Source organism: Mobula hypostoma, chromosome 6, assembly GCF_963921235.1.
Source record: "Mobula hypostoma chromosome 6, sMobHyp1.1, whole genome shotgun sequence".
NCBI lineage: Eukaryota > Metazoa > Chordata > Chondrichthyes > Myliobatiformes > Myliobatidae > Mobula > Mobula hypostoma.
Genome location: NC_086102.1, coordinates 35,132,549 through 35,204,637, shown reverse-complemented (window position 1 = coordinate 35,204,637; position 72,089 = coordinate 35,132,549). Strand labels below are relative to the sequence as shown.

At 42.0% G+C, this 72,089-nt stretch overlaps 1 protein-coding gene across 4 annotated transcripts; it reads right to left on the bottom strand.

The window, feature by feature from the left end:
- Window positions 1-15,960: 15,960 nt before the first annotated feature.
- Window positions 15,961-42,211, bottom strand: LOC134347931 (NXPE family member 3-like). 4 transcript variants are annotated; one of them, XM_063050572.1, is made up of 6 exons: window positions 42,109-42,201; window positions 41,612-41,779; window positions 34,579-35,366; window positions 28,494-28,567; window positions 26,066-26,281; window positions 15,961-23,104 (listed from the first exon to the last, which is right to left on the bottom strand). In XM_063050572.1, exons 2-6 carry the CDS (start codon window positions 41,717-41,719, stop codon window positions 22,551-22,553), a joined length of 1,740 nt encoding a protein of 579 aa, XP_062906642.1. In that variant the 5' UTR covers window positions 41,720-41,779; window positions 42,109-42,201; the 3' UTR covers window positions 15,961-22,550. The 4 variants fall into 4 exon arrangements, with proteins under 4 accessions (XP_062906642.1, XP_062906645.1, XP_062906643.1 ...); XM_063050575.1 differs by lacking the exon at window positions 41,612-41,779 and adding an exon at window positions 41,305-41,452 and having other exon boundaries at window positions 42,057-42,129; XM_063050573.1 differs by lacking the exon at window positions 42,109-42,201 and adding an exon at window positions 42,057-42,092.
- Window positions 42,212-72,089: the final 29,878 nt, after the last annotated feature.

Here is a 72,089-nt window from a genome sequence, read left to right as displayed (position 1 = left end):
CAGAAAGTGTCACAGACAAGGTCTGAAAGAGAGAATGCAAGTCAGACAAAAAGCATAAACAAAGAGAAAAACTACACAGGGAAAAGTTTCAAACACAAAACCAAACAAATGTGTCTGGTGTAAAACTGAAAATAAACCTGGATACAGGGTCAGATTTGTCTAGAATTTCAGAGGCTGACTTCAACAGACTGTTTTCTAAGCTACCATGAGAGAGAACTCAGTGATGCTAAGGACTTACACAGATGAATAATTATCTCCTAAAGGCAAACTGAAAGCAAAGAGACAAAACACAGCAATTAGAGTTTTATGTGTTGAAAGGTGGAGGGCCAGCACTTTTTGGACATGAATGGTTGAGAAAAATCCAAATAGACTGGCATACAATCAATGCTCTCAATGTGTCATCAACAGGCAACTGCAGCCCAAACAGTAGCACAAACCAGAGACTGTCACAGCTGCGGAATGCTAATGAGAAGGTGTTTGAGGAAGATATTGGTAAACTCAAAGGCATGGAAGCCAGAATTGAACGGGATGAAGCAGCAACATCAAATTTCCATAAAGTGCATCCAGTGCCTTACTCACTACATCCTAAAGTGGATTCTGAACTTCAGAGCTTGGAGGCATTTGGCATTCTCTCCAAGGTTGAGTGGATTAATTGAGGCAAGCCCATTGTCCCAGTGATCAAGAAAGGGAAAGGCGAAGCTGTTAGCATATGTGGGGACTTCAAAGTGATCATCAACCCTGTGCTGCGTACTGTGCAGTATCCCTTGTCACAAATGGAAGACACTTTTGCATCTTTGGCAGGCAGGGAGAGGTTTACAAAGATTGACTTGTCACAAGTCTATCTGCAAATGGAGAGTGAGGAGTCAAGCAGGAAGTTCCTCACAATTGACACTCACAAGGGACTGTTCCAGTATAATTGTCTCGTTTTGGTGTCGCATCAGCTTCAGCAGATTGGCAAAGGCCAATGACCAAGTGCTCCAAGATATCCCAGGAACAGAAGGTTACCTTGTTGACATCATTGTGACTGGCAAAAATGATGAAAATCACCTCCAGAACCTTGATAAAGTGCTTACCAGGCTGAGTGAGTATGGTCTGCAGGCAAAGAGAGAGAAATGTGAGTGTTTTAAGAATGAAATCCCATATTGTGGATACGTCACTGACAAGCATGACTTACATAAATCACAAGAGAAGACTGAAGCAGTGCTACAGGCACCCAAACCAGAAAATATGTCGCAATTCAGGTCATACTTGGGCCTTGTAAACTACTACCACCAGCTTCTCCCAAACATTGCTACAGTGCTGCACCCATTGAACACACTGTTGCAGGCAGGAGCAAAGTGGGAATGGTCAGAAAGGTGTGAAATAGCATTCAAAGAAGCAGAGACTTATAACATCAAATGAACTCTTCACTCATTACGACTCATCTAGGCTCATCAGATCGGCTTGAAGTATGTCCCCCTAAGGCATTGGTGCCATTTTGTCACACCTTATGAAAGATGGATTTGAACGTCTGATTGTATTTGTTTCAAGATCACTGACAAGGGCAGAACACAATTATGCACAGATTGACCTCTATGGACAAACATTTACTCTAAAGACAGGCCACCAGCTTCTTGTGTCGATTTTCACTCACAGGAAGAGAATCCTAGTGAAGTCTGCTACCTGGTTGCAACATTAGGCACAACTCCTAGGAGCCCACTCTTATGACATAGAGTTCAAGGGCACGAAACAACACAGCATTGCTGATGGCTTGTCATGTCTTCCACTGTTGGCAATTGAAGATAAGTCTTCATTCTGTGACCCAGAAGTGTTCTACACTGCATGGGTGGACCAGCTGCTAGTAACATATTCTGAAATACAAAAAGAAGTAAGGAATGACCCGACTTGTCAAAAGTCTATGACATCACCATGCAAGGATGGCCAGCTCATGGTAATCCTGTTTCCAGAGTCCTCAGTGAGACAAGACCAATTGTCTGTGTGTCAAAGAACCCAGATGTATTGATCGTATGTTATGGTTCTGTCTAAACTGCACACCAGTGTGTTAGAAAATCTGCATGAAGGATACCTGGGTGCACGGTCAAGATGAAGAGTCTCACGCAGATTTACATGTGGTGGCCGGGAATAGATCGACAGATTGAAGACTTGACCAAAAGCTGTTCAGGATGCCACCCAAAGTTCAAAATGCACCCCTACAGGCACCATTACACCTGTGGGAGTGACCATCTTCACCATGGCAAAGAGTACATATTGACTTTGCTGGGCCATTTATGGACTCCATGTTTCTGATTGCTGTGGATTCTCATTCAAAGTGGCCTGAGGTCATACCAATGAAACCAACCACTTCAGAAAAGACTGTTTCTGCTCTGAGTACTATCTTCTCCAAAAGTGGCTAGCCAGAACAAACTGTGAGTGACAATGGACTACAATACATGTCAGAAGAGTTCAGACTATTCATGGAAAAAAAATGGCATCAGACATTTCAAGTCAACTCCTCACCACCCAACAATGAATGGGTTGGCTGAAAGGATTATCCACACCTTCAAGACGTCCATTAAAACTATGGACAAGGAGGACATTTCTTTACAGTACAAAGGTGGACAACTTTTTTGTGTATCGGAACTCTGTTAAGGCGATGACAAATCAAACACCTGCAATGCAGTTCATGAGCAGGAACCTGAGATCTGCGTAGACCTCCTGAAACCAGACCTAAGGAGGGAAGTGCAGAATCCATAGTTCAGCCAGTTGCCAAGTGAATCAGCAAGGAGCTTCGAGATTGGACAGGAAGATGGCGGCACGACGCAGCACGCGCAGGTCTCCGATGAAATGATATCGTATTTGTAAGTAGGATGCCGTGCACAATTCTGATTTGATGGAGACAGACGTGAGAAGGCATAGAGGAACATCTGGAGAAATTTCTGAAATGCCCGGTTCGCCGCTGCTGCTGCTACTGTGCGATCGAGAATCTCCAGAGGGAAGGCCTCAAAATCCCCGGCTTTGCCTGTTGCTGGTGACCGAGGCTGGGGTCGAAACGCTCAGCAGAGATGGTGCTCAGTACTTGGTGTCGGAGTGATGCTGATCGGAGCTCGAAGTTTTCGGATGACTCAGAGTCGGACTGTGGTCGGGTATGGCAGGGAGAGTTTTCTTCCTTCTCCCGTCTGCGTGAGATGTGGGACTTTCGAGAGACTTTGAACTTTTTTACTGTACTCATGGCCTGTTCTTCATCAAGTTATGGTATTGTTGCACTGTTGTAACTATATGTTATAATTATGCCGTTTTTGTTTTTCAGTCTTGGACTGTCCTGTGTTTCTCTGATATCACACCGGAGGAATATTGTATCATTTCTTAATGCATGCATTACTAAATGACAATAAAAGAGGACTGCGTGTCCTCATAATCTAATCTAATCTAATGTGGGAGGATATTGCCAAACACTAAGATTGTATACATAATTATTATGTATAAATGTATGGACAGTCAGATATGCAATCAGATCAATGTGTATTGATAGATCTGATGGCCTGGTGAAAGAAGCTGTAGGTCCTGGCTTTAATGTTGTGGTACCGTTTGCCAGACAGAAGCAGCTAAAACACTTTGTGGTTGGGGTGGCTGGAGACCCTAATGATTCTCTGCACCCATTTATACACATGCTGCTGTAAGTGTCCTGAAGAGAGGAAGGTTCACATCCACAGATGTGCTGGGCTGTCCGCACCACTCTCTGCAGTTGAGGGCACTGCAGTTCCCATACCACAAGGCCAGTAGGTACAGTCCAGCTGAGATCCTGTGGCAAAGAATTTTATAGGTTCACCACTCTCTGGCTAAAGAAATTCCTCCTCGTCCCCGTTCTAAAATGATGCCCCTCTATTCTGCAGCTGTGTCTCTCCTTAGCACTGAATATTGACTGATAACTTACACATGCACATTGGTCTGTTGTTCTCTCTGCAAAGTAAATGCATCAGTTAACTATTCCTCCAACTGCTCCTTCTTTTCTTATTTGATGTGCAGTTGAACAGACACAACACTGACTGTGAGGGCCCCTCTCACTGCTGGAAAAGCAAGGTCTTGGTGCCGGATTGTGTTCTGATGATGAGGCGTTCTGCCAGTCTGCTCTGGGAACCACCCCCCTGTATCCATAGAGTCTCTGTTCTGCAGCGTCTGCAGGACATTCCACTTTGAACACTGCCTGGTGGACCTGTGGTTAAAGGAGTTTACTGGAAGTCCTCCTCCATGAAAGGCAGGTGAAGAATGTCCAGATGACTGAGGTATTGTGTAGTAATGCAGCCAGGCCGATCTTCTACAACACTAGGGAAAGTAGGACTTCAATACGTACTAACATCTGGTGCCCATATATTTAGGGTTCACACAATTGCAAATGTAGGTGGTCATCAAGATGAGAGCAATATTAGTATACTTTGGCCCAGTTCTCTGGGAACTTGTGCAGAGTGATCCATCGGACCCATTCCTTCCTGGACACTCAGATAAACTGGATAATTATCGAGGCAGAGGAATGAGGAACAGGCCAGACCTGTGCCAGGTACAACAGCTCTGACAGCATATCACATCTGTTCAGAATCAGAATCAGCTTTATTATCACCGGCATGTGGCATGAAATTTGTTAACAGCAGCAGGAGTACATTGCAACACATAATATAGAAAGAAAATAAATAAATAAATTGCAGTATATATGTATACTAAATAGTTCAATTAAAAATAGTGCAAAACCGGAAATAATATGGTTAAAAAACAAGTTCTTCCCAGTAATTGATAGAGTGTCATTTCCACAGACTCAGTTCTTTTTATTTACAATCCCAATCCACTCCAACCAGTTCCTGTTACTTAGCCCGAGCCTCACCCACACAGAATCAGATATACAGCACCTTGAAGTGGTTGGACCTGATGGTAAAGAGGGCATTGGGTCAGTCGGGAGCGTTTGGCCTTGCTCTTTTGGAGGTTGACTCTAGCCCTCACTGTCAACTCAACTGGTCACAGATGCTGATCAGTTTGTGACCTGACCATGGGTCTGAGCAGAAAACGATGAAATCATCCATCTACTAGAAGATTTTGATGTGTTACGTCACTGCCTTGCCCTTCCTGATGATTTCAACAAAGGGTTCTTTACAGCATACAGTAAAGACAGTGGAGATTGGGCAACCCTACCTGACTCTATACTTGATGAGGAAACTATTTACCTCCCACTAATTAATTTGGACTGGACTATAGATATCTGTGTTGAGCAGTTGGATCTAATTTCTAATCCCTTCCCAAAACTCATTTTGGAGACCACATCCACCATGTATATGTTTGATATCCTGCTGAAGGACTTCTTTCGGTCCAAGCTGAACAGACTGGTTTCCACACCCTTGTATCACCCAAAGGCAAAATCTTTGACAGCTTTGCCCTGACCAGAGATTTTCCTGCCAGGTTCAGCACAGGTCCGTTCTGGGTGGATCACCTGCCCCAGAGCAAACTTGATTCCATTGGTGAAGGTTTTGGACAGGATCTTAGAGTCTATATTCAACAGTGAAATGGTCTTCACTTCCTGATGTTCTTCCTCTCCCCTTTCAGCTCGTCAGTGAGGGAAATGATGCCCTTCCTCATGGAGTCTGACTTGCTGCTAGCCAGAAGCATAGCATTATACACTTCCAGCAGGTCGAAGTCCATCCAGCCCCACACAGCTGAATACAACTCTCATGAAGACATTTTTTCCAGGAGTTTTGTTTGTGCTAAGGGAAGCAATGGAGCCAGTCAGTGGCGGATCCGAGCTCTCCCATTTGCTGTCACCTAACAGTTCCGTGATAGAGGGCAGGAAGTACTGAGAGGATTTGTTTTCTGTAGACTATCTGTCATACAGAACAGTAGCTCCTGAGTATGTCTGTTCGTGAGGATGTTTCTGAGCTGTCCTCTTCCTTAAGGCTGTGGACCACATGTCCTCCTGTCATGTTAAACCCCCTTGGAAGAAGATATGTGAGAGGGTCTCATCCTGCTCCACAAAGCAGAGCCTGGATCCAGTAATAATTCTGTGGGATTCCGAGGCAAAGAACAGCATGCTGGCTCTTCACCTCTTGGAGTTCTTCTCTTACATCCACTACACCACCCCCCACCCACTCCAACTGCAGACGGAGAAGTTGAACCAAGTCTGCCTGGAGACGACACAATTCCCCTTACCCCAGGCCTTGCTTTCTAAACACCACAGACGATGAAGAACCTCTTGATGTTCACTTTAGTGCCTTCTACCAGACAGCCATTGTGAAAGCAGACTTTACGGTTCTTGCTGTTCTCAGGGTCTAGCAAATTGACAGTTAACTACTACATCCCCCGCCTACTTTCTGGTCCTCTTATCAGTGACATAAGGCTCGCAGGGGACAGTGGTCAGAGAAGAACACCGATGTGATGCAGCTGGGTCTGACCACAACTGCCTTCTATATGAAGAAGAAGTTTACTCAGGAATGTACTGAGGTTCTGTCCCAGTCCATCTCTGTTGCAGCTGTGCTTCGTCTGCTGAAGGTATCAGGCATCTTTGTATTTTTAAGCCATTTACACCAGGAGTTTGGAGCTGCTGTCAGCACTGCGGGATTGTCCAGCTGCATCAGTGATACACCAGAAATCTCCAAGTAGAATGACTGGAAGAGATCAGTAGCAGTGGAAGCTGCTGGGGAATAGCTTAACGTTTGCTCAACGCTGGTGAGGTATACACACTGATTAGCCGGAGCAGAGAGACGTACAGTATATCAGCTCCAAGGAGCCAGTCACCCACAACCTCTTTTTAATTTTAATGATTGAGAAGGTATTTCACCACAACACAATAGTCAGGCTGGGTGTGTGACCGTACATGTAGACTGCACCTGGGAGGCTGGGTGTGCAACTGTACATGTAGACTGTCCCTGGGAGGCTGGGTGAGCGACTGTACATGTAGACTACCCCTGGGAGGCTGGGTGTGCGACTGTACATGTAGACTGCCCCTGAGAGACTGGGTGTGCGACTGTACATGTAGACTGCCCCTGGGAGGCTGGGTGTGCGACTGTACATGTAGACTGCCCCTGAGAGACTAGGTGTGCGACTGTGCTTGTAGACTGCCCCTGGGAGGCTGGGTGTATGACTGTGCTTGTAGACTGCCCCTGGGAGGCTGGGTGTGCGACTGTGCTTATAGACTGCCCCTGGGAGGCTGGGTGTGCGACTGTGCATGTAGACTGCCCCTGGGAGGCTGGGTGTGCGACTGTGCATGTAGACTGCCTGTAACTGCACAGGTGCAATGAAATAATGCCCACGCAACATACAGATGTCCTTGAAGATTTATTTTTATTTCTCTCTCTCTCTTCAGTAGACACCGTGAAAACTACACGAAAACAAAGGGACATAAAGTTTGAAACATACGTCCCTCAGTCTTTTAAAGTCTCTCAAGCTAGTGTCCACCGATAAACAGGCCCAAACACGTTAGCACATCAGAAGTGTGCTGAAATCAAATAAATCACTAAAACGTATCACACTGTTCATATAAAGACACCTCAACAACATTAAATAAAACAAATTATGAAAAACGATTACCGTGTGCGCCTCTTGGACCACATGCAGAATGAGGTTATTTTAGGGCCATATGACTTTCTCTGCTCCCATGTTGGTTCTGACCCATAATACCACAGTCATGCTTTTATCAAACTCTGGTCATGTGACCTGTTAACTCTGGTCATGTCACCTGTTAAACTCTGCATTAAATAAACCTTACATAAAATACTTTAAGCTGATAACTTATTCATGAATTTATGACAAAAACAGATAAAATAAACATTTCAATGAAACATGACCCTGAGGCAGTTACACTCCCACCAAATTACTATGATTTATGATAATCTTTATACAAATTTTTGAATAAATCTAGTAATTTCCAGAACCAAATAATTGGTATTTGTAACAAACTCTAAGGTCAAGACGGATACTTTAAACTCTCCACACAGGTGTGTTTAGAAATTAGTTCCATTGGAGCACATTTTAGTTGTTCTCTACAAGGACAACTAATTTATGAATAGGACGTTCAAAAATGGATGGATTAATGAGTCGTTGACTCTCTTATCCTAGCCTTTTATTTCCTAATTGTATTGTGGCTCTTCGCACCAGTCCATCTTCATCTTCACAAACATCAAGCACTCTTCCAAGTCTCCATTCACTATGAGGAATCCCTTCCTCTTTTACAATGACAATATCTCCAATCTTCACATTTCATCTTAAAGAGTGCCAGCGCTGTCTGAAGGTGATGTTTGCTAGATATTCTTTCTTCCATCTACTCCAGAATTGCTCTGTCAGATATTGCACTCTGCGCCACCTTTTCCTGGCATACAGATCTTCTGCCATAAATTTTCCTGGTGGAGGCAGCGGAACAGAGGTTTTCATGGTAAGTAAATGATTTGGGATAAGTGGCTCTAGGCTGGTGAGTGGGTGGCTGTTTATAATTGACATGGCCTCATAGAAAACAGTTCTCAAAGAAGCATCATCTAATCTTCCAGCGCTCTGTAAGAGGACCCAGCTCAGGACGCTAACTGTCCTAATCTGCTGTTCCCAAACACCTCCCATGTGACTGGCATCAAGTACATTCATGGTGAAGTCACATAGTTTTTCGGCCAGGTAAGCCGTCAGTCTGTCTTTGTCCATTTCCTTTAAGGCTTTTGTCAGTTCATTTCTCGCACCAAAGTTTGTCCCTTGATCCAACCTGATTTGTCTTTCAGCTCCACAGATAGCTATAAAACACCGTAAAGCATTTATGAAGGCATCAGTAGTTAACTCTGATGCCTTCCATGTGAATTGTCCTCGAGGACAGACAGGTGAATATGAGACCGTATCTCTTGTACTCTTTACAATTTTGCTTAGTGTGAAATGGTCCAAAACAATCCATCCCACAGTATGAGAATGGTGGCGAGGGATCGACACGGTTGGCAGGAAGATCCGCCATCTTTTGCGTTTCTGTTGGCCTGCGAGCTTTCCTGCATGTAATACATTGTTTCATGTAGTTCGCCATAACTTTGCTGCCACCAACAACCCAGTAACCATTTCTTCTCAGTTCATAAAGTGTTTGTCCTCTGCCTTGGTGCTGAGTTTTTCCATGGCAGTAATCTAGGATCAGATGTGTGACCACACCATCTCTTGGTAGGATTACTGGATGCTTCAAGTCGAGAGGTAAAGGAGCTTTCTTTAATCGCCCTCCCACCCTGAGAACACCATCTTGCAATACTGGGTCAAGTTGGAACAATGGATGGCCGTGTGGCAGTTTGTTATGACTCAGTATTCGCATTTCCTCTTTGAAGGCGTCCCTTTGTGCCAATTTTACAACTCAAGACTGGCCTTTCTTCTGTCTTCACCATGTATGGGTTTTGCTGTTTTGGTTCTCTTTGCTAGCTGCTGGATCTGGCTAACCACATTCAATGCTGTATGCCATTTTGAGAACCGTTTAAGTCTCTCTATAAAATTGTCCTCTTTTACCACTTTTGTTCTCTTTCTTTGATCAAATGACATTTCTCTTCTCTGAAGCAATCTAATTCATTGACAAGTGAATTATTCTGCATATGAAGTGTCTTTAGTGCTTCAGTTAATTGATCAACCTTGTCAACATTTTTTAGTAATTCTGCCTCCAGGTACTCTCTCTCATTCTCGACTTTGTCTGACATTTCCTGGACATTTTCAAGTTCTTCCTGGAGGAGAGATTTGTCATCTTCTAAAATTTTGACTTTTTCATTCAAGTTTATAGTCTCTTGCTGGCAAGATTTTGTTTCCTGCTCAAGCTGTGTGATTATTTCACCTTTTTCATGAGTCTCCACTCTGAGACAAAACTCTAACTGTTGAAGCTTCTCAGGCAGTGAGTGTTTTACTTGCCCCAAGTTGTAAACCTCTCCTTTCTCGACTGTACGCGTGTTCTCCAGGGACTGCACTTTCGAAGACTGTGGCTCATTGACCTGGGACTTGTGGTCAACTTGTGATATGCTCTTTCCCCCAGGGTTTCCATCTCCAAAGTCTGATTTAAGGGCTCTAATGACAGTGGCTGGTGTCAATGGTGCAAGTCCTTTGACAGATACACGATGGCACAGACCTGTCACTTCTGTTGACTTTGCGACCCACGGTGAGCTGCCGACAATGCTCCAACCCAGGTCAGTCTTGATGGCATACGGCTCATCGTCACCTCCTGTAATGACATGCCGTGGTGCCAATGCTCTCGCACAGTCGTAGCTTATCAGGAGTCTGACCTCGCAATCCATCAGCTCTGGTATTTCCTGTGCTATTCTATTCAGGTGTTTCCACCTCTTGGCCATTTCAGGGGTAGGAATGTGGGAACGTTCGAGTGGGATGAAATCTCTGGTACAGGCAGGTGACAAATTGATGAAACTTCGTGAGGAAAACCCTCTAACTCTAAGCCCACTAGCTCTTCAACTCTGAACAATGGAATCTTTTCCCATCATAATGGCAAGCTTTAACTTGACTGGCTCTAATCCTGCCCCCATCTTCTCACATACCTCTTGGACTACTAAAGTGTTGCTACTCTGTGTATCCAATAGGGCATACACTAAGGTCTCTGTTTTAGGGGTGGTGATTGAAGAAATCCATACAGGCAATATCATGGATGTACTCCCACCATCGCCTCTGGCTATGCAGCAAGAAAGGGAAGATGTGTTTTCTTCCCCTTGCATAACATTAGAAGATGTGTCTGCTGCAGCAGAAGGACGGTCTTCATGAAGTGGTGTTGGATGATGTTTCTTACATATGCCACAAGTAGCTTTGCTCTTACAATCCTTTGAATTATGTCCTTTCCTAAGACAGCCAAAGCACAGGTTATTATTCAATGGGATCTTAAATAGATTTTCTTAAATGAGATCTTAAATGGGTTTTTTTGCACCTGTATTTACTAAGGAAACTGGCATGAAGTCTATGGAATTACGGGAAACAAGTAGTAAGATCATGGAAACTGTACAGATAGAAAAGGAGGAGGTGCTTGCTATCTTGAGGCAAATTAAAGTGGATAAATCCCCAGGACCTGACAGGGTATTCCCTCGGACCTTGAAGGAGACTAGTGTTAAAATTGCAGGGGCCCTGGCAGATATATTTAAAATGTCGGTGTCTACGGGTGAGGTGCCGGAGGGTTGAAGAATGGCTCATGTTGTTTCGTTGTTTAAAAAAGGATCAAAAGGTAATCCGGGAAATCATAGGCCGGCAGGTTTGACGTCGGTCGTGGGTAAGTTATTGGAGGGAGTACTAAGAGACAGAATCTACAAGCATTTGGATAGACAGGGGTTTATTAGGGAGAGTCAACATGGCTTTGTGCGTGGTAGGTCATGTTTGACCAATCTGTTGGAGTTTTTCGAGGAGGTTACCAGGAAAGTGGATGAAGGGAAGGCAGTGGATGTTGTCTACATGGACTTCAGTAAGGCCTTTGACAAGGTCCCGCATGGGAGGTTAGTTAGGAAAATTCAGTCGCTAGGTATACATGGAGAGATGGTAAATTAGATTAGACATTGGCTCAATGGAAGAAGCCAAAGAGTAATAGTAGAGGATTGCTTCTCAGAGTGGAGGCCTATAACTAGTGGTGTGCCACAGGGATCAGTGCTGGGTTCATTGTTATTTGTCATTTATATCAATGATCTGGATGATAATGTGGTAAATTGGATCAGCAAATTTGCTGATGATACAAAGATTGGAGGTGTAGTGGACAGTGAGGAATGTTTTCAAAGCTTGCAGAGGGATTTGGACCAGCTGGAAAAATAGGCTGAAAAATGGCAGATGGAGTTTAATACTGACAAGTGTGAGGTATTGCACTTTGGAAGGACAAACCAAAGTAGAACATACAAGGTAAATGGTAAGGCACAGAGGAGTGCAGTAGAATGGAGGGATCTGGGAATACAGATACAAAATTCCCTAAAAGTGGCATCACAGTTAGATAAGGTCGTAAAGAGAGCTTTTGGTACATTGGCCTTTATTAATCAAAGTATTGAGTATAAGAGCTGGAATGTTATGATGAGGTTGTATAAGGCATTGGTGAGGCCGAATCAGGAGTATTGTGTTCAGTTTTGGTCACCAAATTGCAGGAAGGATAGTAATAAGGTTGAAAGAGTACAGAGAAGGTTTACAAGGGTGTTGCCGGGACTTGAGAAACTCAGTTACAGAGAAAGGTTGAATAGGTTAGGACTTTATTCCCTGGAGCGTAGAAGAATGAGGGGAGATTTGATAGAGGTATATAAAATTATGATGGGTATAGATAGAGTGAATGCAAGCAGGCTTTTTCCACTGAGGCAAGGGAAGAAAAAAACCAGAAGACATGGGTTAAGGGTGAGGGGGGAAAAGTTTAAAGGGAACATTAGGGGGGGCTTCTTCACACAGAGAGTGGTGGGAGTATGGAATGAGCTGCCAGACGAGGTGGTAAATGCGGGTTCTTTTTTAACATTGAAGAATAAATTGGACAGCTACATGGATGGGAGGTGTATGGAGGGATATGGTCCGTGTGCAGGTCAGTGGGACTAGGCAGAAAATGGTTCGACACAGCCAAGAAGGGCCAAAAGGCCTGTTTCTGTGCTGTAGTTTCTCTATGGTTTTCTATGGTTTCTATGAACCTTCTCTTGTCCTTCACAGTCTTATTGGTGAGCTTCTGGCATTTGTGGATGGAGTGGCTTTCTCCACAGCACATGCAGGTGACTGGGTTTGAAGATGAAAACAAAGTGTTTACCTTCTTGGAACCGTTTGAATCCTTTGAGCTGTTCTCCATGGCACTGTATGTTTCCACCACTGTGCTTGATTCATCCGATGCTTTCACATTTGTGATGAACACGTTAGCCTTTGTGCGCTTCATGTCTTTTGATGGCTTTTCTTCAGTCGGCTTCAAGGCATGAAAGGATGTTACAGGATTGCATGCAATTTCTGCTTCTTGTGCCACAAAATCAGCAAACTCCTTGAAATCAGGGAATTCCCCATTTGTCGCAACTGCTTTCTGACATACCAATTCCAGCCAGAGGTCACCCAGTCAGGGAGTTTCTGGAGAATCCTTTGATTCTCTTCACAGTCATTTAACACCTGAAGCCCTTTGATATGTGGCATGGCATTGCTACAGGCTGTCAGAAAATCACTGAATTGTCTCAGTTTAACTGACTCCCTTGAGCCAATCTTTGGCCAGTTATTCAGTTTTTCTCTAAATGCGCACTGGGTTACAAAGGGGTGGCCGTACCAAGCATTCAAAGCCTCCCATGCCTGGTCGTCAGCTTCATCATCCTTTCTGTAGAAACTTCCTTCCAATACAGATCGTGCCTCACCATTGATGTATTTTTGTAGGTAGAACAACCTGTCACATGGATTTGTGCATGGCTGTTTTATCAATGCCTTAAAACTTGTGCTCCACTCTGAGAACCTAAGTGGGTCCCCTGAGAAGACTGAGGACTCGGGTGCAGGAAGTCTGGTGAGAACCATTACGTCATGTAGGGCTTGTACTAGTGATGCTTCATTGTTAGTACTGTTTGTTTGTTCATTGTTATAGTTCTTACATGTTTGTTCCCCTTTAATTTCTTTATAAGGTATTGGAAGACAATTAGCCAGCTCACTGCTTGCCGTTCTACTTTCCTCCAAGGCCTCACCTGAGTCAGCTTCAGAGTAAGCCTTAAGATTTGTGGCTATTACTTGAAGATCTCTCTGACTTTTCAGTCTTATAAGTTCTTGCCTTTGTACAGCGATAGCCTCCTCCATCTCCATTTCGGCCTGCTTTGCAGCAAACTGTGCAGCACACTCTTCTCTTTCTGCTGTGATGCTTTGCTGTTCTGATAAACAGCTTGCGTGGTGGCTACAAGCAGTGGATTTGGAGATTGTAGTCCCAAATATTGACTGGGCAAACTCTTTGTTGAGCACCATACAAAGCCTTGCGTTTTCCGCCTTAGCATCAAACTCCTCTTACCCCACTTCACTTATACGTACGTTCATTAGCCCCCTCAAATCTGCTGTTACTGCTGTGCAGGAATCCATTTTTCTTCTAATCTCAGTAGAAGGTGCTGATTGGGATCGTATATTTTCATACACATCTTTCACTTGTGTCTCCAGCCCTTCAACAGCATCCATGTCACATAAGTTTTGGTAAGAGCACTCATCCTTAAGTTTGGTACGTGTAGCTCTAACTTGGTCTTTCCAGCTTTCATATAGCTTGATGAATTCACTCTCCCTCTGAGAAGCCTCTTGTTGCTTAAGCTCCGGCAGTTTTGGGGTTAACTTTCTTTCCAGTGAAGATTTCCTAGGTTCTACTCTCCTTAAAGTAGCATTGAACATTTAGAAAAAGAAAGACTGCATCTATCACCAAGTTATTGCTAAGGATGCATATAACCTTTTGCAACTATGTAATTGTCAGTGCAATTCAAGTACAAATATTTGGTAACTGTTTACTCAATTAACCTCCTAATACTCTTTTGATTATGCATTTGAACTCTCAGATCAAAAACACCCTTAAGAACATTCATAACGATGCCACTAGTAAAGCAGGAACAACAATTAGGCTATAATGATAAATCAATTACTTTCCTCATCAACAAACCAGTATTTTAACAAGTATTTCTCAAATTTTACGTATGTCCATAAGGTTGCAAAGGGAGCACCTGACGCCATCTGCAGATCCGCACTCTCCTGCCTGAAGACAGCAAGGGAATGAAACAGACCCTGCACTCTGAAGCCTGTAGAGAGGGTATTTGGAAAGCTGTAGCCTACTCTGGTACACGTTGCTCTCTCTTGGTGAAATCGCGGTGTTCTCAACCCGACGGTGTCAGGAGCCAACACTCCCGTTTTCTCCCTTGAATCGACAAGCCTTTTCTCCAACAACTTCTCCGGCCACCCGCTACTCCAGCGATCGTGCTTCCTCCTCTCTTCCCAGACACGCGGTGCTCCTTACTTTGAACTCTCGGCCACATTGGCTACACGTTTTCACTGTTACTGCACCAGTCCAATGAAATAATGCCCACGCAACATACAGATGTCCATGAAGATTTATTTTTATTTCTCTCTCTCTCTTCAGTAGACACCGTGAAAACTACAAGACAAAGAACATAAAGTTTGAAACATACATCCCTCAGTCTTTTAAAGTCTCTCAAGCTAGTGTCCACCGATAAACAGGCCCAAACACGTTAGCACATCAGGAGTGTGCTGAAATCAAATACATCACTAAAACGTATCACACTGTTCATATAAAGACACCTCAACAACATTAAATAAAACAAATTAAGAAAAACAATTACCGTGTGCGCCTCTTGGACCACATGTAGAATGAGGTTATTTTAGGGCCATATGACTTTCTCTGCTCCCATGTTGGTTCTGACCCATAATACCACAGTGATGCTTTTATCAAACTCTGGTCATGTGACCAGTTAACCCTGGTCATGTGACCTGTTAAACTCTGCATTAAATAAACCTTACATAAAATATTCTAAGGTGATAAATTAATCTTGAATTTATGACAAAAACAGATAAAATAAACATTTCAATGAAACATGTCCCTGAGACGGTTACACTGCCCCTAGGAGGCTCGGTGTGTGTGACTGTGCATGTAGACTGCCCCTGGGAGGCTGGGTGTGTGACTGTACGTGTAGAATGCCCCTGGGAGGCTGGGTGTGTGACTGTGCATGTAGACTGCCCCTGGGAGGCTGGGTGTGTGACTGTGCATGTAGACTGCCCCTGGGAGGCTGGGTGTGTGACTGTACATGCAGACTGCCCCTGGGAGGCTGGGTGTGTGACTGTACATGCAGACTGCCCCTGGGAGGCTGGGTGTGTGACTGTGCATGTAGACTGCCCCTGGGAGGCTGGGTGTGTGACTGTACATGCAGACTGCCCCTGGGAGGCTGGGTGTGCGACTGTGCATGTAGACTACCCCTGGGAGGCTGGGTGTGCGACTGTACATGTAGACTACCTCTGGGAGGCTGGGTGTGCGACTGTACATGTAGACTACCTCTGGGAGGCTGGGTGTGCGACTGTACATATACAGTCTACACATACATGTAGACAACTCCTGGGAGGCTGGATGTGCAATTGTACATGTAGGCTGCCCCTGGGACCACCAGCCCACATAATATTGCCTCTCCTAGTTCTTCTAGAAAACATTCTGCAGAGACTGCTCCACTTCAAACTCCAGATTCCCAATTCCCACCCTCTCCAAGCCCTTACTTCGCACTCGTTCTGAGCTTCTGCTCATCTCAACACAGAAGGCAGGCGTTCGGCTGCTCCAGTTCATGCCAGCTCACAGCAGAACAATTCCATGAGCCCCACTCCACATTCTCTCTTACACAGCCGTCAGCTCCTCTTTGATTCCTTTTGACTCTTCCCTTGACCAAGGGATAATTTGCAATACTCAGTTCAACTGGCAGCACTTCTCTGCAATGGGGAATCAAAACGGAGTGCTTGGCTGAAACCCACACACTCAGAGATTATGCAGATATGTTAAGTATTTTCCCCTTTGTAAAACAAATTGAATGCCCAATTATGCAATGATCTTCTCGTGCTTATTTATTTTCAGTTATTGTAAGAACATTTGCATGTTTATTCTCACATGCAATTTTTCCTTTTTATCAATTGGTTGGTAAAACTTTGATATTTAAAACTCCCCAAGCTCTAGGATTTCTGGTCTATTGGTGATGTAATATTGGTGACATAATATCTGTTGTCTGTCAAGTACGGGACCGTGCACAATCCTGATTTGATGGAGACAGACGTGAGTGCACAGCGGAACATCTGGAAAATTTCTGAAATGTCTGCTTTGCTACTGCTGCTACTGTGTGGTAACCGGAACATCTGGAGCTGAAGGCCTCGAAACCCACGGCTTTGCGTGTTTCAGCTGCCGGGGAGAGGTCGAAGGCGCTCGGCAGAGGATGGCGCTCGAGAGGCTGCTCGGAAGCTCGGAGTTTTCGGACAGATGCACTCGTACCGAGTCGGCTGGGGTCGGCTGCTTCCAAGGTATTGGCAAGTTGACGGTGTCTGGAGGTTTATGGCAGGGAGTTTCTCCCTTTAGCCGCCGCTATCGGGGACTCGGGAGTCGATCGACTCGGGGACTGAGACTATTTTTTTTACTCTGCCTATGGACTGTTCTTCATCAAATTATGGTATTGCTTTGCACTGCTGTAACTATATGTTATAATTATGTGGTTTTGTCAGTGTTAGTCTTGTTTTCTGTGATATCACGCCAGAGAAACATTGTATCATTCTTAATGCATGTATGCATTTCTAAATGACAATAAAAGAGGACTGAGTGTTCTCATAATCTAACATTGTGTATCCTTTCGGTCTAATTCTAATTTTAGCATCTCCAGTCGGACATGTCTAATTTAGACTTCAAACCACTTTAATTATTGATCGTAATTTAAGACAATAACATCAATAAACCTAAAGTTCCCTGAAATGATTATGGTTGTTCAATGAATCCTTTCGCACAGGGGTGGCCGATGTTTTACGTTCATCCATCAAAGTTTTTTCACGCACAAGTTCAGGTGCACCATACAATTCTTGTACCCCCACAATTCTTGTAAAAATGTTAATATAGAACTCGTACGTGAAAAAATTGATGCATGGAATGTAAAAGGTTGACCACCCTTACTTTAGCATAATTCTATATAATGGCTCTGCTATGCAACTTCAATTTTCACACAACTGGTGAAGACACAAAGAAAACAACCTGGATATTCAAAAATCAAAGTTGAAACAAAATAGTTGAATATCAAAGCTAAAATTATTACTTTGATTGAAGCTTACAGTAAAGAATGCTAACAAACTGTGCTAGCTGAATATGAATCATGTGTGACAGAAAGCATTTATTAACCATGACAAAAATTAATTCAAAGAATAGAATTCAATTTCTCAAAACAAATGACATGTTTAAAATTGCACATCAATTTTAAGGGGGGGAAGAAGTAAGAAGCAGGCAGGTGGTGGGAAACCATAAAGGGCTGAAGAGGTAGGAATCTAATGAGAGACGAGAATGGACCAGGGAAGAAGGGAAAGAGGTGGGCACCTTCTTACTCTGGCATTTTTCCCCTTTCTTCCTAGACCTGCTGAAAGGTCTTGGATGAAACATCAGCTGTTTATTCCTATCAAAAGATGTTGCCTGATCTGTTCAGTCCCTCCTGCATTTTGTATGTGTTGCATCTGTGGAACTTCCTGTGTCTTGGAAAGAAAACGATAGATTAGGGATGCCCGGTGTGACCAGTGGGTATCTGGTCTGACTGAGTTTTTTGAGGAGACTGATATGGGCCAGATGATAGTAAGTTTCTGGATGACACAGAATTGGTAGAGGTGTGGATAATGAAGATGGTTGTCACAGGATACAGGTCAGGGTGGAGAGCTGGAAGATGCAGTTCTTGATGTTTTTCTTAAAAACAATGGCCAGTGCTCAGGCGCGGGAAGCATCAGAGGCATTCGCGGCAGTGGAAGGCAGGCAGAGCATCACGAAACGTGGTGAGTTCTTTCTCCTTGTGTGGTTTATTCTTCTTATTTTTTAAACCATGAAAGAGAGATGGGGTCTATTGGAGCGGCCATCATCGGAATGGGGGCTACAGTCAGAGTAGGAACTTAGAGGCTTCGATGAGAAGAGGCTGAGGCCAAAGAAACAGGTAAGAAGGGTAGCTTTTTCCTTTCATTATTGCTGATTTGGTCTTGGTTGCCCATTGTACAGTGCAGACAGGATGGCAGATATGGCAGTGGAATGCTCCTCCTGTAGGATGTGGGAATTTATGGAACCTGATGGTCTCCCAGATGACTACACCTGCAGGAAGGGCAGCCAGCTCCAGCTCATGAAAGACGGCATTAAGGAGCTGGAGTTGGATGAATTAAGGATCATCCGAGAAGCAGAACAATTAATAGATAAGACTTTTGAGCAGGTGGTTACACCCAGTGCAGAATTCAGGGAGTAGATGGGTGAAGACCGAGAGAGGTAAAGGGAGCAAGAAGTCAGTGCAGGGTCCCCCTGTGGCCATTCCCCTCAGCCACAGGCAGACCCCTTTGGATACTGCTCAAGGGGTTGTCCTATCTGGGCAAGGCAGCAGCAACCAGACCAATATTACCGTGGCCGGCTCTGAGCCTCAGAATGGTAGGGTGAAGTCAGGCGGACCAATAGTCATAAGAAACTCAGTAGTTAAGGGACAGATAGAAGATTCTTCAGCAGCAAAAGAGAAGGCAGGATAGTGCGTTGCCTCCCGGGTACTAGGATCTAGGATGTCTCTGAGTAGTTGCAGAATATTCTTGAAGGGGAGAGTGATCAGCCAGAGGTTGTGGTACACGCTGGTACCTATGCCATAGGCAGGAGAGCAGCAGAGGTCCTGTGCAGTAAGTTTAGGGAGTTAGGAAGGAAGCTGAAGAGCAGGACCTCCAAAGTGGTAATCTTCGGATTTCTCCCAGTGTAACGGGCTAGGGAAGGTCAGAACAGGAAGATAGCGCAGACGAATGAGTGGCTGAGGAGATGGTTTCAAGTTCTTGAATCACTGGAATCTTTCTGGGGGGTGGGGGGAGGGGTGAGCTGTACAAGTGGGACAGATTGCATCTGAACTGAAGGGGAACCAATGTTATGGAAGGAAGGTTTGCTAATGTTATTGGGGAGGGGTTAAACTAGATTTTCAGGGGGCTGAGAACCAAACTGAAGAGGCAGTTGGTGCTGAAGAAGAGCCAGCTGGTGGGGAGTTTGTGAGAAAGGAAAGGCAGATGATAGAGTAAAACTTAACTCAGCCAGATAGTTTGAGATGTGTCTATTTTAATTCAGGGTGTACCATAAATAAGGTGGATGAATTTAGAGCATGGATCAGTATGTGGAACTGTGACGTTGTGGTTGTTACAGAGACTTGGACGTCACGGGCAGGAATGACTTCTGAGTGTGCCAAGCTTTAGATGTTTCAAGAAGGACAGGATGGAGGCAAAAGAGGCATTGCAAGTCAGGGATAGTATCACGGCTGCAGAAAAAGAGGAATTGATGGAGGAATTGTCTACTGAGTCAGTGTGGGTGAAAGTCAGAAACAGGAAGGAGCTAATAACTCTACTGGATGTTCTTTTTTTTTAAAAATCGACCCCACATCCTTCCTTTAACATCCTACCCAGTAACAGAGACATCAGGGAGCCAAAAGGGAGGCAGATTCTGGAACGGTGCAATAATAATAGGATTCTTCTGATAGGAGACTAACTTTCCTAAGATTGACTGGCATCTCCTTAAAGCCAGGGGTGGAGTTTGTTAGGTGTGTTCAGGAAGGTTTCCTGATGTATTATGTAGATAGGCCAACTAGAGGAGAGGCTGAACTTGATCTGGTATTGGGAAATGAACCTGGTCAGGTGTCAGAGCTCTTGATGGGAGAGCATTTTGGAGGTAGTGATCACAACTCTATCTCCTTCACCATAACGCTGGAGAGGGATAGGAGCAGACAATTTGGAAAAACATTTAATTGCGGTAGGGGGAAATATGATGCTGTTGGGCAGAAACTTGGCAGCAGATGTTCTCAGGGTAGAAAGCATAGCAGAAATGTGGCAAATGTTCGGGGAACATTTGCATGGCGTTCTGCATAGGTATGTTCCATTGAGGCAAGGAAAGGATGATAGAGTAAAAGAACTATGGTGTACAAAGGATGTGCAAAATTTAGTTAAGAAGAAAAACTTCCGAAAGGTTCAAGAAATTAGGTAATATTAGAACTCTAGAAAAATTACAAGGTTTCCAGGAAGGAGCTTAAGAATAAAATTAGGAGAGCTAGAAGGGGCCATGAGAAGGCCTTAGTGAACAGGATTAAGGAAAACCCCAAGGCATTCTACAACTACGTGAAGAGCAAGAGGATGAGCCATGTGAGAATAGGACCAAATGTGCATGGAGTCAGAGGAGGTAGCGGAGGTACTTAATGAATACTTTGCTTCAGTATTCACCAGGGAAAAGGACCTTGGCAATTGTGGGGATGACTTGCAGAGGACTGAAACACTTGAGCATATAGTCATTAAGAAAGAGGTTGTGCTGGAGCTCTTGAAAAGCATTAAGTTAGATAAGTCACTGGGTTTGGACAAGATATACCCTAGGCTACTGTGGGAAGTGAGAGAGGAGATTGCTGAGCCTCCAGCGATGATGTTTGAGTCATCTATAGGGAGAAGTACCAGAGGATTAGAGGGTTGCAAATGTTGTTCCCTTGTTCAAGAAGGGGAGTAGAGATAAGCCAGGAAATTACAGATCAGTGAGTCTTATTTAAGTGGTGGCAAGTTGTTGGAGAAGATCCTGAGAGGCAGGATTTATGAGCATTTGGAGAAACATTATCTGATTAGGGATAGTCAGCATGGCTTTGTCAAGGGAAGGTCATGCATTAGGAGCCTGACTGAATTTTCTGAGAATGTAACAAAACACATTGACGAAGGTAGAGCAGTGGATGTGGTGTATATAGATTTCAGTAAGGCATTTGATAAGGTACCCCACGCAAGGCTCATTCAGAAAGTTATGAAGCATGAGATCCAAGGAGACCTTGCTTTGTGGATCCAGAATTGGCTTTCCCACAGAAAGTAAAGGGTGATTGTAGATGGTTCATATTCTACATGGAGGTCGGTGACCAGTGCTGTTCCACAGGGATCTGTTCTGGGACCCCTCCTCTTTGTGATTTTTATAGTTGACCTGGATGAGGAGGTAGAAGGGTGGGTTAGTAAGTTTTCTGATGACACAAAGGTTGGGGGTGTTGTGAATAGTCTGGACAGCTGTCAGATGTTACAGTGATACACCAATAAGATACAGAACTGGGCTGAGAAGTAGCAGATGGAGTTCAACCCAGTTAAGTGTAAAGTGGTTCATTTTAGTAAGTCAATTTGAAGACATAATATTAATGGTAAGACTCTTGGCAGTGTGGAGAATCAGAGATATCTTGGGGTCTGCACAGGTTGACAGTGTTGTTAAGAAGGCGTATGGTGCATTGGGAACCCGTGGGATTGAGTTCAAGAGCTGTGAAGTAATGTTACAGCTATATAAGACCTCAGTTAGACCCCACTTGGAGTACTGTGTTCAGTTCTGGTCACCTCACTACAGGTAGGATGTGGATACTATAGAGAGAGTGCAGAAGAGATTTACAAGGATGTTGCTTGGATTGGGGTCAATGCCTTCTGAGAATAGGTTAAGTGAACGTGACCTTTACTCCTTAGTGAGACAGGGAATGAGAGGTGACCTGAAAAAGGTGTATAAGATGATGAGAGACATTGATCGTGTGGATAGCCAGAAATTTTTCTCAGGTCTGAAATGGTTAACACAGGGGGGGCATAGTGTTACAGTGCGTGGAAGTAAGTATAATGGGATGTCAGAGGTAAGTTTTTCACACAGAGTGGTGGGCTGATGGAATGCACTGCCAGCGATGGTGGTAGACGTGGATACAATAAGGTATTAAGAGATTCTTGGGTAGGTACATGGAGCTTAGAAAAATAGAGGGCTATGCGGTCGGGAAATTCTCAGCAGTTTGTCGTGTAGGTTACATGGTCAGCACATCATTGTGGGCCAAAGGGCCTGTAATGTGCTGTAGGTTTCTATGTCTACATCCTAAGTCTATTTCCAATGTTATTATCTAGATTTTGCTTTACATGGTAAGCAAATACCTTTATTCCTTTTCAGAAGGACACACATATGAAAGAAACACGTCTATTTCATACTTTATAATAATTTGTTGAGGGTGTATATTATGGGGCAAGTAGTGGGCTATGGTCATTTCCCACGCGTCCACAAATGCAACGTTCATGTATACAAATATTCTTCTCATCAATACATCGAGTTGATAAGAGAACCAGTCATTGTAGTTAAGAATATAACCTGCTCTAGGCTCCCATACATTCCCAGTCTTTATAACAATCACTGTATCTGGATTCCTGCTGAGCAGCTGTAGAATTGATCTCCGGATATACTGCAGCCTTCTGATGTAAACATCCAGAGGGAAAGTGTTGAAATGGGCACATAAGGTGATGCCAATAACTACGTCTTTCCTTTCTTCAATTTCATCCAGTGTTTTTGAAATATAGTACAAATGATGACTTGAAACACTTCTGAATTGCATTGGTGGGCCGTGAGCATGATGTTCCAGCATGATATTGTTTTCTTTGTCCAAAGCACACAAAAGGCCAACCCTAGTACGGTTGCCAAGATCGAACTTTCTAAGATCTAAACAGAATAGATTATATTTAAGTCGTTAAGTTATAATATTGAAGATATTAATGTTTTTGAAACTGAAAATACAAAGAACATAACACCAAAGGGAGCCATTGATTTACCTACCTCACAAGGATAGAGCTGAATGAACAGAGGTATTTCTCACAGCAGAATCAAAGAGCAAGTATAGACTGGCAAATTGGAAACAATTTGGAACCCTTCCAACTACACAGTGCCAACCTATGACTGTTTCCAATGGGAGAGAATTACCTCCTCTTTGACATTCAGTTATATTACTATTGTTGGATCCTATTACGTTGTCTAGAGCAGCCACAGAACTACTATGGTCACATGTGCATTGAGGCTGGGTATCCTGAGGTGAGTAAGTCAACTGCTGCTCCAAAGACTCCAAGCTCCAACAATTCTCATATTACAGCAAAACCCCAATAATTCAGCACACCTGGTACTTCGGTGTTCTTACATTAACAAACTTTCTGGACAACTGTATGTTGTACTGTATATGTTACCCTGTGTTATAATCAATTTCCCAATAATTTGAAACAGGCCCTTGGTCAGAAGGGAGATGTCAAACAGTATCTGATTCAGCATCTGGCTCATTTCCGTATACAGGCCCATACCAGTTTACATTAGGGTTCTGTTCCTGTCAATTGTCCTTCAGCCAATTTTTCCCTAAGTCAAAAAATGAACAATTTTACTCAGGGTTGATTAACATGATGGCTATTTTGTCCATCTTTGTTTGGGTGTAGTTTTTCATTGATTCCATTGTATTTCTTTGTGTCTGCTGTGAATGCCCGCAAGAAAATGAATCTCCACTTAGTATATGCTGACATATACAGTACATTTTTTGATAATACATTTTGTATGAGCTCTTTGAGCTTGTGCTGGGAGCCAGAGAACATTGGGCTGAGGATTTTAAAAGCAACTGAATTGGTTAATTGTTGTTTAATAAGATACATTAATCATTTAGAGGTCCTTGTGTTTTTTTCTGGAGGGTCTTGCTGTTTGGAATGCAGTGTCCTGGTGCTTTCTGTTTAAACGTAAGTTTACTTTGATAGGTTCAGGGATTTTGTGCTACTTGTATTATACAAGTGGACACCTGATTCGTGCTAATCACAGGGTCCAAGTTCTGAGAACGTTACATCTGGCAGTGTCGCTCGGCTGAGCCACCGACATTTTGTTGGAATTCTTATGTATAAACTCTGGTCACTGTCCCTACATCAGAGTCTGTCTTTCCTCCGCATTTGGGTTCCGACATTGGCAGCGCACATCACGAAAGAATTTATTGTAAACTTTGAACATGAACATTCTTTTTATCTTCCCCTGTGTGGTTACAGTGGTACAGAATCAGAATATCCAACATCCATTGATTAATTTTGATGGCCTTACTGTATCAATGTTTTGATAAGGATTTTTAAGTATCAATAGAAGAGTTTGCCTTGTGAGTTTCCAAAGCAAATCTATTACATTGTACCCCCACCCCTATGTGAACCAGCAGCAGCATTCTTAAAAATAATGCATCTGTTTAATTACTCAGGATGGCTACATGTAAACAGTTCTTTTAAAGACTGTTTGCCTCTTGAATTATTAGTACATTCATAACCTCTTAAGACATTTGTGCTTCATAACTAATATACATATTCAGGAATTATGGATGTACTAATGAATTAAAAAGTTCACCATTTTGTATCTAGAATATCTTGAAAAGCGTTTTAAAAATTTATAGGGGAATTTGCATCAAGATTTCTATAAGTCAGGTCTTCTGCAACCTGGAGAGCTCCTGTAGGCAGATTATCAGAGTTTCTGTATTTCGTAATCTTTAATGACACAGAATTTGGCCTTTTGGCCCATTGTCTCTGCCAGCTTTTAGCGCATTCCTGTCAATCACATTCCCTCACTTATTTTCCGGTAACATTCTCCTTCGTGCCTGTTCACTGCTTCACACCAACCGGGCATTTTCCTGTCATTGCTCATCCACGCTAGGGGCAGTTCACAGCAGCCAGTTATTTTACCCTTTTATCTACCAATGAAGTCAATTCCGATGTTTAGTGCAACACGATTTTACATACAGGGTGACTAGTACTCTGCACAAAACTCCAAGTGCAGTCTCACCAACAACTTATACAAATGCAACATGGAGTCTCAACTCTTCTGCTCAGTGCCCTGACCGATGAACGTCAGTGTGCTCAATGCCTTTTTCACCACACTGCCTATTTGAGTTGCTGCTTTCAAAGAACTAAGCACTTGTACCCTAAGGCTCCTCTGCTCCATTACACTCCCTAGTGCCCCACCATTCGTAGTATAAGATCAATGCTTGTTTGACTTTCAAATTTGCATCATTTCACATTTACCTGTATTGAAATCCATTTGGCGCTCTGTAATTTTTACTAGGCAGGACTGATACTACTGACCTGCTGCTGCTTAAAACAACTAATTTCACAAGATGTCTCAACAATATAAATAATTCTGAGCTTAACTGATTCCCCCAAAATTAGCCCTAACCTGTGGACCTGTCCTATCCTTTTCCATCACTATCTGAAGACAATAGGAATTATGGTGAACAGAGCCAAAGTGCCCCATGACTAACACTTCGGTTTCTTGCTCTGCCTCATTCCTTAAGAGTACTTCTGGCACTGCACCCACCCAGTTAGGGTCCTCCTGCATATTGACTTAGGAATCTTTCTTCGACACATTTCACGAATTCCACCCCATCCAGGCCTTTAACACTTTGGGGAGTTCAGTGAACACTGGGAAAATTCAGATGTACCACTAATGCAACCACTTATTCTTACAACTATGAACAATTTCTCCAGCCAGCTGCTCAAGTGCCTACTGACTATTGGGAGATCTATAATACGCCCCCACTCGAGTGACCCACCTTTTTGTTTCTAAGCTCTAAAAGAGTAGTGCTTATTTCAGTTTTATATTTTAAAAAGCCAGACAAATTGTACTAACCTGGAAGGAAGACATTCAGGTATTCAAACCACTGGCGTATTGTAGAATTTCCAAGCAGATACACTTTTTTCCCACGAAGGCACTTTGTAATTTTTGCAGGAGTGTCAAAGTGACAAATATTACAGGTTGTTGATGTCCATCGGTTCATAAAATAAAAGCCAGCCGGTGATACCACTGGCTTTCCCCGAACACATTCCCCGAGATCTGTGGCTGAGCCTAAAGCGAGGAAGAAACATGCGGCGGGAAACACTGTAACTTAGGCTATCAATATATTCTTAATTGACGAATTGGAAATTCCATAAAAAGGAGTTACACTGAGGGAAAGAGTATTATAATCCAAGCAAGATATTAATTGTGTCACTAAATTCAGCTATAGGTCATCTGGATAATGATTAAGATTCTTAAGATTCTTGTCAGGGCTGGAGTGTCCTGGGAGAGTGGTGGCATGAAAGCTCTCTCTGAGTTTATGATCCATTATTGTTTTATATCCAAATGAGTTTAGCTTCCTGTCCACATCAATTTCATTTCCTCAGAGAGGATGGAAGGAAACGAAATATATATATACATGCATTTATTGAGCCTCTTAGCTCAACCTTCCAACTACTGATTGCTTCCAATGCAGCTGTGGTGGTCTATACCAGAAAATAAAGTATGGGAAAGGAACTTTTCTCCTTTTATTCCAGTTGTTGAATATGGAGAGAATGGTCTACATATGGGGTGTCTCTCATGTCTGTGCATTCAAAGCAAAATGTGAAGGGATGTCTGTGTTCTGTCTATCTTGTGTAACTTTCACAGAAGCCGATCATTCTGCAGAATGCCTGTGATAGCCATCTTGAGTTTTCAGTTGTATGCCATTTTGACTTCCCTTCCCTATACTGACCTGCCTGTCCTCAGCCTCTTCCACCGTCATGAAGTCAAATACGACCTAGAAGAGCATCTTAAATTCTTTTTGGGTAGCCTGCAGCCCAATGGCAGGGACATTGAATTTACCAATTTTAGGTAACCCATGCCCCCTCTGTTCCTTTCCCACTACCACCAATCCACTCAGGCGCTTGGTTTGTTTGCCTTTTCCATTCCTACAGCCTTTGTTACCTAAACTCATTATCCTGCCCCATCACTCCATCTGCCCATTCTGCACATACCTACCCACCTGCATTCCTTCTTCCCTTTTTCACCTTTCATAACCCTTCCCCCAAATGGCTCCATCTTCTCATTACCTGTCCCTTATTTGGTTCCATCTACTACCTACTAGCCTTAGTCTCTACCCTCCCCTCTCCCACCTGGCCCCACCTGCTAGATTTTCCTTTTTCTTATTTTTCCACCTATCTCCGATCAGCACTGGTCTCAACATTTCTGGCCCCGACTTGGTTCTGTCTGCCTAGATGTTTAAGATTGCTCATGATTATCTCAGCCACTCATCATCTAGCCCTATCAAATGCCTGCTAACCTCTGTCTCACCGTTCCCTCATTCCTTTTCATACCAGCTGGCAACCCTCTACTTTCAGCCCTGCAGGGCCTCGATCCAAATCTCTTTTGCCTACAGAGATGTTGCCCATAGTTTGATAGTAAAGCTCCTGACTGTTTCTAAGGAATCAAATAGAAACTTGAAAAGTCGTTTATTCAAAAATTGGCCCCAGATGTTTCAATCAATAACACTAATTCTGTATTAATTGCAATACAATATCTGCATTAAAGGAGATACCACTTCAATGGGACCAACACCAGTATTTATTTATGAAATTTTACTTTCTGAATAACTTGTATACGAAGATGCTTAAGATTGTTAGTAATTATCTCACCTATAATTTCTGCATCAAACCAGTGATTAGCAGCTAGTTGACCATGGTTTTTAACTCACAGCTTTTCCACTAAAAAAGTCAACAATTTTATTTATTGCTGCTGTTTCTGTGGAATCTAGCCGAGATGCTCAGGCTAGATATATATTTCATGATGATCCATCTCCACTAATTGATGCACTAGAATAGGAGTGAGGTGTTAGTCTTAGAGAAGTAATTATACTTTAAATTATATTTTAAAACATTTATTACTAAATGACAATAAAAGAGGACTGTGTGTCCTCATAATCTGATCTAAACTATTCTAAAGTTACAAAAATACACCTTGGTCATGATATCTCCCGTATAACAAACAATCACTAATTGGGTGGAAATTAATAAATATATTCAGCGTAAAATTCTGGATCAATATTAACCCAACAAAACTGTACATTTTGCTGAACAAGTTCAAATTTTAAAAGAATGCATTGCTGATGTTCATCGAATTCAAGAAAGAACTATGTGCATTAAATTATATTTTATTTGAAAAATCTGCGATATTTATGTCAACAACTGCTCCACTTCTCTATTTATATTTCCTCTAAATACCAAACAAACTATGAGTTTATTAATATGATTGTAAATGATCTTACTTTGTCGTGGAGATGGCTTTACGATTACATGACCAATGCCACAGGGTAATATGGGTCTCTTGACGGTCACTCCACTGCAAATGTCAATACCATAGATTAAGTCACATGTTCATTGTAAAATATTCAGGAGACAGTTCGAAGGAGGTCCTTAACTATTCTATTTCTCCAACCTAGCCCAATGCAATTAATATAGCTTCCAAAACTTTGGCATTAAATATAACATTAATAGTATGATTGATAGAACTCATCAAATCCAGCGAAATCCAGCTTGCCCTACATTGAATGATATTTCTACTGAGGTTTCTCAAAGTATCAAACTCTGTAACTAACAACCAATACATTAGGCTTGAGGATGATCAGTGCAGTGGCATTGTTCCAATCCGATTATTCACCCTTTTGGTTGATAACAATCAAAGGAGCTTCCTAATATCACCAGCATGTCGTGAAATTTATGCTGGTGATATTAGGGAGCTCCCTTGACTGTTATCAACCAAATAAACGTAAGTAATCTGATCGGAACAATGCCACTGCGTTGTTTTGTGTGTGTTGCTTGGACTTCCAGCATCTACAGCTTGTCTCTTGTTTGTGATTCCGCTGTCCCACCTTGTTTACAATCAAATTCCACCCGATATACACTATTCCGCATTCACGTGGAATAGACGTCAGGAACTGCTTGATCTGTAAATCTATTTAAATAATATTTATTGGTTAATATACTTGAAGTTTCATATCATCCAACTAACTGTGCACCTTTTATTTAACCTGTTCTGTACTTTCATCACAGAATCTATGAAACGATTGTACTTTAAAAAAGCTTTGTAATAATCATAAACGATATTTTCTTACAACATAGAAGGGGAGCCTGTGGAGTCTACGCTGGCTCTCAAAGCATTCCTTCAATCCCATACAATTCCCCAACTTAATTCCCTGTACCTGTTCTCTCTCACAAATCCTTCAGCTCCCCTGTAATTCTCCTGTCACTCACCTGTACTATGGGTAGCTTATGATAGCCAATTAACCTACCAACCAGTATGCCTCAGGATTTGGGAGGAGACTGGAGCACTTGGGAGATGCAAACTCCACCCAAATGACACCAAGGCTCATGATTGGATCTGCATGTTGATGGAGCTATGCCAATTATTAGCACTCAGTGGTTAAAACCATAGAGACGAGGTATAATCATCTTCATCTTTTCTATAATAGAGCTCAGTAATTCATAAACAAATGGACTGAGATCAATCCTTTCAGGAGGTATGTGTAATACCATGTTTGATTTGACAGATTATAATTGCTCACGATCCAATATTTTGTTTCCTACTAAAATTGAAATAACAATGTTTAGACAGTATAATTAATCTCAGTGTGTTATATAGGGTTGTTCAGAAATTCAGAACGAAGTGTTTTCACATTTAAAATTAACAGCACTTTTAATCAAAGTGCTAAATAATAACCAAATGCCAGCATTTTTTAAAATGATCCAAAGGAAAACTACCTCAAAATGAATTGTTCAATGGAAAATGTTTTGATTTTATAATGTTTAATGTTATTTAAAATCATAATAGTGTTCAGTTCTTTTGTGATTGTCTCTGTAATATTTCTCCAGTGCTCCAATTCTGGCCTTTTGTGTCCTCTGGATTTTCCTATGCTCTACTTCCAGCGATTGTGTGGTTTCCAATCAGATGTGGAGGTTACACTCAATCTGAAACTCTTTTAGATGAAATGCTGCAAGGGAAGAGGAATGGAATTTGGGCAGAGGTCTCTGGATCCAGTCCAGGTTTGACAATCCCTGCTGCTCTGGATGTCGATTACCAAGTCAATATGATATGGCGCTGGATGATGCAAATGACATGAATTAATACCAGGTGGGATCCAGTTCCAGGCAGAGCAGTGAAATTTGTTTCCATTAGTCTGTATTAAATACATTCAAAGATGCATGAAACCTCTCTCTCTCTCTCTCTATGTGCTTGTTTCTCTTTCCTCCCACTTCCATTTTGCACCCCCCCATTCTCTTTGCCACTCCTCATTCTTTCTCTACTCTCTCTCTCTCTCTCCTTCTGTGTCTTCACTTTCTTCTTGTTTGCTGACCTTTGCCCCACCCCTCCTTCCCCAATTCCTGCTCTCTCCTTCACTCGCATTCTCTCCCTCAAGCTCTCAGGGATTCCACTTTCCCGGCAGATCTCATGGCAGCTATAGTCAGAGCAAATTGCTCGTTGCTTGCTGTCCAGATTTTGGCAGGAAGATAATCCTGCCTCAATACACCGATGGCCTCACTCTGCTTCTCATGATGAATGTGGCCTATCAGCCTGTCATGGGTTTGATGGAAGAATGAGCTCCAGATAAGCAGTGTTGTAAATGGTAGGAGTAGGGTCAGTCAGCATTTGGGAGTGTCTAACATCTGTTATACGGCAGACTGGATTTGACCATCCAATCTATGTTGCAACATGTTATTTTATGATTCAGGAAGGAATTTTTGTTGGTCCACAAATTAAACAGGTTATCAATGACAAGTAATTCAAAGTACTTCTAGTGGGACCAGAGAAAATCATATAAAATTTTCTTGGCAACTACAGAGCAGCAAACTATGTGCAGCTGATTGACAACACGTTTCAAGCACACAAAACCATGAAGGGCAACATGTAACTGAAGATTAACTTTCTGCATTCCATTTAGACTGCTTCCCTGCAAAGTCTTGGTGCAGTCAGTGATGAGCATGGTGAAAGGTTTCACCGGGACATTGCAGTCATGGAGAAACAGTATCAGGGCAACTGGAATCCATCAGTGCTGGCTGATTATTGTTGACACTTAAACGAGAAGCCTCAGACACTGACTATAAACAAAAATCGTCAATTATTTTTAGCTGAGCTGAACTTTACTGCAAGGTGCCAGCACCCTTATGCAGTTAAATGCATTACATTGAATAAAAGTTAATTTGTTGTCCAGTGAAATAATCAAATTCCAAGACCTGGGTGTTCATAACTCCCTCTGCAATTGGACCCTTCAGTTCTTTACTTGAGAGACCACTATCATTCGAGGAATCTCATCTCCCCCTCACTGACGATCGACACAGGCTCTCCTCAAGTGCTTCATGCTTAGCGCCTTTTCCACTCTCTCTATACCTGAGCACAGCTCCAAAGTGACCTACAAATTTGTAGATGACCCCACTGGAAATTGGTGGACTGAGGACGGGTGAAAAATGATGGGCAGCTAGGGTCAAGTAGTGGAGGTGAACGGAGTGGGGGACTGACAGATGCCTATCACCTTTCATTCCACGATTCGCCTCAGAACCCTTTCTCACCACTCTAACTTTATGCTGGCCATCTGTCCTCTCCCACCTGAAGTTCTAATGCAGGCTTTCGATCTGAAACATTGTGAAAGGTAGTTTTTTTGACACAGAGAGTGGTAAGTGATGGAGGGCTTATATATGAGGGTAGGGTTAGGTTGATCATGGGGTAGGTTAAAAGGTTAAAAGATTGGCATAACATCATAGGCTGAAGGGCCTGTCCTATGCTCTATTGTTCTATGTTCTATGCTGTATTGTAATACAGTAGTGTATCCAGGCAAAGGCTGCACCCAACGAAGACGCTGGCAGCAGGGCGTCTGATGGTGTCTGTGGCGGATGAATCCAAAAGGGTCAATGGTACAGCGACCTTGGTGGCACGTGGAGGAACCAGAGTGCTGGACAACGGACAGCATCACTAGACCGGTTAGTTGTCACTGCGGGGCAGCTTCCTTTTCCGCGAAGTCTGTAACACTCCTGTGTACCACTTAGCGTCAGATTTGGAAGCCCAGAGAGACTGTATGGTGGGGGCACGACACCGTCTGTCTTATTACTGTGCAAGGCGTGTAAAAACAGTCAACATCGAAATCGATGGACAGCTGAAGCAGAGATGTTCGAACATAATTTCCTCTTCTAGGACTGGGTGTGCTTGGAGAAATCCCACTTCCTCTCTTATTGTCCTTTCACCTGTTCTTTTTCAGATTGTTGTTCGTCCAACATTGATGTTGATGAAGATCTTGACACCATTTGATGGTGTCGGGACCAGCACATGATTTGGATTTAAGTGAGGGAGGGTTGTGCAGCATCAGGCTCACTCTCCCTTCCCAATTCCCATCTGGATCCAGTGACAAGACAGAAGTCGAGACGGCTGGAGATGGGACTAGGAGCAGTGGATGAGCAGGACAACTTCTGTGTCTTGTCGTACTCGACACATTCCACAACGCTTGCAGAAACCGCCTTCTTGACTGTTGGACCTTCCATTGGTCCCATCCACTCAATCCGCCAGAGTCTGTCTTCACATGCTGGGATAGACAACTCCCTATCTCACCGAGGATTTGAGACCCGCCGGCTAAGATCACTTGGTTTAGCCGGCTTGTCGAAGCCATGGCCCGGGGTGTGGCCGCTGTCGCAAGCAAACAGCTATGGGGAGCCACAGGTGAGAGCTGAGTGCCAGGTGGGGACCAAAGGTGGACTAACCGCCTTGAAAAGGACGCTACATGTTCCCTCACCAGAGGTGCTACCACTCCCTGACATCTTTTTCAGATATTTATCCACCCTCCCCCAATTTTCCTATCAACATAGCGATAATTTATAGTATGTAATGCGACTGTGCGATCAAGAATCTCCAGAGGGGAAGGCCCCAAATCCTCAGCTTTGCCTATTGCCTGTTGCCAGGGCTGGGGTCGAAGCGCTCGGCAGAGATGGTGCTCAGTGCTCAGTGTCGGAGAGCTGATCGGAAGCTCGAAGTTTTCGGATCGACTCGGAGTCAGACTGTGGTCGGATGCTTCCGGGATGCTGCATCGGCAAGTTTGCGGCACTGGAGGTTCACCGTCTGCCTGAGATGATGGGACTTTCGAGAGACTTTAAGACTTTTTACTGTGCCATGGTCTGTTCTTTATCAAATTACGGTATTGCTTTGCACTGTTGTAACTATATGTTATAATTATGTGGTTTTTGTCAGTTTTTCAGTCGGTTTGTCATATGTTTCTGTGATATCATTCTGGAGAAACATTGTTTCATTTCTTAATGCATGCATTATTAAATGACAATAAGAGAGGACTGCATGTCTTCATAATCTAATCTAGTCTAATCTAATCTAATTAAACCTACTGACCAGCACCTTTTTGGAGTGTAGGAGGAAACTTCGATGAAACTCTTGAAACCTCTTAAATTAGTTACAACTCCAAAATAAAGAAACAAAATAAATTCAAATTGAGAAGCAACAAGCTGCAAATGTTGAAGTAAAACCCGAAAATACTGTGAATACCAGTAACATAATAAGGATAAATGAAAATGTATGTAACACACCGCTTCTCCTCCAATTAAAACATCCTTTACGTATCCTCCTATAGCATGATTGATGCGAGAAGACCAGGGAAGGTTCTCTGATCTGTAACAGAACCAGGGCTCCCCTGTCCTGAGATCAATAAAGTTACTGATTGGTTGAGTTTGAGGCAAAAACAGACTGCATACTGTAGTCTCTGAAACATCCCCAGCTTTGAAAATACTTTTCAAATACACTCTGTCTGGCTATGTTTCAGTATTTGGATCTCTTCTTTCAGATGAACCACCCTAACACTCCTTCAAATGGCCTTTAACCAAATTTATGATTTTTTGGTGTTTATTTGATTTGGCATTAGTGCTAAATGTAGCACCAGCGCAATCCAATTTGTAAACATTCAATTACAAAGTTATCAACAGAATAAGAAAACTATACAGTTATACCTTCTATTCAATAGATATATTTTGGTATCTTGAGATGCCTTTTAACTATAACATAAACCACTCTGGTATATGTAATTGTATGTCTTTAGGGAACATTAATAATCCACTACCTGGCATTTTGAAGCATTTGAAATCTACAGCTAAAATAGACTGCAAGTCACTGTACCAAAACGGTTTGCAGGTATGTCATTGTGTTGTTTACAGCTGACATTTCAATATTGGAATATCAGCTGGAAACTACAACATGAAATACCTGCAATTCCATACTGCTCCATACCTCACACACATAGAGCAATCTTGCTGCAGTCTTGCTAAATCAAGAAACGAAGTTACAATATAATAGAAATAATGTCAATAACGTACATTTGGAAAAATCTGAGGTCTTCCCCGGCCAAAGGCAGCTTCACGTATCCTGCTTGTTTATAGCTGACATCAGAAGAGCAGGGAAGATTCTTTGGTTTGTAGCAGATCCACGGCTCCCCAGTGTTATGATAAGTAAAGTTACAAATTGGTTTAGTTTGAGGTAAAAATACATTGCATATGGTAGCCTCTGAAATAGCCCCATATTTGAAAGTACTTGTCAAAAATATTCTAAATGGCTGTTCTTCACGAAGTGGCCAAAGTACTTCGATCCCTTCACTGGGATGAACCAAGGAAACAGACACTTGGACTTCTCCTGGCCAGAATAAAGTAAAATTGATGTGATAAGTTCCATTTTGGTGATCTATAACTGTTCCTGCTGAACCGGCTTTCAACTCTGGAGTGTGGATCCGGGCTTGGAGATAGTCACCCCCGTAGTGCTTTGGATTTCTTTCAAAATCATACATACGCAGCATCACTTGTAACTGTTCTCCGACATAGAAAGTCTTTCCAGAATTTAAAATAACAAAGCAAGTATGTGATGGGTCACTGCTTTTCTGAAAGGGAACTTCGGCAATGGGAGGCTTTGGCCATTCAATCATTTTCATCAGGACTGAACCCTCCAATCTTTCTTCAGGAGTGAAGCTGTTTTTCAGATACCCAAACTGCACCAGCCTGTGTATCCATTCAGTCTCCTGTACTTTGTCTTCCTGCTGTATTGTGGAATAATCTTTCAGACCTGGATATTTGCTACTTTCAGGCTTTCCTCTGGGAGTTGAAAACTGCTTGAACTATGAAACGGAACATTATTTTTAACATCATCACACTCATTTTTTTATTAATGTTCAGCATTATCAAGTCAAAAATCATTATAGAATATAGTTCTAATATTATATTCATTATGTAATATACTATTCAGTATTGTTGCTGGACAAGATATCAGGTTGAAGACATCAGAGAGCCTTTAGCTCTCTTATTTAGCTAGGAGGGCACTTCTGTTTAAATGGAAAAATGTTTCTCCTCCTATTCACGCTCAATGGTTATGCGATGTTATGTAATGTTTAGATTTGGAGAAGATTCTTCGTTCAATTTCTGAATCTCATCAAGACTATCAAACATTGTGGGGACTCTTTCTAAATTATTTTCAAAACTTTCAAAACCCTCAATTCATTGTTTAATTTAGATGTTGGCTATTATTTATTTTTATTATACAAGAAGGTATTTTACCTTTTTTCTCCTTAATAAACAGCTTTGGTCTTGGTAGGGGTTAGATTTTTTTTGTAATAAATTAGGATATTTCAATATAACTTTAACTAACCTACATGACCACCGGGTAATGAGATTGTTATTACGAATAGATACAATGTAACTGGAAGTTGTTTTTTTTTCAACCTTTATATATGCTTTCTCGTACTCCGTATTCTTTTATGTAGAAACTAATAAAAAATTTTGAAAGAAAGAATATGGCTCAAATCATAGAATTGTTATACAGTGATTAGAGCATGTATTTTCCAGTGAAGATTTCTGCAGATAATATTCTGTAGGGCATCTAAACATTGGAGATAAAATAAATTGATAAAAATGCTTATAATTATTTCCTAGAGAGCACAGTGAATTTACTGAACCAGTGCCTGAAGCTAACCAAATGAGAAATATGAATTGATTCGCACATTCTTTACAGTTAACCTCAGTTAATGAAGGGAATAGTATTCTTTACATATACCAATATAATGCATATAATTGGGGGAAAATAACTGAAGTACACATCATCAACCATTTCTCTTCACACTGGCACACTCACAAGAATGCCTCTCCACTTGCACCTGGGCTGTTTTTATTGGCTATTTCTAATGAATCCTTCTTGCTGATTGGTCGCTCATCGACTGAAAGAAACTGCTGCAAAGATCTGCCTTTAAACTCTTGATCATCATCCTAATTGAAAGCTAGCTCTTTTTAAACATCCCCCACGTTGATTGTCCAACTCCTAGGAGCACCCTGGAGCACAGGAGAATGACAGGAGATTTGATAGAGGTATCCAAAATTATGAGAGATGTTAAGATAGCATCTTGTATTATCTTATTTCTTTATGTTTTCTAGCAGCCCTATCAAATAGCCTTCATTAGCAAGGGCAAATAAAAATAAGGTAGGGACAGGTGGAGTGGCCATTGTGTGAGTGGACCAGTGTTAGAGTGTGGAGGCTTTGGTTCATCAGTTTTCAGCAAGAACAAGCTTAGTCGAGGTAAGTATCTGATAAGTTTCTTTTTCATCTTCATTCTTCATCTGCGGGGACTGTGTGATATGTGGGAATTCTGGGAGACCTACGGCCTCCCGGATAACCACATCTGCACCAGCTGCAGCCCTTCAGAGAATGTGTTAATGAACTGGAGCTGCAGCTCGATGGCCTTCGACTTATACAGGAAACAGAGGAGGTGCCAGATAGGAGCTACAGGGACATGGTCACTCCTAAGTTACAGGAGGCAGGTACCAGTGTGACTGTCAGGACAGAGAAAAGAGCTGGGCTGCCAGTGCAGAGCACCCCTGTGGCTGTTCCCCTCAATAGTAAGTATACTGCTTTGGATACTGATAGGGGGTGGGGGTGTGGAGGACCTAGCAGGGGGAAGCTACAGTGACTGGGTCTCTGCACTGCATCTGTCACCATGGTTCAGAAGGGAAGGAGGAAGAAGAGGACTACAGTCGTGATGGGGAAATCCACAGGTAGAGGCGAAGACACCAGATTTTGTGGATGCAGTAGAGGTACCCAGATGGTATGTTGCCTCCCAGGTGCCAGGGTCAGGGATGTCTTGGATCAGATCCATGACATTCTAAAAGGGGAGAATGAGCAGCCAGAAGTCTTGGTACAACAATGTCAAAGGTAGAAAAAGAAAGGACATCCTGAGGAGAGAAGTTAGGGACCTAGTTGTAAAACTGAAAAGAAGGTCCTCCAGAGTAGCAATCTGCAGATTGCTGCCTGTGCCACGCAAGGATAGGATTGGATGATTTGTAAGAGGAATGTGTGGCTGAGGAACGGGTACAGGGGAAACAGTTTCAAATGTCTACATCGTTGGGATCTCTTCTAAGGAAGTTATGAACTGTACAAAAGGGATGGGTTACACCTCAACCCCAGGGAGAACAATATCCTTGTAAACATGAGGAAATCTGCAGAGGCTGGAAATTCAAGCAACACATACAAAATGCTAGTGGAACGCAGCAGGCCAGGCAGCATCTATAGGAAGAAATACAGTCGACATTTCAAACCGAGGCACTTCGTCAGGACTCAAATATCCCTCCAGGCTGGTTTGCTAGAACAGTTGGGGAGGGTTTAAACTAATTTGGCAGGAGGATGGGAAACAGAGTGATAGGGCTGAGAAAGGGGCTATTGGTATACAAGCAAAAACAGTGTGCAGAGACTGTCAAGAATGCAGGCAGATCACAGGACAAAATTGCAGTCACTGGGATGAGTTGCAATGTAACAGTGTGTCAAAGTTGAAAAGGGTGACAAAACGGGACTCAAAGCGTTATATATGAATGCACACTGTTTGCACAGCAAGGTAGATGATATCGTAGAGACTGGCAGGTATGATATTGTGGGCATCACTGAATCATGGCTAAAAGATCAGTTGGAAGCCTAACATCCAAGGATACGAACTGTTTCAAAAGGACAGGCAGGTAGGTAAAGGGGATTGTGTGGCTCTGTTGGTTAAAAAATGAAATCAAATCTTTAGAAAGAGTTGACATAGGATTGGAAGATGTTGAATCCTTGTGCGTAGAGTTAAAGGACTGCAAAGGTAAAAAGGCCCTGAAGAGAGTTATATATAGGCTTCTGAACAGTAGCCAGGGTAAGGGCGACAAATTACAACAGGAGGTAGAAAATGCATGTCAAAAGGGCAAAGTTACGATAGTCATGGGGGATTTCAATATGCAGGTAGATTGAGAAAAACAGGTCGGTGCTGATTTTGGATCCCAAGAGAAAGAATTTGTAGAATGCTTATGGAATGGCTTCTTAGAACAGCTTATGGATGAGCCCACAAGGGGATCAGCTTTTCTGGATTAGGTGTTGGGTATTGAACCAGATTTAATTAGGAACTCAAGGTAAAGGAACTTTTAGGAGGCATTCATCATAATATGATAGAATTCACTCTGCAATTTGAGAGAGAGAAGTTAAGGGAGAAGCTAAAGTCAAACGTATAATTATAACAGTGGAGTAAAGGGAAGTACTGAGGCATGAGAGAGTAGCTGGCCAAAGTGATTGCAAGGGAACACTCGCAGAACTGATGGCACAGCAGCAATGGCTGGAGTTTCTGGGAGCAATTCAAAAAGCATGGGATAGATACATACCAAAGAAGTATTCTAAAAGCAGAATGATGCAACCGTGGCTGACAAGGGAAGTCAAATTCAACATGCAAGCTAAAAGGAGGGCATATTCTAGAGCAAAAATTAGTGGGAAGTTAGAAGATTGGGAAGTGTTTAAAAACCAACAGAAGACAGCTAAAAAATCCGTAAGGAAGGAAAGGATAAAATATGAATCTAAGCTAGTCCATAATTTCAAAAAGGATACCAAATGTTTTTTCGGATTTGTAAAGAGTAAAAGAGAGGCAAGAGGAGATTCGGACCATTGGAAAATGATGCTGGAGAGGTAGTAACAGGGACAAGGAAATGGCAGACAAGCTGAATAAGTACTTTGCATCAGTCTTCACTGTGGATGACTTCCCCTTACTCCACTGTAATACTGCTATGTTTGGCTCTAGCAATATGCCAGAAGTTCGAGAGTGCTGAGGGCAGAATAAGTGCAGTTGCTAATACTGGAGAGAATGTGCTTGGGAAACTGAAAGGTCTGAAGTAGATAAGTCATCTGGACTGGATGGACGACACCCCAGAGTTCTGAGAGAGGTAACTGAAGAGATTCTGGTGCCATTAGTAATGATGTTTCAAGAATCACTAGATTCTGGTATGATTCTAGAGACTGGAAAATTGCAAATATCACTCCACTATTCAAGAAAGAAGGGAGGTAGAAGAAAGGAGTGTATAGGCCAGTTAGCCTGACCTCAGTGGTTGGGAAGATGTTGGAGTCGATTGTTAAGGATGAGGGTTCAGGGTAGTTGGAGGCACATGATAAAATAGGCCTAAGTCAGCACGGTTCCCTTAAGAGAAAATCTTGCCGGAAATATCTGTTCGAATTCTTTGAAGAAATACCATCAGGATAAACAAAGGAGAATCGGTGAATGTTGTGCACTTTGACTTTCAGAAGGCCTTTGACAAGTTGCCACACATGAGGCTGCTTAGCGAGATAAGAGCCCATGGTATTACAGGAAAGATACTAACATGGACAGAGCATTGGCTGATTGCCAGGAGGCAAAGAGTGGGAATAAAGGGATCCTTTTCAGATTGACTGCCAGTGACTGGTGGTGTTCTGCAGTGGTTGGTGTTGGGACTGCTTCTTTTACATTATATGTCAATGATTTAGATGACAGAATTGAAGGCTTTGTGGCCATATTTGCAGGCGATATGAAGATAGGTGGAGGGCCAGTAGCGTTGAGGAAGCAGGGAGGCTGGAGAAGGACTTATAAAGATTAGGAGGATGGGCAAAGAAAGAGCTGATGGAAGACAGCTTTGGGAAGTATATGGTCATGCACTTTGGTAGAAGGGGAAAAAAAAGCAAAGACTATTTTCTAAATGGAGAGAAAATTCAAATTTCTGAGGTCCAAAGGGATTTTAGATTCCCTAAAGGTTAACTTGCAGGTTGAGTCAGTGAAGGCAAATGCACTGTTAGCATTTATTTCAAGAGGACTAAAATGTAACATCAAGGATGTAATGCTAAGGCTGTATAATGCACTGGTGAGGCCTGGCTTCGAATATTGCAAGCAGTTTTGGGTCCCTTATCTAAGAAAGGATGTGCTGACATTGGAGAGAATTCAAAGGAGATTTAGGCTAATTATTTTGGGAATAAAAGGTTTATCATTTGAAAAGCATTTGATAGCTCTGGGCCTGTACTCCCTGGAATTTAGGAGAATAAGGGGGATCTCATTGAAGCCTATCAAATATTGAAAGGTTTCGATAGAGTAGGCATGGAGAGGATTTGTCCTGTAGTGAGGAATCCAGGACCAGAGGGTGCAACCTCAGAATAGAGAGACATCCATTTAGAATGGAGATGAGGAAGAACTTTGATCACCAGAGGGTGGTGAATCTGTGGAATTTCTTGCCACAGGTGGCTGTGGAGGCCAAGTCATTGGATGTATTTTAAGTGAAGGTTGGTAGATTCCTGATAAGCCAGGTTATGGGGAGAAGGCACGACAGTGGGATTGAGAGGGAAGTGCATCTGACATAACCAAGTGGCAGAGCTGACTTGATGGGCTGAATGGCCTAATTCTGCTCCTATGTCTTATGCTTCTAATGAACCATTTGCTCCTTGCTGCTTATACATGCTATGCACTCCTTCTTAACCAAGGTATCAATACTCTTTGAAAACTAGGGTTCCCTAAAACTTCTAGCCTTGTCCTTTATTCTAACAAATCTCTCAATATTTCACTTTTGAAGGCCTTCCACTTGCCAAGCATACCTTTGCTGGAAGACAACATATCCCAATCCCCAGATGCCAGATCCTTTCTGATGTCGTCAAAATTGTCCTTTCTCTAATTTAGAAACTCAAGTCACGATTAGTCTTATCCTTCTCCATAATTATCTTGTAATTAATGTAATTATTATAACCAGATCCCCTACACCCACTTCTGTCACCTGCCCTGGCTCCTTCTCTTGCAGGAGTTGTCATAACACGCTTCCTGTAGTTGGGACCTCCATATATTGATTGAATATTGGAACACTAGAATTGTCCACCTTCCCGTTGAAACGTCTCATCAGGATGGAGAACGGAGAGGTGAGGTCCCTGGTACAAAGAGGAGAGGGGTAACGAACAACAGATTGTGACCATTTTAATCCGTTTCCCGTAGACAGAAGCTCAACGGGAGATGAACGCTCACATAAACACGATCACTTTAACCCTTGGTCAGCAGACTGAGCATTTTACTTTTACCATTATACACACCTTTGTCTTCTGCAGGGTTAGAAAGACCAGTGTCAGAGCTAACAGCATCAAAAACACGAACAGCGAACGCTGGACATAAACGTCTTTAGATTTAGCTCGTTTGTCCATATCGGTAAATTCAGGTACTCCCGCGCACACCAATCTGTTAACCACTTATAATGTGCGCGTCTGCAATAATCAATCAATTAATTAATTAATTAAACAAACAAACAAACAAACAAACAAACAAGCAAGCAAGCAAGCAAGCACCCGATAAGCACTAACATATACCGACAGAAGCTACGCACATTAACTTTACAAAATAAACTTGGAAATCAACTGCCAAAGAACTTGGTGGTCGTAAAATTGATCTTCGAATAAGAAAGTCCGAAATAAGTCGGCCAACATGTCTCACTAATTAATTTTGGGTCGCTACAGAATTTTAACACAATAAAAGTAGTCTTACCCGAAAACCCTCATTACAACTGCAATTATTAAAGAGGACTGAAACATTTTACCGGCTGCGGATTGGTCAGTCCGAAGTCCGAACACTTGGATCCTTTTGGAATCACGCGGACCTTTCGGCTTCAGCTGGAAACATTGACACCTCCCTCCCCTCTCTCGGTCTCTCTGTGTCAGTCTCTGGAAACACCTTATCTATTGGTATCTTTATACAGCCTGCACCCGTCCCTCCCTGTTATTTGTAAAAATGCCAAACCCTGCTCTCAAATTCTCCGACTCGACGCACATGCTCCAAAGATAACGCTTTTCATTGCAGGACGAAGGAGCTGTCCTCCTTTTTCAAAGAAAGGGGATTCCCTTCTTCCACCATCAATGCTGCCCTCACCCGCATCTCTTCCATTTGGCGCACGTCTACCCTCGCCCCCATCCTTCCGCTACCTCTCCAGGGATAGGTTTCCTCCTGTCCTCCTCGTTCAGCACATAATTCTCCGGAACTTCCGCCATCTCCAACGGGATCCCACCGCCAAGCACTCTCCCCCAATTTCCGAGCAATGGCAGAGATCGCTCCCAAAGCAATTCCCTAGTCCTCCCCACTGATCTCCATCCTGGTACTTATCCTTGCAAGCGGAACAAATGCCACACCTGCCCCTACACCTCCTCCATCACTACCATTCAGGGCCCCAGACAGTCCGTCCAGGTGAGGCGACACTTCACCTGTGAGTCTGTTGGGGGTCATCCATTGTATCCGGTGCTCCGGGTGTGGCCTTGTGTACATTGGTGAGAGCCAACATAGATTGGGAGACCACTTCGCCGAGCACCTACGCTCCGTCGGCCAGAAAAAGAGAGATCTCCAGCTGGCCACTTATTTAATTCTACTTCCCTTTCCTCTTCAGACGTCAGTCCATGTCGCGATGAGGCCACGCTCAGATTGGGGGAGCAACATCTTATATTCCATCTGGGTTGCCTCCAACCTGTTGGCATGGGCATCGATTTCTCCGGCCTTCTGTCAGATTCCCCCTTCTCCAGCCCTCTGTCTCTTTCACCAATTGACTTCGCAACTCTCTACTTCACGCTACTCCCCTCCCGGTTTCACCTATCACCTACTACCTTATTGCAGACATCCCACCCTGCAAAAACTCATTTCAGGGAGGTAGCACCCCCACCGCCGCAACCCCATATCCCCCCCCCACGCCCCGGTCGACCTCCAAGGGTGTATGTAATACTTTGTTTAGTGATTTTGTCTAATCTGCAAACCAAGTTGGGTATATGCAGAAAATAAGACATTAACATATGTACTTATATTATCATGTTTATTCTATTACAACTTTAAGCAAGTCTACAGGGAGTTTGGCCTCATCACGTAGGACAGGGGTCCCCAACCTTTCTTTGCACCGCGGGCCGGTTTAATATTGACAATATTCTTGCGGTAGGGTTGCCAACTTTCTCATTGTGTTTACCCCTAGAAAGACTACCATGACTATGAAGCCTTGCGCGGGCACCTGTGTGCGCATGCGTGTACGTGCCGATGGCTTTTCTCCAAATTGGTTTTGACGATTCTGTTCAGTGAAACTATACTGTACAGACATTATTTCTACTTTATATAGGCTGTGTATTTATCATATCATTCTTGCTTTTACTATATGTTAGTGTTATTTATTTTCGGTTTTATGTGTTATTTGGTATGATTTGTTAGGTTTTTTTTGGGTCTGGGAACGCTGGAAATTTTTTCCCATATAAGTTAATGGTAATTTCTTCTGCGCATTACGCCATTTCGGCACGAAAGGTTTCATAGAAACGCTTTACCTTAGCGGGGGAAATACAGGACAACAGCGGTCCTATATGGGACAAACCAATTTAGCCCAATGTGTACGATACGGGATGTCCCGGCTAATACGGGACAGTTGGCAACTCTGGGGGTGGTGGGGGGGTGTTAATCACGACTGGAATATAGGTGATAAGTCAATTATAATTCACTTATAAGAGGCTAATACACTCAATTTCGTTTCTGAAAGGGTTTATCTAATGAATTTAATATTAAACAGACAGCGCATATTTTCCCTGTATGAACATATCAAATCATTGCAACACACCAATATCGCTGAATCAGTGGGAGCCCTGGGCTTGTTTCCCTGCAACGTGACGGTCCTATCGAGGGGTGATGGGAGACAGCAATACTCGAAGGGGGTTCCTTATGTCCAGTCCATTCCGCAGTTTAGTTTTCGTTGCATTCATCGCAGAAAACTCCGCTTCGCAGAAATATGTTGGAAATGGAAGCAATGTTTTCAGTGCTTTCATGACTATCTCAGGATATTCAGCCTTGAATTTGATCCAGAATGCCGGCAGAGATGTTATGTCAAATGTACTTTTCAGCCCACCGTCATTTGCAAGCTCGAGGAGTTGATCTTCTTCCCGCGCTGACATGGATGACGTGCGGGTCATGACCTTGCGTGTGCTCAAGTTCAATAGTGGCCGTGACAGGGGATGAGGAAAGGTGCAGCCGACTCATATCGTTTCATATCGCCAAATCATATCGTTTCCTCACTGCCCGGTAGCACATGCCCGGTGGTTGGGGACCACTGACCTAGGACATCAATAGAGTAGCTCCTTAGCAGCTAGCCAGCTGGTTTAAATAACGTTAGCTATGCTAATGAACGAATGACACCTGTTAACCTCACCTCAACATGTCGTTTACATTTTAACCCACCATGGGCAATAGAAAAGTCACTGTTGCAAACAGTGCAGTGAGCAACACTGTCATTATTTCTGAGGTCGACTGTAAAGCCTGCCCACAAAGAAAACTGATAGGTCTACTTAGCACGAAGAGAGACCAATCAGGATGCTCGCTCTCCCTTTCTCTCTCAAAAAAATCAATTTCCGGGATATTGTATATAATCTCCGGGCATCAGGGATATGCGGGAGACTCCCGGAACTTCCGGGAGAGGTGGGATGTCTGTTGTTGAGTTCCTCCAGCGTTTTGTAGGTAAGTCAGAACAGGTACATACGGTTCTTATTTAGCGTCAGTTAGTCAAATGTTTGTCTTAGTATATAGTATATTTTTTAGCTTTCTATCCAGAGCTTTTCTTTTTCTCGACATAAATGGCCTTGAGGCAGCTGAGGCCCTCGGTAACTGTACGGTAAACTTTGGTGAACCTCTCTGTATTAGGATCTTGCTCCTCTAACTTTGCCATCCATGCTTCAAGGAGATGAAAGGCTTCAACTAACTCTTTCGTCAAAAACTTTTTCAGTTCTGGAGTTTTTAGGTCCCAGTCTTCTTCCCCAAATGCTATCATCACTTTATCCTTTAAAATTATTCCAATCGTTGACTGACTGTAGCCTAACGCTTTTCCAATGACCGATGGCATTTCACTTCTTTCTGATCGCTAAATACTGTACAAAGTTACACACTCAACACAGTGTTAACGGCAACGTGATCCAACTTAAAATGGTGGATGGCATTCTCCTTCCTCGAGCCGACAAACCGCTGAAGCTGCACAATGTTTTCATGAGCATCACAAAGTAGTGCGTGCGTTTGTTATTATGAACCATTGTATCTGTCAAATTTTTAATATAATAGGCTTTATGGCAGTCCGTTCGTAAGTACGAGTTGTCCGTAAGTGGGACGTTCGTAACCCGGGGACTGCCTGTATATTGTTCAGAACATTGACAATTCCTTCCCCGCCAAGCTCCTCTGGCAGATTGTTCATTACCTTTCTGCTGTTGTTTACAGAAAATCGGCTGCTTTCTGTGCGGTAGTTTGCCTGTCGTTTATTAGGGAAAGGCGTTCAAGTTAGTTATCTGGCTACACTGTATGCCGGGCGAGCATATTTCTGTGCTTTCACTTCCAGTTCGCCATTACCCAACCCAGAAAAAATAACTCTGAAAATTCACCCTATCTATGTACACAATCTTGCATTCTAGCCAATAATTAACCCAAAACCAAGTTACCAAGTAAGCATCTCCATAGGTACATTAGTTTGATTATTTGCACCATCTGACAGGTGGTAAGCTTGTAGCTAAGAAATTCAATAACCCAAAGGATTGTGCACTTCTGAGATGGAAATCAGATAAGTCCACGCCATTGCCCCAAGTACGGAAGTACAGTGAAAAACTTTGTTTTAGACGTAGGAGCAGAATTAGGCCATTGGGCCCATCGAGTCCGCTCTGCCATGGCTGATCCTTTTTTTAAACTCCTCAGTCCCCCCCCAGCCTTCTCCCTGTAACCTTTGATGCCATATTCAATCAAGAGCATATCAAGCTCTGCTTTAAATACACCCAACGACCTGCCCTCCACAGCTGCCTGTGGTAATAAATTCCGCAAATTCACCACTTTCTGGCTAAAGAAATTTCTCTGCATCTGTTTTAAATGGATGCCCCTCTATCCTAAGGCTGTGCTCTCTTGTCCTACACTAACCACCACGGGAAACATCCTTTCCACATCTACTCTGTCTAGGTCTTTCAACATTTTAAAGGTTTCAGTGAGATCCCCCCTCATCCTTCTAAATTCCAGTGAGTACAGACCCAGAGCTATCAAACATTCCTCATATGATAACCCTTGCATTCCTGGAAACATCCTTGTGAACCTCCTCTGGGCCCTCTCCAAAGCCAGCACATCTTTCCTTAGATGAGGAGCACAAAACTGTTCACAATACTCAAGGTGAGGCCTCACCAGTACTTTATAAAGCCTCAGCATCACATCCTTGCTCTTGTATTCTAGACCTTTTGAATGAATGCTAACACCTTGCATCTCAGATTTTTGGATTTTTGTATTTTCTCCCCATTTATAAGATAGTCTGCACATTTATTTCAACTACCAAAGTGCACGACCATGCATTTTCCAATATTGTATTTCATTTGCCACTTTCTTGCCCATTCTCCTAATCTGTCTAAGTCCTAATGCAGCCCACCTGTTTCCTCAACACTACCTGCCCCTCCACCAAACTTTGTATCATCTGCAAACCTGGTAAAAAAAAAGTCATCTATTCCATCAACTAAATCATTGATATCCAACATAAAAAGAAGTGGACCCAACAATGACCCCTGCAGAACACCACTGGTCACTGGCAGCCAACCAGAAAAGGATCCTTTTATTCCCACTCACTGCCTCCTACCATCAGCCAATGCTCTAACCATGCCAGTAACTTTCCTGCAATACCATGGGCTCTTAACTTGGTAAGCAGCCTTGTGTGGCACCTTTGTCGAAGGCCTTCTGAAATGCCAAATAAACAACGTCCACTGTATCGCCTTTATTTATCCTACATGTAATATGTAATCACCTCAAGAAAATTCCAACAGGTACATCAGGCAGGATTTTCCCTTAAAGAAACCATGCTGACTTTGTCCTCTCTTGTCCTGTGTCACTGAGTACTCCAACACTTCATCCTTAACAGTTGACTCCAACATCTTCCCAATCACTGAGGTCAGGCTAACTGTCTATAATTTCCTTTCTGCTGCCTCCCTCCTTTCTTAAAGAGTGGAATGACATTTGCAATTTTCCAGTCCTCTGGCACCACACCAGGGTCCAATGATTTTTGGAAGATCATTACTAATGCCTCCACAATCTCTACCACTACCTCTTTCAGAACCCTAGGGTGCACTTCATCTGGTCCGGGTGACTTATGTACCTTTAAGTTTTTCAGCTTTTTGAGCACCTACTCCCTTGTAATAGTAACTGCAGTCACTTCTATTCCCTCACACCCTTCAGCATCTGGCACATGGTTGGTGTCTTCCACAGTGAAGACTGATGCAAAATACTCATTTAGTTCAGCAGCCATCCTCTAGTCCCCTGCTATTATTTCTCTGGCCTCATTTTCTAGTGGTCTTATATCCACTCTCATCTCGCTTTTAGTTTTACATACTTGAAAAAGCTTTTACTATCCACTTTGATATTGTTTGCTAGCTTGATTTCTTATTTCATCTTTTCCCTCCTAATGATTCTTTTAGCTGTTCTCTGTAGGGTTTTAAAAGCTTCCCAATCCTGTCTTCCCATTCATTTTTGCTTTGTTGTATGTCCTCTCTTTTGCTTTTACATTAGCTTTGATATCCCTTGTCAGCTAAGGTTGTACTATTTTGCCATTTGTGTAGTTCTTCATTTTTTGGAATGCAGATATTCTGCACCTTCCTCATCTTTCCCAGAAACTCACACCATTGCTGCTCTGCTGTCATCCCTGCCAGCATCTTCTTCCAATTTACTTTGGCCATCTCCTCTCTCGTACCTCTGTAATTTCCTTTACTCCACTGAAATACTGCTACATCAGGCTTTACTTTCTCCCTATCAAATTTCAAGTTGAACACAATCATATTGTGATCACTGGCTCCTAAATGTGCCTTTACCTTAAGCTCCCTGATCACCTCCAGTTCATTACATAACACCCAATTCGGTATAGCTGAGCACCTAGTAGGCTCAACAACAAACTGTTCTTAAAAGCCATCTCGTAGGCATTCAACAAACTCTCACTCTTGAGATCCATTTCCAACCTGATTTTCTCAATCGACCTGCATGTTGAAATCTCCCATGCAGGGCCGAATTAAGCTAGTGCGGGGCCTGTTTCATATGTTATAAAGGGACCCTAAATTTTTTTTAATGCATTTAAGTATTAAAACATAAATTATTTACTTGCATAGTAAAGTAATTCAATTTTTTTCATTTGCCATACAGTCAGATAATACAACAAATGTCTGACATTTCAGTAATAGTATTACTTACATGTAGGGATCAATTTCAAATGTCAGAAGTAACAAAACTACAATTTAAAAGTTAGATTTTCAAGATTTAGCATGAGCAAATTTGTTGATGATACTGGAAATGTCTATTTCATGCGGAAGTTCATGTTCAATGCTCATTAGAGTGAGATTGTTCAATCTGTTTTGACTCATGGTGCTCCTTAGTTCATTTTTAATCCCTTTCAGTTTTGAAAATGAGCGTTCTCCACTGCAGTTGGTAACCATGAGTGACAAATAGATGCGCAAGGCATTTTCTACATTTGGAAAACATGACTCCAAAGAATTGTGAGTCATCAAACGGTACAACTGGAACTCTACAAGATCTTGTTTGGCGCCAATATGAGAAGCAAGATCAGTTTTTAACAGTTCAGTAAGCTGCACAAATTCTTCATCAAGACCTTCTTGCAGATCTTCCGAATATGATTTGATAAGATTTGATGACCTCTTTACGGTCTCTTCAGGTGTAAACAACTGTAACTGATGATGGAATCCAAAAACACCATTCACCTTTGGGTAAGCTTTCTGCCTTTTTGACAGGGCGGAAAGCAAGCTGTCAACAATGGCAAGAAATGTTCGGCTTGTAAACTTCTGAGAAGGTGTTTGAGATTCAACAAATGGATCAAGAGTGCTGGAACCAGTGAAATCATCATTCGCACGATTTTGCTTGTGTTTTTTTCGAGTTTGCTGTTGATAATCTTCACACTTAGTCAGATCCTTGGTTTTTGCTCAATGTCTAAAAAGTAGACCACCTTGAATATATCCATGCAAGGATTCATAGAGTGCACAAACTGTGTTCAGGTCTTATCCTGATGTTTGCAAAGAAGCACTGGCCATTTGAAAACGCTGTAATACTTGATCCCACAATATGGCCATTATTCCTGTTTCCAACTTCATCATGGTTGAAAGTAGATCGAGCAAAGTCAGCATGGATTTGTGAAAGGAAAATCATGTCTGACGAATCTCATAAAATTTTTTGAGGATGTAACTAGTAGAGTGGATAGGGGAGAACCAGTGGATGTGGTATATTTGGATTTTCAAAAGGCTTTTGACAAGGTCCCACACAGGAGATTAGTGTGCAAACTTAAAGCACACGGTATTGGGGGTAAGGTATTGGTGTGGGTGGAGAATTGGTTAGCAGACAGGAAGCAAAGAGTGGGAATAAACGGGACCTTTTCAGAATGGCAGGCGGTGACTAGTGGGGTACCGCAAGGCTCAGTGCTGGGACCCCAGTTGTTTACAATATATATTAATGACTTGGATGAGGGAATTAAATGCAGCATCTCCAAGTTTGCAGATGACACGAAGCTGGGTGGCAGTGTTAGCTGTGAGGAGGATGCAGGGTGACTTGGATAGGTTGAGTGAGTGGGCAAATTCATGGCAGATGCAATTTAATGTGGATAAATGTGAAGTTATCCACTTTGGTGGCAAAAATAGGAAAACAGATTATTATCTGAATGGTGGCCGATTAGGAAAAGGGGAGGTGCAACGAGACCTGCGTGTCATTATACACCAGTCATTGAAAGTGGGCATGCAGGTACAGCAGGCGTTGAAAAAGGCAAATGGTATGCTGGCATTTATAGCGAGAGGATTCGAGTACAGGAGCAGGGAGGTACTACTGCAGTTGTACAAGGCCTTGGTGAGACCACACCTGGAGTATCGTGTGCAGTTTTGGTCCCCTAATCCGAGGAAAGACATCCTTGCCATAGAGGGAGTACAAAGAAGGTTCACCAGATTGATTCCTGGGATGGCAGGACTTTCATATGAAGAAAGACTGGATGAACTGGGCTTGTACTCGTTGGAATTTAGAAGATTGAGGGGGGATCTCATTGAAACGTATAAGATCCTAAAGGGATTGGACAGGCTAGATGCAGGAAGATTGTTCCCGATGTTGGGGAAGTCCAGAATGAGGGGTCACAGTTTGAGGATAGAGGGGAAGCCTTTTAGGACCGAGATGGGAAAAACTTCTTCACACAGAGAGTGGTGAATCTGTGGAATTCTCTGCCACAGGAAACTGTTGAGGCCAGTTCATTGGCTATATTTAAGAGGGAGTTAGATATGGCCCTTGTGGCTACGGGGGTCAGGGGGTATGGAGGGAAGGCTGGGGCGGGGTTCTGAGTTGGATGATCAGCCATGATCATACTGAATGGCGGTGCAGGCTCAAAGGGCCGAATGGCCTACTCCTGCACCTATTTTCTATGTTTCTATGTTTCTAGTCCACGAGCCTGTTGTTGACACTGTGCCTTCCGATCATTGTTATTTGAAATGTCATCCAAGATTTGTTTTATTTCAGAGAAGCTGTGTAAAAATGCTTTTGTTGGATCTGCATGAGCTGACCACCTGGTATCTGACATCCTTTTTACAATGGGCAAATGAGCACCACCATCAGATAATGCAGCAGAAATGAGATCCCACCGATAAGTAGAAGCAGAAAAAAAATGTGTACAGGCTTTCTACAAATTGAAAGAAAATTAATTATTCTTGATAAAATTCAGCAGCAAATTTTCCAACCAAATTTAGTGAATGTGCAAAACATGGAATGTAATCCGCAAACTCATTCAGTTCGATAATACGTGCTTGTAAGCCACTATACTTGCCACTCGTGTTGCCTGCATTGTCATAACTTTGACCACGGCAGACTTTTATATCAATGTCACTTACCTTTAAAAAGTCAAGTAAACTTTGAGCGAGCTGTTCAGCACGATGACCTTCCATATCCAAAAACTTCACAAATCTTTCAACTGGCCCATACGGCAAAACATAGCGCATAGTCAAAGTCAGCGGCGCACTTCCAACGGCATAACAGCGCACGCTTCAGCGGCTTGGGAACATGGGAGATAGCACAAAGGTAACCACGGCGCAGCAAGGAGTCAACACACGCCTGCACACACATACCATGCAGCATGCAGATCCCCCGACATGAAAACAACAGCGTTGCCAGATCGTCATTAGAAAATGGTGAGATGCCGATTTCACCAGACTGCAGCTTGCAAGCATTTAGTGTGGGGCCTTCGAAAATGCGGGGCCTGTAGCATATGCTACTTTTGCTACTAGGTTAATCCGGCCCTGATCCCATGACTATCATAACATTGGCCCATTGAAATTGCCTTTTTCTATTTCCTGTTGTAATCTGTGTTCTACATCCCAGCGACTGTTGGGAGGCCTGTATATACAGGGTCCTTTCACCCTTGCAGTTTCTTAACTCAACCCACAAGGATTCAACATTTTCCTATTGATTTGATGCTGTTCTTTACCAGCAAACCTCTTTTTTCAGAGTTGATAAATATCTGAAAAAGAACTGGTGAAAGGACAATAAGAGAGGAAGTGGAATTGCTCCAAGAACTGGCATAGGCTTGAAATATGAAATTCTTCCCTTCTGTGTCTAAGCAACATTTCGTTGCACAGAGCAAAGACCTGGGATTAGAAGATACACGGGGGAAAAGTATCAATTATGCAGGATATAGAAATACTACAAACAGTGTATACAATTTTCGGCAGGTTATCAGTTAAGAAGTGAAAACTACAATAATTGGATAACACTGTGGAATGTGCTGTTGCATCATTGAGACCACTAAGAGAGTTAAGATGGCAGTCAAGGAATTTTGCCGTTACTGCCTTAATGAAGAATTACGAAATTTCGATCTAGCATCGCAAAGAACAGATTCATCTTCTTCTTCGGTTGTCCATCGATTTCAATGTTGACTGTGCTGAGAGTTTAGCTTCTGCAGGCACGTTTATGGGCCACAAGACCAGCATTGGATCGGCACTGTCTCCCACATCATTTGCATTAGATTAATGACTGTAACAATCCAATCAGCAACTATGGCCTGAAGATTTTGACCAATCCACAATATTGAGTAGCATTAACAATCCTTGACAAAGATCTGGCATTTCTTTGTAAACTCCTTCAGAAAATCTGTTTGAATACAATTGAAGCACTGCATTATGCAAAAGCAAAAATTAACAAATCACGCTCAGTGTCGGCGATACCTTTTATTGGAATGATAAAGTGAACGATCTGTTTGCACCTATGAGCTTTGATGTCGATACTGCGCCTATTATTCGATTTTTCAATGTGTGTGTAATCGCCTGGATAATAGCTTTCCTAATGATGAATTAAGAAAATAGTTAACCTTTGACCCTGCTGCTATTGCTAACGCAACCAATTTTGAATTTGGAAAAGAGAATGTTGTACGATTGACAAAACTTTTACAAACTAGAGCAAAAGTGTTTCCTCAAAACTATCACAGAAATATTGTGATATTCAGATTTGTTGTTTCTGAGGAAGTTAAGACTGGTTCAGTTAAGACGTTCACTGATACATTGAACTACCTGAAATTAAGCATGTGAAGAGCTATCATTTCAACAAATGTTCTCGTTGAAACATTTAAAGCTTCTAGTGCTGACTGCCAACAAATATGAGCCCAGAAAAAGACAAAAGGTGGAAAATTTGGATGATCTAATGAGGGTTAAGACATATCTAGACAGTCCTTATGGACAATGGATTTGTAAAGCCAGACGAGAAAATGTTTCTGAAGTGTGAAAGATTTTCTTTGTATTGTATTTAATTGTACCCTTTATTAAATAAAATGAAAAGTATGTGATTTTTCAATTTTCATTCTAAGTATTCATAGCAGGCATATTACACAAAACTATTTAAAGTGCCGTGCAGTTTTCAGACCGTGTAAAAATTTCCTGCTCAGAGCAATGGTTGGTCTGTGCATCTCTAAAAAAAATTAGATGGAACGTTGACTTTGAGAAAGGGATTCTGATGGATAATAAATCAGACATGATGGAAAGATGGAGCAAACTTGATGGACCAAATTTCCTCATTCTTTCCCTATATCTTATGGTCTGCTTTCCAGACTTAGCAGCAAGAGGTATCCAGAAACAATGGAGGCACTGCACACATGTTAAAGGTTATAAGAAATATCTTTATTCAATTAATATAATGCAGAATCAATACAGAAAGAAAACGATTAATGAATTTCTAAAAGAGACAAAGTAATACTTGTTAAACTATCACTAAGCCACCTTACACAACGCACAGCAGGAGGGAACCAAAAGTGTCCAACAGCTTTTCCAGTCTCTCACTCTCCCTTTACTCTAATCCATCCCAAGCCATTGTCTTTTCTCAAGGCTGTAGACTGGTACTCACATTCAGTTCTCAAAATACTACTGTGGGCTGGTTCCCCTGCTCTTTCTCAAAACATTCCCATATTTCAGAGTAACACCATTTTATCTTAAGCTTCCATTTTGTATGACACATTTCCGGTACACAAGGAAGGAATCAAATTTAACTCCTCCCTTACACTCCACCCCTTGATTCCTCATTGGTACTTTATACAAGGACAAAGTACAGGATTAAATACAAGGCTGAAGTTGATTATATTAACCATACTTACAGTTTAAGCAGTGCGATTAACAATGTAAATTCCATATGGGTAATAAGTCACTTAACAGGGGAGAGGCCCAATACTGAGTTATTGTTCAGGATCCGGCCTGAACACTGGGTCGAAGGGCCTCTGTCTGTCTGTATCTCGTTTTACAGCGGTTGGCATCCAGCTTAATGGTGCATTACTGCCACTTGAAGGGCCTCTGCTGGTAGCTCTGGATCACAACAGTCTTTAATTTCTGTTTTCTTTCACCTGGACATGTGGGTTCCGGCCCAGCCCTTTTCCTTTTTGGACTTCCTCCAATTACCTGCTTGTCTCCTCATTTGCACCCACCTGTTTCTAATTTTCACTCATTACCCTGTCCATTTAAACTCTACCTTGACTAGCATTCTCTGCCAATTTGTTCCAGTCCTGACCTGTGTTGTTCTAGCCTGTTATTGTGACTTCTGCCAACTGATTTGCCTGATTCTGTGTTTTGGATTTTGCCCATTCTTGGACCTGATTTTTGCCTGTGTGCTCTAGATTGTCTGCCCTTGCCTGACTTCCTTTCCTGGGTAAGACCTCTGCCTGCCATTTTGGATTTGTGCCTGCCTTCTGTTTTTGAAAGACTGTTGCCTTTGTGCTCCCTAATAAATCCTGGTGAAAAAGTATTCATTGTTCTGCACTTGGGTCCCATGGAAACCTGACAGTTATCTAAAACCTCTCCCTTAAGGCAATAAGCTAAAATAAAATAAATGAGACAGATAAATAGGTGACTGTCAGGTGAGGGAAGGGAGAATGTCAGGTAGCAGAGAGCACCCTTGTGGTCACCCCCCCCCCCAACAATAAGTACTCCATTTTGAGTACTGTTGGGGGAGATGACTTACCTGGGGGAAGTAACAGCGGCTGTGCCTCTGGCACTGAGTCTGGCCCTGTGGCTCAGAAGGGCAGAAAACTGAAGAGGATGGCAGCAGTAACAACAGTAACAGGGGCCTCTATAGTGAGGGGGGACAGATATGTGATTCTGTGAACGCGAAAAAGAAACACAGATGGTAGTTTTCCTCCCAAGTTCCAGGGTCCACGGAGTTTCTGAATGCGTCCACAATATCCTGAAAAGGGAGAGTGAGCAACTAGAAGTCATGGCACATGTTGGTACCAACAATATGGGTAGAAAAAGGGAGGAGGTCCAGAAAACAGAATACAGGGAGTTAAGAAGGAAGCTGAGAGGCAGGACCTCAAGGGTAGTAATCTCAGGATTGCTGAGTGAGGATAAATGTGTGGCTGAAGAATTGAAGCAGGGGGCAAGGGTTCAGATTTCTGGATAATTGGGACCTCTTCTGGGGCAGATGTGACCTGTACAAAAGGGACAGATGCATTTGAATCCAAGGAGGACCAAGATCCTTGCGGGCAAGTTAGCTAGAGCAGGGGTCCCCAACCTCTTCTGCACTGCGGACCTGTTTACTATTGACAATATTAAAGCCTCAAGTGATGTCACTATTGATGCACCCATTGGAAAGGAATCTCAGCAGGCAATGGTTGTAACACACTCATTAGCCTTTATAAAGTGTTTGGCCTGCGAATCTTGAAAATGTCCAGTCAGGAAAAAGCAGGGCACTTAACCCTGGATTGGACATAGAATTGGCTAGAAGAGTTTCACCCAGAATTGTTTATTAGCCAATCTGGGTCAAATGCAATTCTGCACATTATGCACTGTTGGATCTGGTGATTTCCGATCCGCAGGTTCTTATGGGAGTCCAAGAATGAGTCAAAAACTTGTTACAGGTGGACCCCGTTTTCCGAGCGTTCGCTTTATGACACCTCGCTGTTACGAAAGACCTACATTAGTTACTTGTTTTCGCTAACCGAAGGTGTTACGAAAAAAGGCAGCACACCCGAACAGCCAAGCTCCTCCCCCAGAACTTCATTCTAGCCGGCATTGCTTAAACACGTGCTTTATCTCGATTTATTTTGTGCATCCGTTAGCAAGATGCGTTCTAAAGTATCAGAAAAGCCTAAAAGAGCTCGTAAGGGTGTTAAACTTAGCATAAAACTAGACATAATTAAGCATTTTTATCATGGTGAACGAAGTAAGGACATTGTCCGTGCATTGAACTTGCCTGCGTCCACCATTTGCACTATTTATACGCAGAGAGAAAGAATTTTGAAAACTGCCGATGTTACTGTTGGTTCTGCTCGTAGCAGAGTGGTCTGTCTTAGTCGGCATCCAATAATGGATAAATGGAAAATCTATTGCTTGACTGGATTGATGGGTGTACAAAGCGTGGTGTTCCGTTAAGTTTTCTCATACTTAATCGGTCAGTCTTTTTAATAAGCTGAAACAGAAAGCACTGGACGATGGTGATGAAAGTGTTGCGAAAGTGGAATTTAAAGGTAGTCATGGGTGGTTTGATCGGTTTCTGAGGCGAGAGCAGCTTCATAGTTTAAGCAGTAGTCCCCAACCTCCGGACCGCGGACCGATACGTGACTGCGAAGAATACAGTGGTGCCGCGGCAGTTGGAATGCACCCAGCACATCTTTAAGAAAAAAGCCAAAATAAACAAGCTAATTAATTAGGTGCCACCCGGCATGTAAATGTCAGCCCAGATCAGAGGCGATTGCCGATTGCGTCAGGTGGTTATTCCTATAAGCAGGTGTTTAACTGTGACAAAACTGCAATTTATTGGAGTCTTCCTGATTTTGGTAAGTGAAACTACACTGTACATACATTATTTCTACTATATAGGCTGTGTATTTTTATGTGTTATTTGGTATGATTTGGCAGTTTCATAGCTTAAAGGTTACTGGAGAGAGCGTTTCTGCCGAGAGCGCTTCCGTGAGATTTTCGCTGCACTAGACAGTGCTGCAGAAAAGTATTTCTACTCTATATAGGCTGTGTATTTATCATATCATTCCTGCTTTTACTATATGTTACTGTTATTTTAGGTTTTATGTGTCATTTGGCATGATTTTATAGGTTATTTTTTGGGTCTGGGAATGCTCAAAAATTTTTCCCATATTAATAAATGGTAATTGCTTATTCACTTTACAATATTCTGGCTTACGAACCGTTTCATAGGAACGCTCCACCTTCAGAGGTGGGGAAACCTGTACTTCATAATCACTTATTGAAAGGGTAGAACAAAGAAATAGACGCAGAGCACAGTGCAATAGTTTTACCACTAGGAGATGAGCAGAAACTAAAGAACAAAGAACTAATATGGCGATCTTTGCAGAAAAGACACGTTTAGGAGCTTAGGAGAGATAATGGTGCCTAACGGCGACTCCTCTGCTTGCACCTTCGGAAACAGCTCTATTTCCACCTTTAATATCTCTATTTTTCCCTTTCACGTTTTTTTTTGAAGACTCTGACCTGGAGTTACACGCAGGCTTAGGTTCTTTGCGGGAATAGGACCCATTCTCGGGGTTCCACAACTGGCCGTTATTCGACATGCCAAGGGTTTGGCCTGAAAGTCTCAATCGTGTTCGGAAGCCTAAGATCATGGGGCTCTAGAGATGGGCGGATCAAGGGTCGTTGTCACGGCAGGAGACTCGTGTGTCGTTGGGAAGGCTGGGAAATCTTTCGCTGTGGGCCTGAAGACACAATGTGGGCCTGCATTCTTTGGACACAGCTTGAAAAAAGTGATGAAATGGACTTTTAACATCGTAAACCAGTGGGTTGTTGTTATGTCTCCCGCTCGCTGTGAAAATGGGGGACACCTCCCTCTCCCTTGCCAGCAAGAGAAAGAGCCTGTGGTTTGTCAAATGTCGAATGAAATGCGAAGCCTTTGGGGTAACTTTGGTCTGTGTCTTTGCTTTTTCTTAGCACACGCTTGTGCTCGGTTGCAGGTGCACTTTTTGCTTTCCCGGTTGGGGGGAGGGGGCTTGTTGCTGCTGCTTATGCGCGGGAGGGGTGAACTGGGGGGGTGCTTTGGGGTTGTCATGTTTAACTGTCGTTCTTTTTTTGGGGCTCTACTCTGTTTTCGTGGATGCTTGTGAAGTAAAAGCATTTCAGGATGTATATTATATACATGTCTCTGACATTAAATTCAACCTTTGAACCTTTACACTGAGGTGAGGCAAATTCCTACGATAAGGGGGGGGCCTATTGGAAGTCACACAGGTATAGCATGTTTAACACTTAGCCAACAAAACATGAAAGGTGATAAATCATTACATGACTGTAATATTATTTTGCCACCAGTAGGTAGAATCTAACACCACATATTGTGAAAAATACAAGCTTTATGTCAGTAAAACTACAAACTAAGTCTTGCTAAAATCTCATATTTCAATTAATACCTTATTAAAACATAAAAAACAACCAATTCCATCCAATCCCTTTGATTCTAAATCATACATTTTGAGTCATTACTTCTGTAAATTCAGACATAAAAAAACTTGAAGTATCTATGTTACAGAGTACTTCCATTGTATAATATCACAGAATATATACAGGTTCCCCCCGCCATCTGAAGGTAGAGCGTTCCTATGAAATGGTTTGTAACCTGGAATGTCGTAAAGTGAAGAAGCAATTACCATTTATTTATATGGGAAAAATTTGTGAGCATTCGCAGACCCAAAAATAACCTAGCGAATCATGCCAAATAACACAAAACCTAAAATAACAGAAACATATAGTAAAAGCAGGAATGATATGATAAATACACAGCCTATATAAAATAGAAATACTTTTCTACAATCTTTGCCGCACTGTTCTCCATAGTGAAAATCTCACGCAAGCGCTCTCGGCAGAAACACTGCCTCCAGTAACCGGCAATCGCCTCTGATCTGGGCCGACATTTACGTGCCGGGCGGCACCTAATTAATTAGCTTGTTTATTTCGGCTTTTTTCTTAAAGATGTGCTGGGTACGTCACGGCTACCGCTGCATTCTCCGCGGCAATGTATCGGTCTGCAGCCCGGGGGTTGGGGTGGTGGGACACTGGGGTGTCATCTCATCGTCGTCTGTTTCCATCAGGGCAGGCAGGTCATCTTCTGCTATGTCTGCCTACCTCAATGTCAAAGGTCGAGGTTTGTCATCTGCTGTGGCTGTTGTGGAAGGCTTGAAAAACGACAGTATGCTTGACTGCCTAGCCTCGCGCATTTTTCTATCACCTCACGCAGTTGTTTCATGTTCAGTTCCTGGACGACGTCACTTTCGGTCCATTTGCTACTACGTTCGGTTTCGATTGTTATCCTTTCCTCTTCCAATTGCATCAGCTCATCATCTATCAGTTCTTGGTCATGGGATGCCAAAACCTCTTCAACATCATCTTCGTCAACTTCCACAAGCCAAAGTCACTTTGCCCTTACTTCGTTCACCACAATCGAAACGCTTAATTTTAAACGTCTAGTTTTACGCTAAGTGTAACACCCTTACAAGCTCTTTTAGGCTTTTCCAATACCTTGGAACTCATGTTGCAAACAGATGCTCAAAGTAAATGGACATAAAGCACAGATGCTCACCGGTATATGTTTAAGCAATGCCGGCTAGAATGCAGTTCCGGGGGAGGAGATTGGCTGCTCGGGGCGCGCGCTGCTGCTTTTATCATACTGCTGCCTTTTTTCGTAACAGTGAAAACACCTTCTGTTAGCAAAAGCAGGTAACTAATGTAGGTCTTTCGTATCAGCAAGGTTTCGTAAAGCGAACGTTCGAAAAGCGGGGGACACCTGTACATGTTCTTCAAAGCATTTATAGCATTGGACACATCAGGCATACTTATACAAGTTTGGATTACTCTGGTGATGATTGCCTTTAAACACAAAACCTGTAGATTAAGATCATGCTTATTAAGATGAATATTGACTTTTAATATTGGGTAACCCAGCTTCGAAGACTGAAATGACTAAAGAAAGTACGATTACATGAGCTGTGCCCTGCTGGAATAGTGGCTTCTGAACTCAGGCAAAAAGCAGCCTTTATGGTAAACACATGACTGTCGCTCCACTACCCGATCCACAACAGCCCCACACAATTGGATTGCTTTGCATTACCAGAGATGGTTATAAATGCAGCTGAAATACGGATAGGGTCTCAGATGTGTCATTGCTCAAATCATGTTGATCATATTCACATAAACGACTCCATTTGAGACAATATGCTATGGATCTGCAGGAATGCCCAGCCATGGTGAAAAGTGTGTGGTATACGCTGACATGGCCAACAATCTGAATCATGAACAGTATCTGCATGTTCAGGAGATACCCATAAATATACATTATAAGTCATTTCAACTGGCATATCATGAGAAAGGGAAGTAGGTAACATATAACAGCAAACATCGAAATAAAATCCATAATATCCAATAATTATCAACTTGCTTGAAGACTTTTCAGAGTACTTGTCTAAATCTGGTGTCATTTTAGCTCACTTGCAGTGGCTGGCGTGTATCCACTTACTTTTACCTTCTACCTTGACTGCTGAACTGGTAATTAACAGTACCTGGTAAGGATCTTCTCACCGACCTCCCAGCGGTTCCTTATATGGTTTCCAGGACCCATTCACCAGGAATTAAGGTGTGTCCTCCTCCCAATAGACCACACCAAGCAGCAGAAACCTGTTGAGAAGCAGACTGAACAGCTCGGGTTAATTTCACACAATAATCACTGAACTATCTGCCATGGTGCGTGTAAATCAGTCTCTCTGAGATCGAGGGCTCCTGGCAGTGAGATAGTTCACCTTGTTACCACTTCAAATGGACTGAGTTTTGTTTTCTTGTTCAGGGCTGCTCAGATGTTACACAAAATCATCGGGATGCATTCACGGGAAACCTTGTAAACGCCGGCTGTCCTGAGTGCCAGGTCATCTTTGACGTAATCTTTGATATAAACTGTAATTTGAGTTTCCTTTAGGGTTTGTGGATGGTATTAATCCAATAATTCTTCAGGATCCTGGCAATCCTTCCAAAAGCCATGGAAATATATTGAAGACAGGTGGTAGTGACAGGTTCTGCCTCATTGTTAGGTTTCTTGGTTTTTCCATTGGCCCTTTTACAGGCCCAGTTGATATCCTTCACCTTGTAGCCATTCCCTGTGAATACAGAGCAGTGTATACAGACAGACGAGGTGCATGGTGGGAGCCTGCATCAAGGAGCACAGGAGGTGTATGCATTTGGGTTACCCGGAGAAATCGACAGTCGCAGAACATTGCATTCACCATAGCCATAGGATTGACTTTTATGGCACAAAACTACTGTGCTGTACCAATGGCTTTTGGGACCACCTGGTAATGGAAGCCATTGAAATAAACTAGAGGAAAAAGAATTTTAACAAAGATGGAAGTCTCACTCTAAGTAAGATCTGGAATTCAATTGTGAACAAGGTGGGGCAGCGACAACCTGATTGATGAGGACTAACCAATCCGGAGGGATGGTCAACGGGGGTATAAATACGACCAGAGTAGGCATGCCCAGGCATCATCCCTGATGAAGATGGCAGAGTTTCTCATTGAAATGTTGGTTAAAGTCAATATTGTACCCAGCTGGAAGCCCGAGAAGAGTTTATTCATCATAAACACCGTGAAAGCACTAGATCCTTTCATACAAGTTATATGTTAGTGAAGCTACAAAGTTAGTCTTGCTAAATACTCATTAATTCAATTAATACCTTATTAAAAACATAAAGTACAACTGATTCCAACAGTACCTAAGATGTAACATGATCACATTCCTAGGATGCTGAGTGATACAGTTGCCACATGCAATTAAACTTTCATGACAATAACTAGGATGTACTAGAATTCTGAAATATATTGAAAAGGTACAGGGTAATACATTTTGTATGCTCTGACTATAAAGACCATTATTTAATGTCTCAGTTCAGAACATTCAAAAATGCCAGCTAGCAACACGTCTGAGCTTCATTCCTTCCCCAGCTGATACAGCTGCAGTTTCCTTCTCCTGATGGGCCACACACACAAAACCAAAAATGTGCTGCCACATCAAATGTGACAGAGCAGAATACAAATAACGATTGTGTAGCGGCAATACCAAACCAAAACAATTGCCGCTGGCCTGCGACTGCTACAGACTGTTATACTTACATGACGTGCCCCCAGCTCCAATAATTGCTCCAGAGGTTGAATCCTATAGTTGATCCTTTATTAGCAATTTGCAAACATACAAACTTGAAGCAAAGAAACTTAACCATATCCAAATGTAACCTAGGCATTATTCAGCATTCTCTCAGCAGTCAGCTAAGGATATGATCACCACTGGTCTCAAGCTACAAACTGCCCCGAACTGCAAGAATATGCAACTTATTCCCCACTAATGTGACAACTTACTGTAGGTTTTCACAAAAAGAGCAGCGGTGGCATTTTATATTTAAGATAAACCATAACACCTCATTTATTGAACACCAAAAACTGAACACAAAGCGTAGTAAAAGTCCTTTAAATTATTACCTCATCAGTAGATTTTTGAATTGTTAAAGGAGAGATCTGTAACAGAAAAGTGGTCTTGGTCAATCTGTATGGTCCTAACTTAGATGATCCTTTTTTTAAAAAGGTATTTGCTTTACTGCCTGATTTAAATGAATATATGTTGATAATGGGCAGGGATTTTAACTGTTGTTTAAATCCGATGATTGACGAGCTCAACTAATCAGCGACTTCCAAATCGTTCCGCTTCACTTATTAACTCCTGTTTGATTGATTTTGGATTGATTGAATTATGGAGGTATCTGTATCCCGATAACAGAGAATATTCCTTCTTTTCACATATCTATTAAAAATATTCGAGGATTGATTATATTATAATCGATCCCCGCTTTTAGCCTAGTCTTAAAAATTGTGAATATGACGCTATTGCTATATCTGATCATGCGCTTCTCAGTTTGTCTTTCGAATTTGATTATATCATTCTTGCCCGTCCACCATGGCACATGTCTCAGACATTATTGCAAAACTCCGACTTTGTCAGTTTTATTGAAAACTAGATAAAAGAATTTTTTCTTTTTAATGATATAGGGGGTACGTCCAAATTAATTATATGGGATATATTTAAAGCATTTTTACGTGGTCAGATTATTTCTTATTCAGCTAAACTTAAAAAACAGACTAAAGCAGAATTAGATAAAATTTCAAAACAAATTAAAAATTTAGATCATATTTATGCAATTTCCCCTAATATTGATTTATTCAAACATAGGGTGGAACTTCAATCACAATATAACCTATTATTAACTCATCCCATTGAAGGCTATTTGCTTAAGTTAAAGAGCCAATTTTATATGTTTGGAGATAAAAATATCAAACTGCTCATGTCTCAATTAAAAACAGCTGGAGCCAAAAGGCAAATTTTGAAAATCCGTAGGAAAGATGGTACCCTGGCTCGGGAATATGAAGAAATTAATAAGATTTTTCAAGATTTTTAGACTGAACTTTATAAATCTCAATGTCCAGTAGATTCTTCTGAAATGAATGCTTTTTTACAAAAGATGGCTTTTCCTAAAATTTCTGTTGAGGATCAAAAACTCTTGATGCCCAAATTACAAAAGCCGAAATTCATAAAACTATTTTTTCAATGCAATCTGGTAAGGCCCCTGGACTTGATGGTTATCCCGTAGAATTTTATTAAAAATTTGGAAAATTGCATTCTCCATATATGTTGGAAATGTTTAAGGATTCTTTTGTGAAAGGTGACTTACGCTCTACTTTTTGAGGCTTCTATTTCTTTAATTCTTAAAAAGGATAAAGATCCTACTGACTGTGCCTCATACAGACCTATTTCATTACTGAATGTCGATGCTAAAATTCTGTCCAAGATAATGGCCAATCGGTTGGAGAATATTTTGGGTAAAATTATTTTTAAAGATCAAACAGGCTTTATCAAGGGTCGCTATTCTTTTTCAAATGTTCGGAGACTATTTAACATTATATATCCGTCCTCTTTTAAAACTCCACAATGTGTCATATCTTTGGATGCTGAAAAAACGTTCGATTGAGTCGAATGGAAATATTTATTTAATGTTTTAGAGAAATTTAGCTTTGGTGTTAATTTTAATAATTGGATTAAAATGATGTATATAGCTCCTATTGCTACTGTTGTCACTAACAATTGTAGGTTTCCTTTTTCTCAGCTTTCACGGCGGACAAGACAAGATTGTCCATTAAATTCTTTGTTATTTCATTTAATATTAGAACTTTTGCTCTTCGTGAAGCTAGAAATATTCATGGGAATTTTGTGAATGAGACCATGCTTAAGATCTCTCTCTATGCTAACAATTTATTGGTTTATATATCTAACCCTGACGAATCTATTCCTGCCTTACTAAAATTATTCAATGAATTTGGAGATGTTTCAGGATATAAAATAAATGTTAGTAAAAGTGAATTGTTTCCTTTAAATTAATCTGTCTCTATATATGATAATATTCCTTTTAAAGTCTCAGATTCTTTTAGATATTTAGGTGTTGTAATTACTAAAAATTATAAGGATCTTTGTAAAGCCAATTTTGTTCCCTTATTAGACTCTATGAAGTATCTATTTAGGAGATGGAGTCCACTTACATTTTCACTTGTATTCATATAGTTAAAATGATGATTTTACCAAAATTTTTATATTTATTTCAGAATGTCCCTGTTTTTTTGACTAAGAAGTTTTTTGATCGGATTGATTCTATTATTTTATCTTTTATTTGGAATAAATATCACTTACAAAAGTTGAAAAAGGATGAAGGTCTTGTTTTGCCTAATTTAAGAATGCATTACTGGGCTGTTAATGTGCAATACATGTCCTTTTTGTTATATTGGGTTGATAAGAAGGATCGGCCAATTTGGGTAGACCTGGAACTGAAAGCTGTGAAACAGTTTTATTTAGCCTCGTTATTGGGAGTTGCTTTACCTATACAGTTAGCTAATGTTGCTAAGTTAAACCTATACCCTGTGATTAGGCATTCTTTACAAATTTGGCTCCAGTTCCGCAATTTTTTTAATCTTAAAAAATTTAAACTTTGTAGTTTAATTTATTGAAATTACTTTTTTAAGCCTTCTTTGAGTGATCCAATTTTTTTACTTTGGAAAAATAAAGATATTAATTCTTTTTTGGATTTATTTAAAGAAGGTAGATTGATGTCTTTTGAACAATTAGTTGATAAATATTCTCTTTCGTACTCACACTTTTTACAATACCTTCAAGTTAGACATTTCCTACAAAAATATTTAAGTAAGTTTCCTTATACTGTATATTGGAGGCTGACCTGTTAGATACTATTATGAGTATGAACCCTTCGATTAAGGGTTCTATTGGAAGAATTTATAATTTATTATTACAATGGAATAAGTGTCCTTTACTTAAGATTAAACAGGATTGGGAAAAGGAACTCAATTTGACTTTTATGACGGAGGATTGGACGCGGATTCTGAAGCTGGTTGACTTTTTCAATCCATGCTAGTCATTCACTGATTCAATTTAAAATTGTACATCGTTACCATTTGATGAAGGAGAGACTCTCTAAAATATTTCCTAATGTTGATAGTCATTGTGATAGATGTAAAACTGAGATAGCTACACTGACACATATGTTTTGGTCTTGTTCTATACTGGAACAGTTCTGGAAGTCAGTTTTTTCGAAAATTTCTAGAAGCACTTAAAATTAATCTACAACCTAATAAATTAACTGTGCTTTTTGGAATAGTTCCTCAAAATATTCATGGTATTTCTGTGTCTGACCAACATGTTATTGCATTTGTTACATTGATAGCTAGGAGGGCCATTTTGTTGAAGTGGAAGGACACATCAGCTCCCACTTTGTCACAATGGTTCTCTCAGGTGATGCTCTGTCTTAGTTTGGAGAGAATTAGAAGTCGAACCTTTGAACCTTTATTTGGTTTTGAGAAAAGATGGGGCTCATTTGCTCATTATCATTTCAGCTAATTGATAGATTTTCTCCATGATCTAATTATAAATTTTTTGGTAGATTTTCTTTATTGCTGGTGGTTTGATGTTCACTTTTAGAAGCTTTTTGTATGATGCATGGTTCCAGGATTGTACACCTAATGGGGGTTGTTTCCCACTTTTTCTGCTCAGTAGGGTTTTTTTTATTATCACAAAATCTTCTAATCTTTAAGATAATGTTTTTTTCTCCTTGAGACATTATAAGTGTTGTTACTTCAATGTACTTGTGTATCTTTTTTGAATAATATAATAATGAAAAGATTTGAAAAGAAAGAAATTATTACCTCATCACATCAGACCAGCCCCTTACAGCGAATCCCAATCCAATGTCAGTGGTTGTGAATTCTGTATGTTTCCACCAATTACATTACCCTACAGAGACACCCAATTCCCCCCCCCCCCCCAGAATTCACTAAAACCGGCACTGTGAGCCTGTTTGGAGCTCAGACAATACACTTGGCGTGGGACATATGTTCCATGAGTGGAGGAACAGCAGATGCCTTTGGCTCGTCCAGAGGTGTGTTGGCATGCTCATGTCATGTTGTGATAGCAGGGGCATGGCAGCGGAATACTCTGAATCTTCTTGGGCTGGGTTAAGGTGATCTACCGAAACACATTCAGGTTTACTACTCTCATCTCTGATAAAAGGCTTTTCTGTCCATTCCAAAATGCAGAACGGGCCATTGTAAGGGGGTCTAAGGGGATGTTGGTGTGCATGATGGCGGACAAAAACAAATGAGGCACAATGTAGGTCGACAGGAACTCCAGTGTTCTGCACAATGATGGGAGGAAGGAATTGGTGAAAAGGAATTGAGTTTATTGAGGAAGGTGGAACACTGTTGAGTGGCTGGTCAGGCAGTTGTGGCATCAGGAATAAAATCACCTGGCACTCGTAACAGCTGCCTGTATACCAGTTCAGCAGCAGATGACTGCAGGTCCTCCTTTGGAGCTTTTCTGAGCCCCAGACGGACCCACGGGAGACAATCACACCAACACTCATCCATCAAGGAAGATCTTAGATCAGCCTTCAATGAGCTGTGCATCTGCTTGCATAGGCCATTGGACTGCGGGTGATACACTGTGGTGTGATGTAGCCTAACACTGAGGTTCTGAGCCATCACAGCCCAGAGGTCTGATATGAATTGGGGACCCACGGTCAGAGGAAATATCAATTGGGGTGCCAATTCGATCAACGTCTGTGGCCGTTGTCAATGCTAGAGGACTGACCTCTGGCCACCTGGTGGTATGGTCCACCATGGTAAGGAGGTGCATGAAATCACAGGGGGAAGGGCTGGGGAAGAGGACCAACAAGATCAACATTCACATGGTCAAACTGTTGCTCAGGGTCCTCAAAAGGTGCCAATAATGCCTGGACATGACGGTTAATTTTGGCTCGCTGGCATTCCACACAGGCTGCAGTCTAATCACACACATCCTTTCCAAGGCGATGCCACAGAAAATTTAATGCTTCAGCGTCCATCAGCCATTGGAAAGTCATCAATACACAGAAGTTTATGCCTCATCAGGAATGGTCTCACCTGAAGCATACTCGTTTGCTGGAAACTGAGCCACTGAAAAGGTGAATTGCCGAAAGCATTCCATTGAAGATTTCAATCTCTCTTTTAGGCAGAGATGCAATGTGTTGTTGTTGCAGCATTATGCTTGTTATTTCCTTTCATGTCCTTATGGCTTCCAACGTGACACTTAGATCTTTATCATCTCAAACACGAGAGCCTTCATATTGTAAATCAATGTCCTCAGAAACACCTTGTGCTATTGGATATGGCATTGGTTCAGAGTGCCTCCTTGATGCAGACTGAATGTGAACACCCTGAACTGCTCCTTGGGGTTCAAACTCATGGCTTATGGACATTTGTTCCTCAAATGTATCCACAATGACATCAAGTATGCTGGATTTTCTCTGTTCCATGTCATCATAGGAACTCTCACCAGAGAACTGCTCTGCTGGATCATGTTTGGCATCCATGGCACTTGAAGCCCTCAGCCCTTTAACTTTGGCCATCTTGGCTGCAATTTCTTCCTGCAACTTAACTTGTTTCCTCTCTCCAAAGTTCTTTCTTGTTTCTCCAAAGCTGTTTCATCTTTTCTTCTTGTTTTTCCCAAAGCTGCTCCTCCTTTTCTTCCAATGTGTGCTTGTTCCTCAATATTTGTTGTCTTGCATATAACTCAGCTAAATCAGCCGAGATATCAAATGCATGAGTTATTCTGCAAGCAATAGAACATGCTGCATGTATGTTAGACATGCTGTCTTCAGCAATTACATCGTCATGATTTTTGGCTTTGTAAATATTTTCACATCCTCCAAAATCCTGACCTTGAATATTGAATGCTTGTTTAATTTCTCTCTTACTCTTAACCTCAAGATCACTGCTTCCAGCTGGACTCATGTTGCTTTCCAAATGCACAAACCAGATAAAACAACAACAAATTCAACTCAGCTTATCAACAATGGAAGCAACTCTCTTCTCCAGCCTTTCAACCGAACAACCTGGCCAAACACTTCAGGCAAACACCACTTTGCAGCTTTTCAGTGGACACGGCAATGATGACCATTCAAAGTTATGTTTCAAGCCCAAACACACAGCATGTATCAACAAAAGGTTGTTACTTGCCACAAGCTGCTCCTAACTGCATAGACACATTCGAATGCTTATGTTCAATTGGTATAATTGTAGAAACCAAGCTAAAGCAAACCTACTGTTACCCTCTCGCAGCAAAGGTTTTTGACCTAATTTATTACAAGGCATCTGTTAGTCTTGTGAGACCGTAGATCTGCGCCTGGAAAGTCTTCACTCTCCAGGGCGCAGGCCTGGGTAAGGTTGGATGGAAGACCGGCAGTTGCCCATGCTGCACATCTCCCCTCTCCACGACACCAATATTGTCCAAGGGAAGGGCATTAGGACCCATACAGCTTGGCACCAGTGTCATCGCAGAGCAATGTGTGATTAAATGCCTTGCTCAACGACACAACATGCTGCCTTGGCTGGGGCTTGAACTCACGACCTTCATATTGCTAGTCGAACGCCTTAACCACTTGGCCATGTGCCCACACCTAAAAACTGAAATGAAATAAGCAAGAATATATAACCTATTCCCTTCACTTTTATCACACCCACACTAGTGACTAGTTACCATAACAAGCATAATAAACGTGCAACACAGATTACCGTGCAGCTAGAGAACAGATATATGACTCCTACAGATTCCTTGACAGGATTGTACTGGTTTAGGACTGCAGAACTCTGTAAAGCAGATGATAGTATTTCCAGTTGTTTCTTGTCAGCTGTACAACCTACATTCAAACGGGGAAACATTCAGTTCATAGCAGGAGTTGGCCACTCAGCCTTGCATACCATGGATATAATTGTAACCTCAACACCAAATTCCTGTCCACTCCCTGAACGTGTACAAAGACGCTTAGATTCCTCTGTGTCTCAGGGTCCTGTAATCTCTCAGCATTTTGTTAGTGTACTAGTTTATTTTTCTGTCAAAATTGATAAATTCCTATTTTCTCAATTGTACCCCTCATCTTTGCTCAACTAGCTTATCCATATCTTTGTGATCTCCATGAATTCCCTTCACAGGTTACATTCTGACCAAATATAGCAACCATTCATACATACTCTTCACCAACATCAGATATCCAGAGTGTTGTAAGTTGATGCCTAGATACATCTTGCCAACCAGAAAAAGATCCATTTATTTTAACTCTGGTTTCTATCCATGCCAATATGTTTACTCTTCACCTTTGAGCTATGACATTATTAATTATTATTTCAAACAATTTCCCTCTGACTATTGTTAAATTAACAATCCCACAGTGTTTTGCTTTTTGTCTCTCTCCCTTTCTAAAAAAAACCCCAAGTAATTGACAAAGGCAAATCTTGAGCACCATGGATCAGGAAGAGAGGTAGATGAAAGAGGAGATATAGAACTAGAGGGAGGAGAAGTGGAACTCAAGAAGTAATCTATAAATTTACTTTTCTGCTGGTTTGTCCTTCAAGAACTCATCCAAACAAAATATAATGGCCCATGAATTACATTAGATTAGCATTTTCTCTTAAGCATATTAAAGCATTTAAAAATTACCCAGCTAAATATATTCATAAATTCACTAAGGATTTATACTGATGCATAATTTGAATTCTATACAAACCATTCAGCAACATGAATAATACTAAAGACAGGGTTGTTAGGATTGTATTTTAAGAATTTTAACTAGTGGTTTGAAAAGTATTATTTATAGTAGATTAGTTTGATTTCTCATTGGTGTCCAGGATGTAACATTACACTCTGTGTATTTAGAGTCAAATTTTCCCAAACTTTGGTGCAGCTACAAAGAGGATGAGAAATGGATGGAAATGGACTATCTCTGTATTAAACACCAGGTTTGAGTGTCACTTCTGTTGACTCTACAAATCAAGCATTCTGCAATTCCAATCGTATTGAATACAGATGAAAGGAACAAAATGACTTTGGGGTTTAACCAGGAGCTAATCCAGGAACAGGTTCTGCAGGTGCTGGAAATCTTGAGCAACACACTCAAAATGCTGGAGAAACTCGGCCAGTCAGGCAGCATTTTTTGGGGAAAACATTCTGGGCTGAGACCCTTCGACAGGACTGGAAAGTTGGGGGACGGAAGTCAGGAAAACAAAATGGGGGAGGGGAGGAGGGGAAAGAGTACCTGCTGGCAGGTAATAGGTGAGCCCAGGTCAGGGGGAGGATGGGTGGTAGAAAGTCAGATGGAAAGTTGCCTGCTGACCCCATTAAGTCTTACTGTATGAGGTCAAACACAGGCAAAAATCTACCATGCTTGGTAGATTTTACTAAGCATGCAACCATCCTTCTTCAGCTGTGAATCAGCACTTCCACAGTTTAAACAAAAACAGGAAGAAATGGTAAAAATGGTAACTGACAGAGAACTTCAGAGGAAGTAATGATCATTTCCAGTAAATGAATAAACTTTGCACCAGTTTCTTGAGATCTTCTTGGAAGATGTCACTGTTATTGAAACTGTGACTAACCCATTATGGATGCATTCCTAGTTCAATGTACATTACACCACAGTGTCTGTACTTCTGTTCACTTCATTCTTAGCTGCAGTTCCTGATGAATGTGTCCGGGGAAAACCAGTGATATCACCATCTGGCTTTTATTATAAGGACCAGTGGATGTCATCAAGCTGCAAAATCCGTCGCCTTGACACTGCTGTGAACATTACGGACTGTCTCCGAGGGAAAAGGATGTACCTGATTGGAGATTCCACAATTCACCAGTGATTTACATACTTGACTCAATTTCTTCCAGGTTAATCTGTCTATCTTATTTTGGTGAATAATACATTAAATGCTATGTTATATTTGCGATTGCTCTCTGATATGGCAGATTATATGGGAAATGTAAAGATACAGGCCATTCAGCCCAACAGTCCACTGTGGTGATAAACTCACACTTGTGTCCTCTCACAAAAATCCATCAACAGAAACTTCTGCTCCCTTCACTCTCATTTGTTTGTCTAGTCCCTCATTCAACACATCTTATACCGTCTTCAACCACTCCCCGTTCTAATTTTTCACAACTCTGTCAGCAAAGAAGTTCCTTCTGAATTCCCTTTGGAATATCAGGTGACAATCTGAGCAGAGTCTCAGAAAGGCAGCCCTTAAGGACCTCCAGCACCCAGGGCATGCCCTTTTCTCACTGTTACCATCAGGTAGGAGGTACAGAATTCATCTTTACTATCTGAAAGGTCCATTCAAAAGTCTGGTAACAGTGGATAAGAAGCTGCCCTTGAGTCTACCGGAACATGCTTTCAAGCTTTTGGATTTACTGCCGGACAAGAAAGAGAAGAAGAGAAAATAACCAGAGCGGGAGAGGTCCTTGGTTACGTTGGATGTGCTTCTGAGGCAGCAGGAAGTTTAGATGGCATCATTGGAGGCGAGGCTGGTTGTGTGATGGACTGGGCTGAAATCACAACTCTCTGTAATTTCTTGCAGTCTTGGGCAGAGCAGTTGTCAAACCAATCTATGAT

What these genes read in the sequence shown, in the direction of transcription:
- LOC134347931 (XM_063050572.1), bottom strand. Translation starts at nt 41,719, where the DNA reads ATGGACAAACGAGCTAAATCTAAAGACGTTTATGTCCAGCGTTCGCTG. An exon ending in TAACCCTGCAGAAGACAAAG is followed by an intron (nt 35,367 to 41,611) that starts GTGTGTATAATG and finishes TCCGTTTCATAG; the next exon opens with TTCAAGCAGTTTTCAACTCC. An exon ending in AAAGCCATCTCCACGACAAA is followed by an intron (nt 26,282 to 28,493) that starts GTAAGATCATTT and finishes TCCTCGCTTTAG; the next exon opens with GCTCAGCCACAGATCTCGGG.